The sequence below is a fragment of the Leopardus geoffroyi genome, chromosome C3 (assembly GCF_018350155.1).
Source record: "Leopardus geoffroyi isolate Oge1 chromosome C3, O.geoffroyi_Oge1_pat1.0, whole genome shotgun sequence".
Taxonomy (NCBI): Eukaryota; Metazoa; Chordata; class Mammalia; order Carnivora; family Felidae; genus Leopardus; species Leopardus geoffroyi.
This window is the reverse complement of record NC_059338.1, coordinates 127421613-127493701: the sequence shown is the minus strand read 5'-3', so window position 1 is coordinate 127493701 and position 72089 is coordinate 127421613. Positions and strand designations below refer to the sequence as shown.

Genomic DNA, 72089 nt, shown 5'->3' with positions numbered 1-72089 from the left:
ACAATAAACACAACTTTCATGCCTTCTCATGAGGATCATATCTAGGAACCTATGCCAGTTATTTATAGTTGAGTAGCAAACATGCCAAAATACAGTGGTTTAAAACAGTTATTCTGTCATGTTTTATGATACTGTTGTGAAACAGGAATTCAGGCAGATATCAAGTGGGATTTTTTTTTTTTTTGGAAATTCTTTTATTTCCTGTGACATCGTGAATATTAGTGAGTAGGATCCAACTGATGGATAAGCTTATCAGGAAGGTCCAACATGGCTTCACTCATTTGTCCTCTGCCTTGGCAATGAGGACTGGAAGAGCAGATTCTGCTGGGTTATTGACTCTGCATGTGGTCTCTGCACCCTGACAGTCTGAGGTAATCACGTTTCCTATCTGGAAGCTCAGAAGTTTCAGAAAGAATGTTCTAAGTTTGAGAATGTCACGTTCAACACATTCCATTGGTTTAGGATGTCATTAAGGTCAGCTTGGTTTCAAGGAAAAGAGAATTTGATGCTATCTCTCAATGAAAACGGCAACAACTTGTTGCCATCTCAACTCTACTACAGCTACTACTCTCAATATTGGCTTTGCATGTATGTTAAAACATATAGGATTTCATTTTCATAACTTTGAAAGTGGCATAGTTATAAAATAAAAGAGTTTGAACATGAAGAGGCTCTTAAGTGTACCACTTAATATGTAACTGGAAATACTTTGATTCTATAATTTTTGAAATATCAAGTTCAAAAAAATTACATGGCACAGCACTCAGAGAGGTGTGTGTATGTGTGTGTATGTACCATTTATATACATATTTCATTCATATAGTCAACGCAAGCATGTTATAATTTTCTCAGCCAGTGAAGCAAGGATTTCTTATATTGCATGTTTGTCAATGTTTTTATGAGGAAAGAGAAAAAGTTATCAGTATAACTAAAACTTTTGAATAGCATTTCATTTTTAATTGTGTATCTTAAATTATGTTGGCATGCCCTGAGGCTCAACATTGGGAACTACCATTAAAATAAAGAAGTAAAAGGAATATGTGAGTGTACTACTGCTGCTGGGTGGATTATGTAAGCTATTTCTCTCCTTGGCATTCATCTAGTTAGTAGGTTTCATTTCATTTTATTTATTTATTTATTTATTTATTTATTTATTTATTTATTTATTTTGAGAGAGAGAGAGAGAACAAGTGAGCGCATGGGCGAGGGACAGAGAGAGAGAGAGAGAGAGAGAGAGAGAGGGAGAGAATCCCAAGCAGACTCTGCACTGTCAGCACAGATCCCAATGCAGGGGTTGAACTCACAGACTGCGAGATCATGACCTGATCCAAAACCAAGGGAGTCAGATGCTTAACCGACTGAGGCACCCAGGTGCCCCTGTATATTTCATTTTAAATACTACTCTATTGACAGATCTGAGAACCTTTGCCAGGAAAGATATTAATTAAAAAAAACCACTTAATTATCCTTATGGGAAGTTATACCTAATCATATCTAAATATATAAAAGTATAAAATATAAAATCTTTATAAAATTTTTATAAAATATAAATATGTATTTTATACATAATTTATAAACTATAATACTTATTTACATATTTATACATTCAGAGGATGTGTATACATATTTAAATATTTAATATTAAATATATCATATACAAAATGTTTAAATATTATGTTTATGTACATTCTTTGAGTTTATAAACATGTTTAGGAGAAAATAAAAATAATTTGTAATCTTGCCACTAAGAGACCCAGAGATTGCTATATATTCTTTTACAACAGAACTGAATTTTGAATGACTTCTTGGTTACTGACTTTTTTTTCTGTGATCTATAAAATATTCATTTAAAAATGTATGGATTAAAATAAATAAGTAAATAAAAATAAAAATTATGAGTTATTCAGTTTGACAAATTTCATTATGCCACTACAATATCCCAAACAGTAAACCAGTAAGACCTGAAAGTGGAAGAATTAAAACTAATTTTTACTGTGCCCAACTAGTAGAAAGTCATTTTCCTCATACTGTGGAGGTATTCAATGCATAGTGATTCCAGGAGCTAACACACCTGAACTCACTCCATGTCTTCTCACTCCTTCCCAGGGGAGGAAGATTGGTAGGTTTGGAAGGAGAATCTACATGCATACACAATTCCTTTTCTTTTCCACTCTCTTGGAAGCATGCTACTCTTGGGGAAAAATTGTCTTCTATTTGTCCGTGTTATAATTTACATACTGCAGTAACCCTGTGATTAATGGAGGGCCTGCAGTATCCGAAGAAAGAGAGCTGTTAGTTCAGTTGAGAATTTTGGGGCATTTGGAGGGCAAAATCTACATAATCAATAGAATTTCTGCTTGGGGCCAGGCTCATGGCTTTGGCTTTGGACTCTGGACATCAGCATGTAAGCAGGGCATTTGGACATTGGCAATGCACGGGCTTCTGGGTTGGTTTGAGGATTAAGCTTTATATTATTTAGGCTACAGAGAGGACTGTGACATAGGTGAAAAGCTTTTTTTTTTAATATAGATTCTTTGCTGTTTCTTTTTTGTATTTATTTATTTTTTCAAAAAAATTTAATGTTTATTCATTTTTTTTTGAGAGACAGAGAGAGACAGAGTGTGAGTGGGGGAGGGCAGAGAGAGAGGGAGACACAGAATCCAAAGCAGCCTCCATCCAGGCTCTGAGCTGTCATCACAGAGCCTATCACAGGGCTGGAACCCATGAACCATGAGATCATGACCTGAGCCAAAGCCAGATCTTAACCGACTGAGCCACCCAGGAGCCCAGATTCTTTGCTGTTTCTATAGAAGAAAAGCTGCACTTACCAGATTTTAATTAACATTCTCATGGCCTCAAAATAGTCCTGGCCTTAGGATAGTGAATGAGAGACTCAGCCAGGGGCTGACCTTAAGCAAAGATCTGGAAGGAGTTCAGCCATGCTGCTAGTCCCCCAAGTTGTAGGAAAAGTTCAGGCCTTGGTTACCAACAAATGTCAGTGGAAAAAGGCCTTAGCAAAAATAAAGACCACACAGTTAGCTTGAGGTAACAACTCTGGCTATATGTGACAGCTTCAGCTTGGCATTGAACTACACATATTATGGCCTGGGAGCACCCATGAATGGGCACTAGGAAGGTCTTCACAGATACTGGAAGGCGACAGAACCCTTAGGAAATGTAATCCAAGGATTCTGTTATAGGGAAATAATTTTTCCAACTGCAAGTCTTTTATTTGTTGTATTTAAACTCCAGTGAAGGTTTATGTGGATTCTACAGTTCTAATGAGGTTGGTGCCTCAGTATATTTTTGGTGCCTCAGTAGTCAATGATAAATTGAAAGTTCCAAAATCCATTCTAATTCAGGGTTAAGAGAGGGGCTATGGAGAATTTAAGCTTGACTTGTTAAAACTCTTGTATCGATTTCAAGTGTCTCCCCAGCAAGTATCCTCAAGTTGGTTCTCAACTGATGAATTACATCGTAAGAGGAAAATTTTCCTAAGAGGCAGTTGCTAAGTCAAAGCAATTCCAGAGATGAGGCAATGAGAACAGAATGTGGATGCTCTGTCACTAAAGCCCAAGTGTAATTTTGTGTAATTTTACAAATTTTTGTGTAACCTGTTACAAATTTTTGTGTAACTTGTGTAATTTTACAGCTTCGTTCACATCCCCAACGTGTCCAAACCCATCAACCTGTTAGTTCATCCTTCGGTGTCCTGGGATTATAGATTTCCAGTGTTTAGATGTGAAAAAGTGAACGTCGATAAGTTACAGAATTCACACACAGTAGTTTTCATAAGTTTTACTCTAAAATTCTCTTTCATATTATAAAGAACCAAATGCTTTTCTAAGTGAATTTTGATTGGACATCAAATATATAAACATATAAAGATAGAATTGCTTTGACAATCAGAAGTTATGCAGATCAGGGCCATGTCTACTCGCACTCCCCTCACTCCTGCCCAGTGCACATACTCACCAAGGCTGTCTCTTTTCCACTTAGGTTTGATCTGTGGTTCAGGAGCAGAGGTGTGATGAAAAAGGGGAAGATAGCAGACTGAGCTCATCAGTAACTTTTTAGTAAGCCTTATTAGGAGAAGGGAGGATGAATCAAGAAACCAGAACGTTGCTCTCATTGAGGGTGCTGTTATGTCCCAGATTGATGACAATTTTGCTCCTTCCACACATTTTTACTCTTACTACCTCTGGAATATCTAACGGCAAGTGAAGCAGTTGATATTCTTTTGCTGCAAATGATCAAAATCCAATTTAGAATGACTTCAATTATAAAGAGGAACTTATTAGCTCACAAAGTGAAAAACCTAGAAGTAAACTCAGTTTCAAATGTGGCTTCATTTGGTGGCCCTTGCAGGGTACTGGAAACCCAGTTTCTCTCCCTCTCTGGATTCTGCCTGTGCGGGGTTTGCCTCATGAATTCAGGTGGTAGCTCTCTGTGCAGTTCTTAACCCTCTCTATGTGGTTTACAAGTGTCTGAAGCCTCTCCAGTCTTCACATTTATACGCTCAGTTCAAACAAAAGAGACCTTCCTAGTAGCTCTTAGGGTATCCTAAAATAAAGGATGATTTTCTCTGACCCAGAAACCTCAGTATACATTTCCTCTTCCACCATTGGATCTAATTGGTTTATCTTCACATTCCTGTAGCCAGGAGTGTGGTCACTGTAGTTGAATCCCTTTCAAAGGATATAACAGGAAACGAGAAGGGGGAGTTACCCTGTGGCAAAATCCAGCTATTGTTATTGGAATACCCAGGAAGTGGTTACTAGGAAACAAATAGACACACATATAGCGGTCTGTGCATATTCTTTTCCATGTATAAACACATGCAAAAATGTTCTTTGCTAACAAAAATGCACTCACACCTTCCCCCAAGTAATACAACCTAAAACATCTTTCTGAATTCAGCTGTAAGTCTAGGATCTCTAGATGATTGTGCATTCCTTTCAATCATATAAAGATATAGTTTATTGTTGTTTAATACCTGATGGATAAAGAATAAGTTAAATTACCTTCTTATCTCAATATGCAAGTGTAGAAACAAGGCAGTATACTCTCAATAAAAGTTCTCATTTCAAAATAAGAAGAACCAGAGACCGACTTTATATAGCTATCATTAATATCAGCTACCTAGCAGTGGAAAACATGTATTCGTCCACCAATCTGCCTTTCCAGTTTTGTCCTTTTGTAAGATTTTTTTTTTTTCCATCAGAGACAACATCTGAGGTGGGCAGTAGGGATAGAGACCCTGTGCAAGATGTCTTCTGTTTGTCTTACTGAAGTGATTTTCAAAGGGAAGGTCCCATACTCTACAAAATTCCTCCTAAATGTGTTAGGCTTTTGTGATTATCACAATCATTTAAAATGCTACCAGCATTTAGTGGATGGTTGCACTACACGTTAAAGAAACATTTGGGGTTCATTTAATATACTTTCAATCAAATATTTCTAAATAAGTGCTGTCATAACATTAGAAAATGTCTTTACATTTTATGAGTAAAGTTTATTTTGGAACTATTTAACACTATTGCCATTTCATATATTCCTTTTAGGCAGTAGACTTTCTTTGTGTAGCAAAAAGAAACACAAAAAAACAAACCAAAAACAAACAAACAAACAAAAAAAACAATTAGGATAAAAAAGTGAGACTAATGTGGATATAGTTAAATGGTTCAAATAGAAATGATCAGAAGAGATGTTTTAATTATTAATTTTATTGCTACTGAAAGGCATCAGATGAAGAAGGGAGAAGTCAGTGAGATGGTATAAAAGTGGTTTCTATATGACGTAAAGGGCTATTGTAAGGTTTCTCAGAATGGAACAACCAAAAGGCACTTTAAGAATAGAATTTGTTACAGAAGTTGTTTCTGAAATTATTTACAATCATTATTTAAACTCCTCTTCTCTGTGCCTTCAAGTTACCAAGTAAAATTTTCTATACTCCTACATAGTCTTAATGACTCTTATTTTATTGGGGAAATAGGATTAGAGACTGGATTTCACAATGACAAACATGCATACAAGGATCCCTGAGGAGACATTGTTAAATGGTATAAGAATTTGAGCCCACTAAAGAATTCACAGAAAATATGCGTGAAGACTTTTACTTCCCAGGCCTTAGACTGAAATTTCCAGGCAATCTTGATATGTATTCTGTGAATTCCAATTAGTCTATTGATATTCAAGAATAATCTTAAAGTACAAGAATTAAGTTTATATCTTTTTCTTGGAGCAAGAGCTAGCTTATTTTTATATACATTAATTCATTAATATAGATTCCTTGGTTGGTAAAGCATCCAATATTGAACATGTTCCTCTATGACTTAATAAATATTAATATTTAAATAATTTTGAAAGAAAAGAAACTTCACTATAATTTTCATTGTTTTTATTATTTATCATAATCATTCCTTAGCCATAACAAATAGTTTCACTGTTGCCTAAACCCAAGAAATCTAAGAAATCTAAAACAAACAAATTAACCACTCATCTCCCCTGCAAATGGGTTCACAAAGCAAAAGGGAATAGGTTCTGAAAAATAGAATTCTTCATCTCATCTACATGCACATTCAGCGACCAAAAGTTGTTAAATCAAACAAATTCTACCTCCGTGACTACTATTTGTTGGTTGTATTAAAAATATTTTCTCCAGTCTTTGACTTTCCAAATAGAATTTTATTTTACTCCCTACCTTTACCATATCGTCTCCCCCACATACACATGCATGCACTACACACACACACACACACACACACACACATACAGACACACACAGTCTTTTACTGTTAACATCTTATTTATCTTTCAAATTTCACTTCCTCCTTGAAATCTCCCTGTTTTGTTCATTACATTTTTTGTTTTTTGTTTATGTCATGAACTAATAAGAAATAGAAATTATGTCTTGCACTTCTGCAAGGATCATTCAAGGCTCAAAATACTCTCTTTCTTTTACTGACTCTGCTACTTGTACCCAACATTCTTTACCATATGGTTAGTGGGTGAAACATAGACTTCATGTAAAATAAGAGAAAGGCCGTGTATTTAAAAGCATCTGAATTTAATCTCTAACTTGAAAACATTGTTAAGAAAATGAATTTTAAATTTCAGACTAGATATTCATAGGATAGCAATTGCAAAAAGGTAATGAAACTCTTCTTTTTATTAAAGTTTTTGTTTGCCAGACATTGAACCTATGCTTATCCGATTTTTGTCCTTTGAGTGAATTTTTTTACAATAAGACTATGCTATTTTCAACACTAAAATATAGCTATTGACTACTTTTAATATTTAGCAGGTTATGATTAAAAGTTTGCTATAAGAATCGAGAGAAGACGAACAGAATTAAACAGCCCCATGACATCTATACCAAGAAATGGAGGAGAAAAATAGCTGATTTTAAGCTAGGACTGAAAGCCTTGCTATAACTTCTCAGAATGAACAAGATGTACTTTCAAATGAGGTGAATACTGCTTCAACTTCCTGACATTCTCTGAGTCATGATTTATTACTTTAAGGCTTTTTGTGAAATTTCTGAGCTTATTTCACAGAAGTAGACTTTTATCTTTTCATTTTGTGACCTTGCAGATCTCTTATAAAAAGGACATAATTCATAATGCAAAAATAGAAGAAACTGATAATGAAAATGGGGATGTCTGCATCTACACACACAAGTCCATAGATTTAAGTAATTTTTCTTTGTGTCACTTCTATTGTCAATTTAAATAGTCCATTCATTTGTATTAATTAGGTTTATATGGCCATAGGCTAATATGATGAAAATTAGAATTAACTGGTTCACTAAGTGAGGTTTTTATCTTTTGACAAAATTTATATAAGAAATTTTTAAAGAAGAGATAATGTCTTCACTGCACACGTTTCACATGCAAGTATTAAGCCTACTGTTTTTTAAACAACATGGAAGTGTCCATGCTTGTTATAGGTATAACTTTCCTTATGTTGTTAATTTTCTCAAACTGTGTGACTACAAATGCATTACATAAAGATAGATCTGAAAATGATTACCTCTCTAGGGGTTACAACTGTGGTGTGGATGGACTTGGCATTCAGTTGTCGTTTCAGGTTTTTGAAAGACAGTGATTTTCCTGAGCCTTGCCTGTGGAGAGTATCAAATGTTGGCAGAAACGTGTGAAGTGGAGGGTGGGATCATCACTGCTACCTTGTTAACTTAATCAGACATATGTTCAGTTAGCCCATAAATCACCCTACTAACATTAGGACAAAACAGGTCAAGTTGATATCTTCTGCCCTTGTTCATATTATTATTCAGGGTGATTTTTAAGAAATTATTCTGTAAAGGGTCACATGAAGAAAAATGTTTGGAGAAGCAACAATTGGAGGAGGTAACAATTCGTTATCAGTGATTCACTCTTCATATGCTTCTGTAGTAATTTGGAATAGTGGACAGTTTTGTCACTCAGGATTCATTTGATGGTATCTGGAAAAATCTGTGGTTGTCAAAACTGGGCATTTCATGTATGGAAGCCAGTGTTTCTGCTAAATACTCAAAAGGCAACGGGACAGCTCCCCACAACTAGGAATCATCTAGCCCCAAATGCCGGTAATATGAAGTGTGAAAACCTTGATCTAGAAAAAATAAGGAATACCCTTCAATCAGAGGGAAATAATGGTTCTCCTGGGAAATATGCCAATTTTCATATCCATGTTCATATTCTCAGTATAATTAAAATATATTCTTATCACCTGTTGATAAAAGTCCTACACATGGACCTTTGGAGACAGATGAATGTGACCACAATTACATGTTCCTTCCATAACTTATGGGTTGTGTATCACTAAGGAAGCCTTTGGATGCAACTAACAGAATTCTTCATTCAAATTGGATTAAATGATAGAGAAGTTTAATATTCTACATAACAGTAAGTCCAGTGGTAGTGTGCTTCCAGAGTTGACTCAATTGCATCAAGGATCAGTATTTTCCCCACTTCTCTGTGGCCTATCTACTTCTCTTTCAACCATGAGATATATGATATTTCCTTTAGCTTGATTGGTCCAACTGAGGTACTTGTTCATGCCTAGACCAGAGATAATTTCTAGAGGAATTCTGTGTGTCAACTGGCATACGTTAATTGAGTTACACACCAAGAGCTTGTGAAAGGGACAGATTTCTCTGTTGCAAAATTCTGATGTTGGTAGGAAGGAATGAGATGGGAATGGATTCCCAAGGACTTTGATAACAGTGTTTATAAATGATAAGCAGCAAAGGAAGATAAAATGCCTAATATATATCTTTAAATTAAAATTTCCATGAAGAAGTCTAAATTCCCACCCTTACCTAATCTACTAGCCCATAAGAAATCCCATAAACCACTCCATTAATATTTCCCATATCAATATATAGTATCATCCATTTCCTTTCCCTGCCTGGAAACTAGGAGTAATCTTTAGTATCTCTGTAGCTCCAACACTGCGTAGCAATTTCTTGCCACCCTGTTGTTGTTCCATATATCCTTCTCTCCATATCTGCTAATTTCATTCTCCTCTAAGCCACCTGAGCTCTTAAGGGGCTGTAATTCCAGGAAGCACTAGCAAAGAGATTCTAATCCTGGATTGAGTTTGGTATATTTGAAGGACAGAATGAAGGACAGTGCATTTGAAACATGCTGAATTTTCCACTCCAGATCTTAACACGAATCACTTCTTCTTTCTACTCTAATCTCAGTGGAAATATTACCCCTTCTGAGGAGCTTTCCCTGAAAATTCAACCTAAAATAGCCTTTTTCTACAGAAGATCTCTATCACATAACCGTTTTATCTCTCTGAGCCCTTGTCAATCTTTAAAATGATTTTTTAAATTTGTTTATTTATTGTTTTTTTTTTGCCATCTCTCCCACTAGACTGGAAGACACATGACTGTATGGATTTTTTCTATTGTGCTTGCTACTGAATTGATTATTTAGAATAGTGGCAGTGCCTAGTTGTTACCCAAATACTGATCTGCTAGCTGAATGAATACCAATGACTATTCCAGAATGAATAGTCATTCTGAAAAAAACTGCACCTCTGTCCCAAATCTTTTCCCTTTCTGAAATATTTCTGTAACCCTTATGTGCCCATCCATTCAGATATACATGGATATTTTGGGAAGGGAAAGAAGAGGAGAAATGAAGTATGCATTGTAATTTGTTTTTCAGCCCTAGCATCTTCAAGGAAGGTCCTAGTCCTCAAAGACTATTTAAACCTCACCTTCCTCATTCTCTCACCAGTAACAGTATTTTCATTACATATCAACCAGGAAAGCATAACAGCCATGAATATGGGTAGTTGTCAGCTAGAGTATTTGAAAATGTGGTGAGTTTTCCTGATCACAAATAGATACTACTGAGTAATTTTTTTCCTAGTACACATAATTTTTTAAAATGCAATTACATTTATATATGGGTGGGAAGTATAAGATTAGAAGTGTAAAGTAATCTTAAGACATTTTATAAATTATTATTAAGAAAAAAAATCATTTTAGTATACAACACTTCCTGGTTGCATAGTGGCATATAGAAAGAGAATAGAGAAAATTGATCCTTAAAGTTTGCATGATAAAGCTGAATATATATATCCTTAATTAATACCATACGGTTTCATTCGTATGTGGAATTTAAGAAATAGAACAGGGGCACCTGGGTGGCTCAGTCGGTTAAGGATCTGGCTTTGGCTCAGGTCATAATCTCGTGGTTCATGAGTTCAAGCCCCATGTTGAGCTCTGTGCTGACAGCTCAGAGCCTGGAGCCTGCTTTGGATTCTGTGTCTCCCTCTCTCTCTGCACCTCCCCACTTGCACTCTGTCTCTCTCTCTCTCTCTCTCTCTCTTAAAAAAATAAAAAATATAAATAAATAAAACCAAAGAATAAAGGAAAATGAGACAAACCAAAACCAGCTCAACTATGGAGTACACACTGATGGTTACGAGAGAGGAGGTGTTGGGTGGATGGGTGAATAGGTGAATGGAATTAAGATTATACTTATCATGATGAGCACTGAGTAATGTATAGAATTGTTGAATCACTATATTGTATGCTTGAAACTAATATGATACTGAATGCTATTTTTTTGAGTGTATATGTTTTTAAACACTTAATTCATTGACAAAGATATTTTAGTCATTCATTTCTATATGAGTGTTTCACTTCAACCATAAACTACATGATTAGTAGAGAATGGAAGGTATAGTTGTCATCAACTATGTGGCAGAGAGACAAGATTTTTCCTGGGCAACAATATCCACTTATTCCATAAATAAACCTGACGTAACTTGGTGTTAAGAGTGTCTTACACAAACAAGTATTAGGGTAGGAGGAGCAGAATTAGAAGAGAAAACTGAACTCATACCCAAATCTCTTTTTGGGTAAGCCAGGACCTGGTCCATGACCTGGGTGTGGCTCACAAATGTGGCAGACCAGACCTATGACTGAGGTGATGGATTGAGGGACAACCCAAATGTGTTCTTGACTGACAGGTTTAGGAAAACACACAGATAGTTCTGATTAGTCCCATCTAAAGAAGACCTAGATGGGCAAAGGAGCAACACTCAATTCCCAAGTGTCTACAAACAGAATGACCAAAATAGGGATAATCATTTTGGGAGAAACTGAAGGTGAAGCCTGAACAGAAACACAGGAAAGGGAGGAAAGATATAATGAGTCTGCATCTCTACTCAAATGGATTTGAAATGAATCTGATAGGCTGCACGTAGGGAAATGATGGGGTTTAATTGATCTGAGTCTCCCTACTCTTTGGAGGAGTGATGTTCGAGAATTGAGTAATTTACTCCAGCAGGACTGGAATCTTTTGTGTGGTTTGCAATAGGTGCCACACCAATGAGTCTCTGTTTTTCAGCATCACAAACTACAGGGCTCCTGTAATTCTGAAGCTATACAAGCATTTCTCACCACGTGTGGAAAATTTTTTGAAGAATGAAACAATTACATAGGAAAGCAAAGTCCTAAATTAAAGCAAATATCTCTGAAGATTAGAGAGAGAGAGATGCCTGATGAACCAAAGTAAGGCTGTAGTGAAATATTGTTGTTTACAGTCACATATTCGTGCCCACCTTGTGTGTGTGTGTGTGGTGAAAATAGGTTTAGTTACCCTTTTGTAACTTCTTATGAGTTTCATTGTTTAGCATATAAAACCTTGAAGCATTGGAATTCTTGTTATTGGGGCAGTGTGAAAACATTTCAGTATTTTCTAATAGTTTATGTAATTATTCTCATCCTATGTAAACCCAGAAAAAATATAATTATTCTGTTCACTTTTAATAAAAAAGGGATTTTCTAAAATGGATTTAAGAAACTTTTCTTTATGTTCTCGTTCCTATGAAAATGTTTAAGGAACAATTTGTCTATTTGAGTTTATAGCGCTCATTAAATTATCAAAAGATATTTTATTTTTCTTCATGCTTATTTTTAGTTTACTGATATTAATACTTTCACTGGTCTGATAAAACATTTATATTATAGATCTAATTTTTTCTCAGAATATATATAATTACTGATGTGTTTCCAGTTACTTTTTAAAGATGTTCTGAGATGGTCAGATGTTCTGAGACACTGTAATTGCCTATTCTGATTTCACTTGAAAGTTTTTCTAAAGTCTAGTTCTTAGAAATCTTTTTTTTTTAAGGTAAAGGTCAAATTGATCTTCTATATATTTTAATATGCCATCATTCATCATCATTTAAGATGCTATTCATAACTGTTTGGTGTGTACTTTTGTGTGGTATTCATGGTGCTGACTCACTAGTTCTATCTAGAGGAGAACAGATTTAAAAAAAAAGGTTTATTCACCTGAAAGTAATATTCCTAGTACATTTTTCCTGTTCTCGGATAAATATCTTGTGCAAAAATATTTTTTTTATTGAACAGGAAACCTTCTTAGTCTCACTTCCATTCATGACATGTGGGTTGGAAAAGTATAGTTAAGAGCAGAGAGTTTCAGAGGTGCTTACTTTGGTCCGCGTTTTATTCATACTCAGGTACATGTTAATGAAAGCCCCAAAACAAGCCTGTTTGTGTTACTTTGAGTTGGTTTGATCATGTCAGCATTGGCTGAGATATTACAAACCGTAGTCAGTTACTAAATTTTTCTTTTATTCATAATGAAGTTCTCAAAGGATATGCCATCAGCTGATACTTGTTGATATATGCTATTGGCAAACAACATTTTATTTTGCTAACAATTTAAATTTCAAATAAAAAGCATGGAGTCAGTTTAGGATTCTCTCTCTCCTTCTGCTCTTCTGCCCTGTGTGCTCTCTCTCTCTAAAATAAAAAATAAAATAATAAAATAAAATAAAATAAAATAAAATAAAATAAAATAAAATATTTAAAAAGCTGCAGGCTTCTTTCTTTTTATTCTAACTCAGAGGTTTGCAAATTATGTCCCCTGGCAGAATGCCTGTTTTAGAATCAAGTGTTGTTGGAATGGAATCATGCTCATTTGTCTATGGCTATTAACTCACAACAGTGGCAAGGTGACTAGTTGCAAAAGAGACTCTATGGCCTACAAAGCCCCACATATTTACTCTTTGGCCTTTTCAGAAAACAATTCTTCTGACCTTGTTCTAACTAGTGAAAATGCTCAGGAGTTGGTTTCTCATTTACATAGTTGGTATTATTGCTGTATTTTTCTCAGAAGTAAATTGGCTTTATAATTCAAACATTGCCTCCTTAATTCATACATTTTTACTTAAATCTTTATCCAGCTATTACTATCAGTAAACCGTAAGAAGAAAAATAAGTGTAATGGTATTCAAATTAATTTATATTTTAAGGTATTCAAGTCAACAAAGATTATATTTAAGATTTATAAATGTAACTTCAATTATCATATACTTAATATGAAAATAAGTTGCTCAATAAATTTAAAGTATAGAATTTATTTACATGTTTATAGTGCTCTGGATACTAAATTACACTTTACATTAATCACTCTATGTTTACCTAGAACTCTGGAGTACCAAAGGTAGAAGATGTTCAGATATGCCATTAATAGGTTTTTAAGTATTTTATTCATTATCTTCCAATTAAATTTTGTTTTTCCATAACATGTATTTCTGAAATAATGATGACTAATGAGAAAACACAATTTAATTTACCCATAACATTTTTTAAATGGAAATAATCTTTATGGAAAGTCATTTTGGATAATTGATAATTTTCTATATAGATTAGTATGTTGTTAAGAATTTTTTGTTAATATCTATTGTTTCCTTTAAATTATTATGATTTAATCCAAATTTATTAATATAATGGAATGTTTTAAGATGATAATGTGAATTAGATTATTTCTAGTTTTTTTAAAATTTTTTTTAATGTTTTATTTATTTTTGAGAGAAAGAGAGAGAGAGAGAGACAGTGTGCAAGGGAGGGGCAGAGGGAGGCAGACAGAGAATCTGAAGACAGGGTCCAGGCTTTGAGTTGTCAGCACAGAGCCAGACGTGGGGCTCGAACTCACAAGCCGTGAGATCGTGACCTGATCACGACTGAAGTCGGATGCTTAACCGACTGAGCCACCCAGGTACCCTGATTTTTCTAATTTTTTTAAAGTATTTATGTTTTCACTATATAAATTTGATACTAAAGCGTTGTCTTAGAGAAATAAATTTCTAAGAGAAATGAAGTCTCAGAGAGAGCCATTAATGGACTGGATATAGTTACTGAAAACAGTGCTACAATGATTAAGAAGTTATTTGTAAAATTCAAATAATAATTTTTTTTCTAGTCATAGCTTTATTTTCTTGATATTATTCTTTTAGAAAATTTGAAGCATTTTTAAAGTTACACTCCAGGTTACATTTCTCATCACAATTAATTTTAGTTGAAGTATAATTTTATTTTGTGGCTTCCAAAATATGTCATTAAAGTGCACTTTCTTTTGCCTGCATATCATCACTTTACCCAGCACCAACTCCAACAGAGTGAAAAGAATGATTGCTATATACATTGAGAATTTTATTTGGAAACCTAATTTGTGGTACAGAATTTGAAATTCATTATAAGATTTATGTTTTCTACTCATAGAAAAAGAAAACTGAATGTTATAGAGTCAACAAATGTAATTATATTTTGTTCTTTTTTTCATAATTAAAATTGAGACATAATTCTTAAATAAATAATTATTCATGTTAGTTTTTGTTGATATATTAATGCAATATCTGAAAGGAGAAGCATTTATTATGATACTACTACTTATTCTGTATATGGCTGTGTTATGCTAGAATTGTAAAAATGGAGAATTATGACATTTAGGTGATAAATAGCATCTTAGGCTATATTCAACCTCCAAGACTCAGAACCATCTTGTGGTTATTTCTTCAGTTTCTTTTTCTTTTTTTTAAATGTTTATTTTTGAGAGAGAGAGAGAGAGAGAGACAGAGTGTGAGCATGGGAGGGGCAGAAAGAGAGGGACACACAGAATGCAAAGCAAGCTTTAGGCTTTGAGCTGTCAGCACAGAGCCTGATGAGGGACGCGAACTCGTGAACCATGAGATCATGACCTGAACCAAAGTCAGAGGCTTAACCGACTGATTCACCCAAGTGCCCCTCAGTTTTTTTTTTTTTAATGTTTATTTATTTTGATAAAGAAAGAGAGAGAAAACATGAGCAGGGGAGGGGCAGAAAGAGGAAGAGAAAGAATCCCAAGCAGGCTCTGCGCTGTAAGCTCAGAGCCCCATGCAGGGCTCAATCTTGCAAACCATGGGATCATGACCTGAGCCAAAATCAAAAGTTGGGTGTTTCACTGACTGAGTCACCTAGGCTCTCCATTTCTTCAGTTCTTAAGTAGCAAATGGAATAGACCTTCTTAGCAATAAGCATAATTCCCACATTGCACCCCATGCAGAAAGGAAAGGTGGAATCATATTATACCTATAGCAATATTACTTCCTTGGAGGAATTATAGAAGATCCTCTGAACTTGAAGGGCCTCTGAATATTGAAGATAACATGTGATTAGCCTGTGAAAAATTCGGCATATCTTGGAGAACATCTGTGGATGGTTGCAAACTTACAAGGCTATTCCAGTGTTGTTGAAGTTCCAAAAATGATGTATTTAATGGAGCAAAACCATGCAACTTCAGGTAACTGGCATACAGTTATCAATCTGTCAGTTATTTACTCTCCTCTACACTATTTTATTAAGATTCTCAGAAAAAATTTACTTTTACCTAGCAAGGTCAACAGTATACTTTTATGGTATTGATTCAGGATTGTTTCTCCTCTCCTGCTCTCTGCTATAAAGCAGTCTGAAGTGACCTTAATTGTTTTGACATCCCACACTATTCCAATATATTGATTATATCACGGTTAGATCTTATGAACAGGAAGTGGCAAGCATCATAGATACTTTAATAAGACATTTGCATGCCTGAAGATAGGAAATGGAGACCCTATGAAAGTTCAGATCCTGACACCTCACCAATGTTTGGAGGAGCTAATGTGTCTAAAGCATATACTCACCAAAGTAAATTTAAAAAGTTATGTACATTACAACATTTACGATTAAGCCTCAGGCCTAATACTTGAAGGGGCTCTGAATATTGAAGGTAACACATGTCATTGTTGAAGTGTTGCTATGACCCATTTACCTAGTAACCCACTGAAGACTGCCAGACAGCAGATGTAAGTCATACTCCTAGCCGCTCTGCTACTTGTGGGACCTTGAAGATCCAAATAACATTCCTAGAGTCTGTGGTGGGTAGAGATGCTTTATATAGCACCTGGAAACCCTTAATTACATAGGAATGTTACCCATTCCTGGGGATTCAGAGGAAATTCATGCACTTGTTTGGTTTCCCATAACAATTCCAGAAGAATTCACTTTTCTCCTTGAAATCTATATTTATGTATTCAGATTTATGAAGGAAATAAAAGATTTTCACCCTAAGATGAAAGGGCCAAAATGGAAAACTGTTGACTAGCTTGTGCACGGAATGAATCCTTTTTAAATTGGGAGTGCACATATTCTGATGAGCAATGAGTCATGTACAGAATTGCTGAACCAGGGGCGCCTGGATGGCGCAGCCGGTTAAGCGTCCGACTTCAGCCAGGTCACGATCTCGCGGTCCGTGAGTTCGAGCCCCGCGTCGGGCTCTGGGCTGATGGCTCAGAGCCTGGAGCCTGTTTCCGATTCTGTGTCTCCCTCTCTCTCTGCCCCTCCCCTGTTCATGCTCTGTCTCTCTCTGTCCCAAAAATAAATAAACGTTGAAAAAAAAAATTAAAAAAAAAAAAAAAAAAGAATTGCTGAACCATTATACTGTGTACCTGAAACTAGTATAACACTGTATGTTAACTATGTAGGAATTAAAAACATAACAACAGTCTTCTCTGATACAATCTCTTCTCTTTTTAGATACATTTACAATTGAAAGCCAGGGTGTGTGGTGGCTCAGTCAGTTAAGTGTTTAACTTCAGCTCAGGTCATGAGCTCACAGTTTGTGAATTAAAGCCCCGTCTCAGGCTCTGTGCTGACAGCTCAGAGCTTGGAGCCTGCTTCGATTCTGTGTCTGTCTGGCTCTCTGACCCTCCCCCATTCGCTCTCTGTCTCTCTGTCTCTCAAAAATAAGTAAACATTAAAAAATTAGAAAAAAAAACAATTGAAAGCCAAATTTATATAAATTGTGCAAAATTAAACAAATTATACCCCAAATTATATAATTAAATACCATTTACTTATAAAAGCAATAACATGAAATTTCTAACTCTATTGTTATGAAACTGTTAAACTGCTCTCAATATTAGAAGAAAAAAGTTGGTCTTAAGTAGACTGTCATATTGCAACATAATAAGGAGCATATAAAAAGATTCTTGTGCCATTAATATTTTGAGTTGTTTCATCATATTGGAGCAATAATTACCCTCTTTTGATTAATGAGACTCAAATTCCATAATAATTTTTTATTTATACCTTAATTTTAATTATAATTTTTATGCCAGGTTTGTGTCATAGTGAAATACTGCCACCTTAGCATTTACTATACTCAGGCACTGTGCTAGGCACTTACATTATCTTCTTTGAGATATGCAGATACTATTGGAGAATAATTATATGTAGCAATTGGAAGATCTGGGTTTTAGTCTCTGTTATCTGGCTGCTCATGAGACATGTTCTTTGTATCATATCATGCTGCATTTCATGAAGCACCTGCTATATATCAGGCAGAGACACAAAAACAGTTTCAGCAAGGGCTCCACCACAACTTTTCACTGTTTATAATAAAGGATGTGCTTTCTGCTTTTAAAATAAAAAATTCTAATTATATATTTTGTATTTTGTCCTCATGTTTATTTTCTAACCATCCACTCACTGTACAGGTGAGTGATCTTACTGAAAATCATAATAATAGGCACGATTTAGATAACCTGGAAAAAGACATTACCTAAAAATCACAAATCAAGGTATAAGGATTACTGATTGTTTTAAAACCTTACGTAAATTGAAATAGGAATTCCAAAGATACACAGATCATGTGGAATAAGTGTAATAATTTGTTTCATAAATGTTATCTAAAATATTCATTTCTTTGTATTTGTTTCATTCTTGGAAGTTGTTCTTTTCTGTGGTTTCATAGACTAGGTTTCATGAAGGGTAACACTTGAATTAGGGTTTTTTCCTTTTATTCGCTGTTATGTGGGAACAAAATTACTAAAACTGTTTTAGAAATGGAATGCTTTTATTTTGCATATATTATATCTAGCAGTTTATGAGGAAAATATAGGAAAGTAAAGTATTAGAATGGTGTTAAATCTTATTACTCCAATTATTTGAAGTCTTTCTAAAGCCTAGGTAGGGTGAATTTTTCATACTTGCTTAGAACAAACACATTTGTAGGGCATCCTGAACCTGCATGGTCTATGACATAGAGTACAATAGCACAGGCGAGGAAAATGAGCTTTGTTTTGATAAATGGACTTGTCACATGCAGATAAGCAGTTATACTTGAAATCTGTCGCACCTAAGAATCTATTAACACTTTCTCCTCTGTTTTCCTCATATTTGGAGGTTTTGTTAGATATGATATAATATCATTAATTATGACTCCATTAATTTTAAATTTGTAGTATTTTAGATAAAGAAAAAGTTGGCCTTTTTGTCCATCTATCTTTCCTTCCTTTTGTCTTTTCTTCCTTTCTTTTCCTCTTACTTTTCACTGTTTCCTTTCCTCCCTTTCTCTCCCTTCCTAACTTTTTCATAAGTAGTGCATAGTGTTCCTTAAATGTTTCAAATACTTTTATAATTATAACTACCTAGAGTAGATTATTTACATGTCAATTTATATACTAATAAAATACCTTTTAACTACCTTTAAAAAATTAAATGAAAAAAATTAAATATAACAAATATGTAGGTGGTCAAGATTATTCTTAACCTAAAAAACAGAAAACCAATATCCTATAGTATTCTATTATTAAGTTTTTAATAAATGAAAATTATTCATAAATTGCTTTTTTCTGTCACAGCTGAGATTTTCCTGGATTCTAAAGTATTGTACTTTTAACTCTTCAATCATAACAATAATTGCAAGTTTTCTGTTAATATAACTTTTATCATAATTTCTAATGCTGAAGCAATTTTGCGTTACATTTTATTGCTCTGTAAACATTTTCAAGTGCTCAAATAAGACATAAAAATAGTGTCTTACTTTTGTTTAACTAGAGCCATATTAGGAAAATAGTGGTACTTTAGGTCAGACTTTGAACTTAAATTTTTATTCCCTCTGATAACCTTTTTCAATTGTTTCGAAGAAAGCACCATAAAAACCTTTTTCTTAAGCTTCTTCCATACTGTTGTCCTTGCTTTGGCATTCAACCATCAAAACATTACAAAAAAGTTCTCCAGGGATATGCCATAGTAGTTATTATTAGGCTTCTGCTCAACACTTTGGTCGAGAAACACTGGCTAATTTATTTGCTTTAAAGAAAATTGAAAGTATTGTTGCATTGTTATAGTGCACACCTGAAACTAATACAACACTATATGTTGAGTAATTGCGATTAAAATGCAATGAGGAAGACAGAGAGGACAAGCAGAGGAGGGGCAGAGAGAGAGGGAGATATAGAATCTGAAGCAGACTCTAGGCTCTGAGCTGTCAGCACAGAGCCTGATACAGGGCTTGAACCCAGGAACTGTGAGATCAGGACCGGAGCCGAAGTTGGATGCTTAACCCACTGAGCCACCCAGGTGCCCCTAGATTTTCAAAAAGTTGATTAATAATGTAACTAAATCAGTATTAGACTAATTGTTTCATTCATTTCCTCATTATCAGTTTCTTGAAAGTAGCTTCTCTTTTTGAGTTCATTGAATTCCTTTCCTTTCCATGCACAGATCTTTTATTATATGACAAGTACTGTTTTAAGTACCTATGTCATTACAGCATATGTTAGATAATTAAATGCAGTACTTTCGCATGAGGAAACTCAGGATAATGCAACTATTGTACTTATCTGAAGTCTCAAAGCAGATGCTAGAGATGGCATCTGAGTCCAAGACTAACTCTAAAGCCTGTTCTCCCACCTTCTGTTATATATTTTGACAATGATATATGAAAAGAAAACTTAGTTTCAATATATTTAATTAAATTCATTGTTTGTTTCCTTTTTGGTAATATTTTTATTAGTAGATACCCGTATATGCATACATATACACACACGCAGACATGTATGTATATACATTACTGTGTATGTGTATATATATATATATATATATATATATATATACACATACATAAACACATACACACAAACATATATATATATATATATATATACACATACACATGCACACATGTGTACAAGTTATTCTGAAATGTTGAATAACAAAAAAAAAACGCAGGTAACTTATTTAAAGTACACACTGCTGCTTTCTGCTAGCAGTGATCATTGTAGAGAATTAAATTATAATTTATTCAGCTTGAATTATCCTGATAATGATAGAGTTGCTGAAGGAAAGTCTGTTACATTTCCTAAAGCTCACAAGAAAATAAGATATATTGCCATGCATTTTGTCTTATTTCACATCACTGGCTAATCGTAAGCAAGCATCAATTTATCTATTAAATTCTTTTACATGGCCAGGATCTCATAACTGCATCTTTTCTCTTGCAAGAAATTTTAATTTTAACAAGACCATATACTTTTAGAAATTGTATAGGAAGATCCCTGAACATTCAATCAAATGCATTATCAGCATTGTACATGTGATTGAAAACATTATTCAGTTGAACTGTGGAATGATTGTTCTTTATATGTTTAATAATAATAGCCATGATAGGACCTAGCATATGGAGAGCTTTCTGTGTTCCAGGCACTATTCTCATAGCTTTTCCTTGGAAGAATCATGTAAATTAAAATTGATTAGTTCAATCTTACTAGTAAGTACTCTTAACAGAGAAGTTAGTGAGTTAACTAAAGTCTCATAGATAAAAAAAAGGAGAGTAATTTTCTATCCACATGGATAGATTAAACCAAAATGAATATGTTCCTAAAAGTTTAAAAAACCTCACTGTTTTCATGATATTATTTCAGTTTCATTTATTTGATTCATCCCTTTAATATATAAATATTATGTGCCAGACTCTAAAAACTAGGTAGTAAGGACACAACGATGAACAAATGGGAAAAAAAAAATCCCTGCTTTCATTAATTTAATATTCTGAGAGTAGAAACAGACACTAAAAAACCAAATGTATAATATGTCATATGGTGGTAAATGCTATGAAGAAATCAGTGTTGGGTAAAACATACAGAAAAATACACTTGGAGGTTGTCTTTTATATAGAGAGATCAGTAAAGGTAACGAGGTACTGTCTAACAAGGTGACATGGGGCGGAGAACTGAAGGAAGTGGGGGTGGGGCAGGGAGCAATCTAGAATATAAATACAAGCTCTGGGCAAAGGCCATCCAATCCTGAAGGATGGTTATATTTGACATGTTTGAAGAATAGCAAGGGGACCTTTAAGAGAGGAGGATTTGGTAATAGACTAGGTCAGAATCAAGTCTGTGACCAAATCATGTGGATATGTAGGCCATCACATCAGTGGGTCATTAAAAGACTCCAAATTTGGGGCGCCTGGGTGGCGCAGTTGGTTAAGCGTCCGACTTCAGCCAGGTCACGATCTCGCGGTCTGCGAGTTCGAGCCCCGCGTCAGGCTCTGGGCTGATGGCTCAGGGCCTGGAGCCTGTTTCCGATTCTGTGTCTCCCTCTCTCTCTGCCCCTCCCCCGTTCATGCTCTGTCTCTCTCTGTCCCAAAAATAAATAAACGTTGAAAAAAAAAATTAAAAAAAAAAAAAAGACTCCAAATTTTACTCAAAGTGACAGGTAAGGCATAGGAGCAGTTTTATCAGATGAATGTTTTTACTTGACTCTTATTTTAAGTGCATTACCCTGTCTTCTTGGTGGAGAATGGAGTGCAGAGGAGAAATGGCATAAACAGGAACACAGCTTAGACTCACTACTAGTCCCGGCAACCAATAATGATGGTCTTGGCCCAAGGTGAGCTTAGAGGAGGTAGTTAGAAGTACACAGGTTTGGTTATGCTTTGATGGTAGACCCAACAAGATTTGCTGATAAATTGACGTAAGAGGAAAAGAGAATTCAGGGATGACTTTTAGGTATGAGACAAAGGATGAGTGGAGATACCATTTACTGAGAAGAGGAAGACACTGGGTTTAGTTCATAGATGGGGAATTTTCTGAGTCATCAGTTAAGCAGGTGGTATTTAAAGCCATAAAACCTGATGGAACACATAGTAATTATAAAGGAACATAGGAAGGAGGCCAAGAACTGAGAACTGGATCACTATACTATTGAGAGATAAGGAAGATATGAAGTAATCTGCAAGACTGAAGAAGTGACCTATAAAATAGAAGGAGAATCAAATGAATGTGTAGTTTTCATGAAATTTTAAAATGTTTTAAAGAAATATATATGATGTGCTGATAAAGTTGAAAATTATTGAAGCATACTAATGAAATTTAACTGTCCACAGTTCATGGTGACTTTGATAAGAGGAGTTCCAGTGGAGAGGTGGCACTCAGTGAAGTTTTTGTTTTGTTTTGACTTTTTACATTTTCAAAGGCTACATTGTATACCACCTGTGGCCATCTCTTTATTTTTTCCAGCTTTATTGAGTTATGATTCACAACTAAAAATAATATATACTTAAGGTGTACAATGTGATGTTTTGATAAAATTTACATTGTGAGAAGATTACCATAAACAATCTAATTAGCATATTCATCACCTTATATAGTTACCATTTTTTGTGCATGTGGCAAGAAAGTTTAAGATCTGCTCTCTTAGCAAATTTCCATTTTATGACATATTACTATTAACTGTAGTCGCTGCACTATACATTAGGTCTCTAGAACTTATATCTTATAACTGAAAACTTACACCATTTGATCACCATCTCCTAATTTTCTCCACCCACCCAAAGCCACTGACAAACACCATTCTACCCTCTGTTTCTATGAGTTTGACTTTTTAGATTGAACATATAAGTGAGATCACGCACTATTTGTCTTTCTGTGCCTGATTTATTTCTCTTATCATAATGTTCTCCAGGTGGGTCATCCATGTTGTCACAAATGGCAGGATTTCCTTCTTCTTTGAGACTGAAAAATATTCCAGTGTGTGTGTGTGTGTGTGTGTGTGTGTGTGTGTGTGTGTGTTTCTTTATACATTCATCTGTAGATGGATACTTATGATAAGCATATGTGCCTAGTCTATTATGAATAATGCTTCATTACATGAGAGTACAGATATTTCTTAAATATACTGATTTCATTTCCTTTAGATACACATCCAGAAGTCGAATTTCTATTCTATTTCTATTATTTCTATTTCTATTTTTATTTCTATTTCTATTTCTAATTTCTATAGCAGTTCTATTTTTAATTTTTTGAGTAAACTCTATACTGGTTCCATAATGACTGTACCAATTTACATTCCCCCCACAGTGTACCAAAGTTTCCATTTCCCCACATCCTCACCGCTTGTTATCTTTTGTGTTTTTGATAATAGCCATTCTACCAGCATGAGATGATATCTCATTGTGCTTTTGGTTTACATTTCTTTGACTAGTGATGTTGACTGCACATATAATTTGCAAATATTTCCCCCTATTGTGTAGATTGCCTTTTCAAATGTTGATTGTTTTCTCTGCTGTTCAGAAGCTTTTTAGTTTTATGTAGCCCTGTTTGTCTATTTTTTATTGTTTTGTATGTGTTTTTGATGTCATAGCAAAGAAATAATTGCAAAGATCAATATCAAGGAACTCTTTCCTAATGTTTTTTTCCTAGCAGTTTATGGTTTCAGGTCTTAGATTTAAGTCTTCAATCCATTTTCAATTGACATTTGTATATGGTGTAAGAGTCCAATTCCTATTTTGCATATATATATATATATATATATATATATATATATATATATATATATTTCCAAAAAACATTTATTGAAGAAACTGCATTTTCCCTATTGTGTATTCTTGTCACCATTGTTGAAGATTAGTTGGTCATATGTGCATGGGTTTACTTCTAGGCTCTCTATTCTGTTCCATTGGTCTATGTGTCTGTTTTTATGCCAAAACCATACTATTTTCAATTCTATAGATTTGTAATATAGTTTTAATCAGGAAGTCTGATGCCTCAGCTTTGCACTTCTTTTTTAAGATTAATTTGGCTATTTGGGGTCTTTTGTGGTTCCACACAAATTTTAGGATTATTCTTTTTATTTCTATGAAAATGTCATTGGAATTTTGATAGGGATCACATTGAACTTATAGATTGCTTTGGGAAGTAAGAACATTTGAACAGTATTAACTCTTCCAATTAGGTGTTTCCTAAGGAACATGGGTTCCTAAGGAACATTGGTCTCTTTCCATTTATTAGTGTCTTCTTCAATTTCTTTCTTTTTTTTTTAATTAAAAAAATATTTGATACAGAGAGAGAGAGAGAGAGGGCATGAGTGGGGGAGAGTTGCAGAGGGAGAGAGAGAATCTCAAGTAGGCTCCACACTCAGTGCAGAGCCCGACATGGAGCTTGATCCCATGGCCCTGGTATCATGACCTGAGCCAAAATCGAGAGTCAGACGTTCAATCAACTGAGACACTCAGGCACCCCTTCCATTTATTTCATTAGTGTTTTAGGTTTCAGTGTACAAATATTTCACTCCCTTGGTTAAATTATCCCTAAGTATTTTATTGATTTTGATGTTAATGTGGTTGGTATTGTTTTCTTAATTTTCTTTTTAGATAGTTTGTTGTTAGTATATAGAAATGCCACTGATTTTTTTGTATATGGGTTTTTTATTGTCCCACACTTTAAATAATTTATTTATTAACTCTAAGATTTTTTGGTGGAGTCTTTATAGTTTTCTTTATATAAGATTTTGCTATCTGAAACCAGGCAATTTTACTTCCTTTTCTATTTGGATAATTTTTGTTTCTTTCTCTTGCCTAATTGCTCTGGCTAGACCTTCCAGTTTTATATTGAATAGAAGTTGCAAGAATAGGCATTCTGGTCTTATTCCTCATCCTAGAAGAAAAGCTTACATTTTTTCACTGTTAATTTTGTTAGCATTGAGTTTGTCAAATATGGCCTTTCATTATGTTGAGGTACATTCCTTCTATACTCAATTTGTTGAAATTTTTTATCATGAAATGTTGAATTTTGTCATGTTTCTGCATCTATTGAGATGAATATATGATTTTTAGCCTTCATTCTGTTAGTGTGAAATATCGCATTGGTTGGTTTGCATATGTTGAACCATCCTTTAATCCTAGGGATAAATTCCTATTGATCATAATATATGATCCTTTTAATGTGCTGCTGAATTCTGTTTGCTCAGTATTTCTGAGGATTTTTCATCTATATTCATCAGAGATTTTGCCCTGTAATTTTGTTTTCTTGTAGTGCTCTTGTCTGGTTTTGGTATCGGGGTAATGCTGGCCTTATAAAATGATTCTGAAGGTATTTACTCATCCTTAATTTTTTGGGAGAATTTGAGAAGGATTGGTATTAATTTTTATTTAAATATTTGGCAGACTTTACTAGTGAAGCCATCTGAGATTTTTGGTTACTAATTGAATCTTCTTACTTGCTATTGATGTGTTCAGTATTACTATTTCTTCATGATTTCAGTCTGGCAGGTTGTATATTTACAGGAACTTACCCATTTCTTTATGGTATCCAATTTAGTGAAGTAAAATTGTCCTTAGTAGTATCTTATAAACCTCTGTATTTATATGCATTAATTATAATGCCTCTTCTTTTTTATAATTTTATTTATTTTAGTCTTCTTTTTTTTCTTTTCTTGAATAGTCTAGTGGAAGGTTTTCCAATTTTGTTTCTCTTTTCAAAAACTCAATCTTCGTTGCATTGATATTTTCTATTGTTTTTTCTAACCTTTGTCTTGTTTGTTTCTCCTCCAACAATTGTCATTTCCTACATTTTTCTAACATTGGTCTTAGTTTGCTCTTTTTTTAGTTCCTTGAGGTTTCAAGTTAAACTGTTACTTTGAGATCTCCTTCTTTTTAATGTGGGCATTTATCACTGTAAACTTTCTTCCTAGCACTGTTTTTGCTGCATCCCTTAAGCTTTCATATGCCATATTTCCATCTTTGCTTTTCTTAAGATATTTTTTTTTATTTCCCTTTTGATTTCATCATGAATGCATATGTTGTTCAAGGGTGTGTTCTTTCATTTCCACTTCTTGTTAATTTTCCAATTTTCCTGCTGTTATGGATTTCTCCTCTGAAACCATTATTATCAGAAAAAATAGTTGCTATGATTTTAGTCTTCTTACATTTTTTTAGGACTTGTTTTACAGCCTAACGTATGATCTATCCAATAGAATGGTCCACGTGTACTTAAAAAGAATGTATATTCTGCTGTTGAATGTAATGTTCTGTTATGTCTGCTAGAACCATTTAATCTACAGTACAGTTCAGGTCCAACATTTTTGTCTGGATGAAATATCCATTGTTGAAAGTAGGGTATGAAAGTTCTCTGCTATTATTGTGTAGTTGTCTACTTCTCCCTTCAGATCTGATTGTATTTGCTTAGTATATTTAGGTGCTCCAATGTTGGATGCATATATATTAATAATTGTTATACTTTCTTGATGAATTGACCCTTTTATTGTTATTTAATGACTTTCTCTGCCTCTTGTTATAGTTTTGAGTTAAAGTTTATTTTGTGTGATATAAATATAGTCACCTCTTCTCTCCTTTGTTTTCCATTTGCATGTAATATGTTTCCTTTCTTTCATTTATGTGTCCATGTGTAGCTTTAAAACTGAAATACATGCACCATTTGGTTGCAGTATAGTATGTAGCATATCTTGTCCTCATATCTTCTCAGTCACTTTATGTCTTAAGTGGATAATTTAATTCATTTAAAGTTAAAGTAATTATTGATAGGTTAGGATCTCATTTTGTTAATTGTTATCAGGTGGGTTTGTAGTTCCTTTCCAATTTGTTTTCTGTCTTCCTTTGTGATTTGATAATTTTCTGTAGTGGTATGTTTTGTTTTCTTTCTTTTTGTATTTGTATTTTGTTTTATCTATTATAGGTTTTTGCTTTGTGATTACCATGAAACTTTCTTAAAACATTTTATAGTTATACCAATTTATTTTAAGTTGATAACAACTTAATTTAAATTGCATACCAAAACTCTACACTTTTACTACCCTCCCCACATTTTATGTTTCTAATGGTACAATTCACATTTTTTAATGTTGTGTATCCAGGGGTGCCTGGGTGGCTCAGTAGGTCAAGCATCTGACTTCAGCTCAGGTCATGATCTCACAGTCGGTGAGTTTGAGCCCTGCATCAGGCTCTGTGGGGACAGCTCAGATCCTGGAGCCTGCTTCGGATTCTGTGTCTCCCACCCTCTCTGCCCCTCCCCTGCTCATGCTCTGTCTCTCTCGGTCTCAAAAGTAAATAAAAACATTATAACAAAAAGTTCTAATGTTGTGTATCCATTAACAAATTGTTGTAACTATAGTTATTTTTGACACTCTTGTTTTTAAGCATAATAGAATTAAAAGTGATTTATCTAACACCATTACTTTATTAAAGCATTCTAAATTTGACAATGTTTTATTTTTATCAGTTTTATACTTGCATATGTTTTCATGTTACTAATTACATTTTTCTTTTTAGTTTGGGGAACTCCCTTTAGTTTTTATTGTAAGGCAAGTCTAATAGAGGTTAACTTCCACACCTTTTATATGGAAAAGTCTTGATCTCTTCTTCATATCTATAGGACAGCCTTGTTAAAGTACTTTTTGTTGGCAGTTTTTTTTTCTAGCACTTATAGTATATCACCCTATTTTCTCCTGGCCTGCAAGGCTTTTGCTGAGAATGCCACTGACAGTCTGTGGGTATTTCCTTGTACATGATTGGTTGCTTTTCTCATTCTGCTTTCAAAATTGTCTCTTTTTCTTTAATTTTTGACAATTTGATTATAATGTGTCTCAGTGATATCCTCTTTGGGTTGAACTTGCTTGGAGACTTTTGAGATCTACATACCCGTGTGTTCATATTCAGTGGGTTTAAGTGAAAAAAAATGCAGACAAAATTTTTTAAACGACACTATCATATTTTCCATATCATAAAAAAGATGATATTCTTGAGTTTTGAAATAAATGAGAGCATAGAATTGGAGAAGTAGCTGGAATCGAATATGAGTCGGATGGAGGTTTTTAAAGCTAATTCTCTATAATTGGAGATACTTTGGTATGTATATATGAGGAGGGGAAAGATCAAGTCACGTCTACAGAAAGAGAAGAAAAATGCCAGTCTCGTATGACCTACAAAGGATAGTACACAGTCAGAAGTTGAGATGTTAACCTTACCTAGGAATAAAACATTGTATTCCTTATAACAAGAAAAAAGGTAGCGTGTGTAGTTAGAGATACCGGTAAGTTGGGAGACTTGGTGGTGGAGCTTTTGTAAAATCGCTAACGATCAGTTCCATTTTCTCAGAGAAGTCCAAGTCAAGACCGTCAACTAAAAGGGTAAGTATGTCTATGTGGTGATGGGGGGGAGGGTCTCTGGAAATTTTACTAGAATCAAAAAGATATGAACTAGTATGTTGGAGAATGAACTAAGAAAATGATTGTTAGGCAGCACTAAGGGTCCATCTAAAGTTAGAGGTCATAAATTTAAAATAGGGCTCACCAACACAGTTGGACATTTTTCCAGTCATAACTGGAGGTAGAGATGCAGGTTCAGAGTAGGAACTGAATTGGATTTAACCAGGGGCTAATCCAGGTATGGTTTTGTTCAAGTTGTGCTACAGAGTGGGGCGGAGCACAGAAACTGAGAATGTCTCTTAGGGGGTAATTACGATGATACACCATGGAATATGAGCTGAGTAAGAGGGGATGGAGATTTTGAAACAGAAGAGAAACAATAAAAAGCCTGAAGCTTAGAATTCAGTAACTTAGAGGGACTGATGAGGTAAAATTATTTCATACAAGTGTTCCATATATGGTGAAAAGGCTACTTGTTGGCTTTTAGTTCTACCCCAGAAAATATGCCTTCACGTTACCTAGGCAATTTACTTTCTTTTTTTCTTTCTTTCTTCTTTCTTTCTTTCTTTCTTTCTTTCTTTCTTTCTTTCTTTCTTTCTTTCTTTCTTTCTTTTTCTGTACATGAATCAATTGATTTTAGTGATTGCTATTAAATAAAAATGTATGCCTACAGCATAAATCCTACTTCTATGTGATTTTTAGTGAATGGGGGTACTTAGATTGTATGTGAGGAATCAGTAGTTTTTATACCTTTCAGAAGTAAGCATACTTTTAAAAGCAGTAGGGTAACATGGAACCTATTGTAATTATTTGCAATAGTGTTGAGTAGCACATTCAGAATTTATGCAGCAGAACCTTTTAGCTTGAATGAATTAAAGCTTTTGGATTTGAAAACCTGTCTGTTTCTTAATATAATCAGATACGTGAGTCTTTATAAACTTTCTTTGCTTTCAAAGGCAAACATAACTAATAATTCTGTAAAGGTCTTGAATAGTTCCAACATCTGTTCTTAGTTTACTATAAAAACCATGTCTCTGATCTCATGTGTTGAACTACTGTATGTTTGCCACTGTCTATTTCCTGTGAAAAAATACATCGAACAATAATAGCTTTTGTTCCTAACGTTCTAACCACTAAAACAGCTGAACAAATAATATCCATGCTTTCATTTGGAATAATTTATTCCACGGTACATGTTTATGCAGAGTCATTTGGCTTATTGGATGTTTCATCATTTAAAAATCAAATCTCAGAATTTTAGACTACTGAAAACTCTGGTCTAATAGTTTCCTCATGCTTGTAGTAATTCTCTTAACAGCATTTCCTTCCTAATTCATCATCTTATTTTGTGTATAGTTTGGTATATATGAGTAGAAGTGGTTAAAAATCCCCTTTATTAGCAAAGTTAGTGGAAATTTCCATTCAAGGCCACACATTTTGCAAATAACATTAAAAGATTAAATAATTTGGCATTTAAACCATAAAAATAACTCTCATTGCTCTTTTGTTACCTAAAGAATAATACCTATAGGTTTGCAAAGATATAAATTTTAATACATTTGTCTTAGCTGAACACACTCCAGATGACTTAATAGTGGGCTGAGCAACACAGAGCAAGCCGAACTTCTATTCCACAAAGTATCTTATTACATAAACTTTACTACCCCAGACGTGGAGTTAAGTCATGCACTGATTAAATAAGACAAATAAAAACACTGTTGAAAAGGAAGGAAAAGAAGTTACTTAAAAATCAGTTTTAAATCATTTGCAGTGGCAACAGTTTGGAAATTTCTTTAGCATACAAAATTCTTCCATTTTATAAAAATTTATGAATTATAGTTCAGAACCTGGTCACCACAACATCCTATTGAAAACCCAAACCGGCAGTCAGCCATTCACCCACCTAGTTGATCCCATGTCTAGTAGCAGACTATCTAGAAGGCTCGGGACACCTTATGTTTTCAATTTACATTCAGACCTTACAACCTGAGTAAAGTGATATTAACTGTCACTTTTGAGGTTTGAGTTTGGAATACTAGCATTTGAGAGGTTAACATTTCATCAGAATTCAGCTACTTTAAGGAAAAACCACTTTCTTGGTGGTAGTATATATCCTAATGAAGGCAACAGTGGAAGTATGGCTGTATTATTTTGCTAGAGTTGCTGTAACGCAGTGCCACAAACTGGGTGGCTCAGAACAAAAGAAATTATAGTCCTACACTCCTGAGTGGAGTATCAACTGGGCCATGGTCCCTCAGGCGGTTCAGTGGAAGAATCTGTTCTAGGCCTCTTTCCTAGCTTCTGGTCGTTATTTGACTTGTGGCAGCTTAATTCCAATCATCCTATGGTGTTCTCTGTGTGGGCAGGTCTCTCACTGTGTCCAAAATTTCCCCTTTTTATGAAAACACCAGTCATATTAGATTAAGGTTCACCCTAATGACCTCATTTTAACTTGATTACCTCTGCAAAGACTATCTGCTAGAAAGATCACACTCTGAGGTATTAGAAGTTAGAACTCCAGACTATTTTTTTGGTTGGGGGGGGGTGGGGAAAAATTTAATGCATAAAGATATCTTTTTTATTTTGACCACCAGTTTTGTCATAGGCATGACAGAGATATTCTTTGTAACTCAACTGTTTTCTCAACTATGTGACACTCAATTTTTTTTGCTATATATTATGATTAGTAATATTAGTCTAATCATTGTAACTTAATAATATACTAAAATATTTCCCACAATTATAATATGTCTTAAAGAAATAATTTAGTCACTGTCTTACAAATCCAGATTTAGTTTTGGAGCTCTCACTGAATATTTTACTCTTCCCTTACCTTGAGATGTGAATAGAATGTTTCCTTCAACTTACTATGAATCTGTGTTTGAATCAAGCCTTCCTCCTTAGAATGAGCATAGTTCCAGTTATTTATGTCAGCACCACATCAAAAATTCTTATAGCTCCAAACAGGCAAATTCTGGTGGCTTCTCTGCTGGTATGCACTTAGTTTTATTTTCTCTATGACTTGTCAGGAGATTTAAATAAGAAAGTGCCTCAAATATTCAACACAGTTGAATAATATTATGTCTTCTTTTCACTACTTTCTCCACGATCAAAAGTTGATTTTATACATACCTTACTAACTCATTGCAAGGTAATCTTTCACAGCAAGGAGGACTAATTTATAGATTATATTCAGTTAATTTAAAAATACTAGCTCTGCTAGCTATGTTTACTTGTTACCAATTTCTTTGAAAAAATCCTTATAATTCTTAAGTTCATTAAGGTGCAACTTCCTGATAAATAATAAATTCCTTTTTCATGTTCCTTTTCAAAAACAAATCTTTGGGAAAAAAACTGAAAAAAATCTTTGGTCTAAGTAATATTGAAAATATTAAGTCTGCTCTAAGATAGTTTTAATATTTATAGAACTGGATAGTTGCAAGGATCTATAAGATATTCTGACTTTGTGTGAAAGCCTGGCATTGTATGAAAGATTCCCAAACCATAAACACTAGTGCAACATGCTGCACGATACGTTTTCTGACCTAGAATAATGGTAAATACCACTTACTTTGTGCAAATCATGTGCCAGCTTGTTCTCCATGCTTTACAGTTTCATTTAATTATTATCAATTAACATGTAGAAAATTTGCACCCTAATTTTACAGATGAAAAAGAATGGGCCTAAACTTATTGAATATCTTTTGAAGGAATACATAAGTATAAAGTGGAAAGAAAAGATTTTGAGGCCAGGTCTACAGGCACTAACCAATTCACATGCTGTCTCAAAAATACAGCTTTCCGACAGTTGGATCTACTTAGTAGTATAAGATTCTGCCTCAGGATATATTCCAGATTCACTAGAAACACACACAACACAACACAAAATAGAATAAATCAATATATATGTATAATATACATATAATAAATCTATAAATATATAATATATAATAAAAATATATATAAAATAAAATAAAGACACTGTGGTCCTCTGATGAGAATATCAGATTTTTGATATCTAAGAGAATGAGATTTTTAAATGTTTGCTAATGCATCCCATTTGCTTTCCTTTTTCATCTTATTAATTTCAATTTTATTGTAGTATAGACTATCTTATTTTAAGATATTCTAGTCCCAAATCATTAACTGTATTTAAAAAATCATTATGAGTAAAATGTTCGAAAATAATGCAATTAAGTGATATCCCCCTTTGGGAATCTTTGACTTAGTGACACATATGTGTATGCACACAATCATATAATTTATATTCTTGGTTTGGGAACACTGATGCTCACCTGGTAATCTACTGCCCAATGATGCACATTTCATATTGTGTCTCTCTGTCTCTTTTATGCATCCTAGCTCAACATGGTACAGAATAATAATGTTGGAATCATTTCTGGTGTGCAAGGTCCCTTCTGTAGGAATTGGAGAGTCCAAGATCTACCTAGGGTCCTCAGAAGCATACAGTAGGGGAACTGAATTCAGTTTCTGTAATGTCCTGTCCATCCATAGTTCATTTACTCATATAAGAAATATTCATTGAACACTTAATACATGCAAAGTGCTATGCCAGGCGCTGAAATGTCATCAGTAAATCAATGCAGACATGAGCTATGCCCTTGCTGAAATTATAATCCAGATTTATAATAATTTACACTTCATCACACAAAAATACAGAATTGCAGCTTTTTTGACACACTTGAGAAAGATTCCCTTGCTTCCAAAATCTCCCTTCCTACTTCAACCTTGTCCCCTTCCTTCCCATGTTAAATATTGGGAATGAAACACTAGTAGGCAAATCTAGAAAAGCTACCAAAGGTTATCTTCCTTGGGTGCGGGGGGGGGGGGGGGAGTGTCCCCCTCCCCCAACCACCTCATGTATAAATAGCATATTACACTGTCTTTGGGGGAAAAAAGAAGGAAGGAAGGAAGGGAGGGAGGAAGGAAGGAGGGAAGGGAGGAAGAAATGGAAGAAAAGGCAACAACCTTTCTCAATTTTTGTAATTTCCAAATCCAGTTTTCAAATACAGTCCATCTGAATTTGAGGATTTCCTGCAAAGCAGTTTGCAAAGCATTATAGCGGTGGCCAAATTTTCAGCAAATTTGATTTACTTGATACATTAATTTTGTCATAAAAGCTAGACTTCTGCACCTTTACTTTTCCTGAGGCACATATAGCAATCCTGTGGATTCACAGGACAAAACAGATTTGCTACTCTTGTTCTTTTCTTGAACTGATTATCCCTATTAAAATAGATTCTCCTTAAGTTTCAGTCAGCCTTCCAGTCAGTGATGGTTTTCTTGAACAGTATTGTCAGGAAGCTCTGACTTTGATTTAGATTTTGAGCTTTAGTGTCAGGTTGAGTAAGGAGTTGATTAAATTATTTCATTTCATTTCTAAGGAACCATTTTTAAATGTCAAATCATTGTTAGATGCTAGACCTTTCATTGTATTTTAAAAGTGTATTTCAGCTTACTTTTAAAGAAAAAAAAATACTCCCTAAAATATTGGATCAATAGGGTCTAAATGATGGACATTTGTGCAGTTACATCCAGTTGTCTGAAAACGAGGCCTACATTTCAGCTGTAGTTTGAAATCTCCCAACTTTTGTGTAGTTGTGAGTATACTTTTCAGTGAGTGGCATGGAGAGATCTCTGGTGATTCTGATTTCCAATGGTCACATCCTCAGAATGCACCCTTATGGTGAACAATTCATTTAGTTTTAGAGACACAGACATTTTGTAAAAGGTTAAAAGTTAGTCAAACAATTGCATTTAATATATTGCTTCCTGTAGAACACCTAGCCTGGATTTAAATATAATTTAATGTAAATGTTATATTATGTTAATGTATTCTTAGTTAGGTAAGATTGCTTCTCTTTTTTCATCAAATGCCTTTCAAATGATAAACCACAAAAATGGAAGATAGTAAGGGAGAAAGCAAGATGCTTCATTAAACACTCATGTAGGAATTCTCTAGAAGCACCAACAGGAAACAGATGAAAGTAGGTATTGAACTACATATAACAACAGTATGTAATATTAAACCGTGTTTCAGTTCTTCTTCACTTAGTGTTTGTCTTGTATGAACACAGTCTAAAGTAAGGTTTTAGCTCGGAAAGCTTGTGCTTCAGAATTAATCGGACTGTTTTCTCACATTAGTTGCATGCCTTTATGAACTATTTAACTTCTCAAAGCTGAAATTTCCCCACTTATAAAATGTGGGTAATATTGCAAGAATTAAAATGGCAGTAAATTACATAATTTACTTAGAGTGCCTCGTAGTGCCTGGTAATCAACAAATGATGGTTCTTTTCCACATTTCCCTGGGTTGTTCGTAATCACTTTTCAATTTAACCCAAATGTGGCAGACAAGGAAAAGGATTATCAGAAGTACTAATTATCACTGCCCCTCTTCAAAGTTCTGGGAAGTGTGAAAACAGACTTTTTTCCCCCTAATTTTCTTTGCTTGTGCTTTACCCAAAAGGCTCCGGAAATCTAATACTCCTGGAGCCACCTGTGTGTCCCCAGTGCCAATGCTACCCGGTGCCCTCCAGGAATGATGTATTGCTTGAAGTTGTATTTTAGCAAGTTCTCATTTTTTCCTGACTGCCCTGCTCCCTTTGGCTTCAGCTTGCTATCCAGATCTTATTAGGCATTCTTCTATCATCAATTCTCTTCATAAATCTAGCTCAGTGGACCTATTTTATATCAAGTAATGTTTAAACACTAGTGGACTGATTGTGTTATAGGATTCATTAATCTTGCCAGTTGATATTAATAAATGCCTCTAGTGTATTAGTTTTTGTCTGGTATGTTTTTTTTTTCTTTTTCCTGAAACAGTTTAGCACCGCTCTGGATTTGGATATCTACAGAGTCTTTAGCCTGAGTATCCAGTGGTGGTGGAAAAAATTGGACTCTAAATATTTTGGTTCATTGGATTCAATGTTGGAAGTGCTTTAAAAATCTGAATGGCATTCCTGGTAGGTCAAACACTTAATTAGCAATGAGAATTGGTTGGTGCTATTTTTATAAATTGTTAGTTTGGCACAGAGAAGAAGAACTCATTGACCCTTCATCTGTTTTCAACATCCACGTTATTTTCTTGTCTTCTTGTTTTTCTTCCTCTAACAGTGTCCATTCAGATTTCCCGCTGCAATTGCAAAATTTGTTTACCATATTTACTTGTTTACCATTTTAAAATGTCAAATAAATTGTGGAGGGTTTTATTATATGCTCTTTTTGACAGTTATGCTGTGGATCACGGGCACCTCTATGTACGTAGCTATATTGGTTAGGGCAAAGTAAACTGGTTTACAATTGTATAGATGATATGCACAGTAAATGTTTTAAATTGTGGAAATATTCATGAACCAAAATCCAGCAGTCTAATTTCTGAAATGTTTATTTCAGAGAAGCACTAAAAATTTAATAAATGTTGTATTCAAAAATATATTGCAGCATTACTTTTTTACTGGTGAAAAGTTGAAACCAACCAAGATGAGTATGCATGTAAAAAAAAAACTGGATAAAATCATGAAAAAATATTTAAAAAGTTGACTTCCTATATTGTTAGATCATAGTTGCTGTTTTGTTGTTCTCTATTATACGTGATACTATCCAAATTCTTCTTTAAGCTTGTGTATCTATATCTGTATGAGAGAGAAGGAGAGAGAGCATATACATATGTGTATCCTTGACATCATTTTCTTTCTGCAAATCATACTCATTTCCCAAATAAATTCAAGGATGCCATTATTTATACATATGGTAACTAAAATTCAGTTCTAAAAATAAGCCCTGATATTTAAATGTTTATCTTTGTGAAGTTTTATTTTAAAATACCAGGCATCCCTGAAAATAGCGAAGTTTAGAACTGACCAAAATGATTAAGCAAGTTTAAATTTATTCCCATGATAGAAATTCAGCAAATCTATCCTTAGAGTAATGGAATACACTTGACTCTCCCCCAGACTGATTGCATCTTCATTATGTAGCTGTGCAATGTAAACACAGAGACCATAATGATACAAAATGTCCAAGCATTCCATAGCAACAGAGTCACTGTTATGTTGCATTTTTATAAAATCTTAAATTGTCATCACAATATGAATACATATGAAAGTTGAATAGAAAGGTAAAAATTACTCATAAAATGCAGTTGTGTCCTTTTACTAACAGATCATTACCATCAATAATAGTAAACTAATAGTAGAAACTTTCATAAAAATAATAAATTTTGTTTTCATTGACAGCTATTTCTAAGTAATAAGCCTTACTAAGATCCTGTGCAATTAGTCATGCCAGATTGGGCCATATGCTTTTTTGTAGCAATTGGCAAATTGGGAAATTGAACACAAGGTTTTGTATTTTCACTACTTAGTGGAACAGTTTTGTCATTCTTTAAATTTAGTTGGATATAAACAAATCCAACTTCACATTTCTACTGTTAAGACTCTCATGAAATATATATCATTAGAGTAAAACTAGAAGAAAAATATACAATCCTGTGCTCACTGGGCATTTGCTGTTTATGAACTTTAGTGAGGCATTATCTGCAACATAGTTATTTTAATAGTGAGAGTTTCTTTTTTTTTAATACTGAGAGGTTTTTTTTATAATATATATTCTTGTAATAGAATACTACTGAATGGGTTTCAGTATATAGTTTTACTTTACTTTTGTACAAGTGCAAATCATCCTTTGCCCAGAGACCAGATTCTACTCAAAGTGCAAAATCCCCCATTAGATGCAGAGCATATAGATTGAGGTCAAATTATATCTGGATTCGTATTAAGAATAGATGGCAGAGGTCCATAAATTGGCAACAATTGTGTTTCCTTTGGATGATTTTGAGGCACGGCTAGACAATTGGAACAAAATTATAAAGGAAACTTCCACTCAACTAAGTCCACCTATGAAGTTTTTTACAAACTCTGAGAGCCCAAATTTTGAAAATTGTTCTAGAATGTCCTCTTTTTCTTTCTTTTTATTTTTTTATTTTTTTTAATTTTTTTTTTCAACGTTTATTTATTTTTGGGACAGAGAGAGACAGAGCATGAACGGGGGAGGGGCAGAGAGAGAGGGAGACACAGAATGGGAAACGGGCTCCAGGCTCTGAGCCATCAGCCCAGAGCCCGACGTGGGGCTCGAACTCACGGACCGCGAGATCGTGACCTGGCTGAAGTCGGATGCTTAACCGACTGTGCCACCCAGGCGCCCCTTTTTCTTTCTTTTTAAAAAATGCTTATTTATTTTGAGAGAGAGAGAGAGAGAGAGAATGGGAGGGGTTAGAAAAGGGGAGAAAGAGAATCCCAAGCAGGCTCCGCACTGTCCAGACAAGAGCTCAACATGGTGTTCCATCCCACGAACCGTGAGATCTTGACTCAAACTGAAGTCAAGTCTGATGCTTAACTGACTGAGCCTCCCAGGTACCCCAGAATGTCCTATTTTTCTTATCCATTTAATGGAGAAATCAATACATAACCCAAAACATTAAGAACTTGGATATTTTCTGAGTGCTTTCTATACATTATCTCACTTAGCCTTCTTAACAATCATGTGGATGGTGACTAAAACCCCCAAGTGACACATAGGGAAACTGAAGCTTTGAGGCAACACATAACACACTCAAGGTCACTCTGATAGGAAATGATAGCACCAGGGCTGGAACCCAGTTATACCTGACTCCAAAACCAGTGCTATGTGTGCTTACTTTGCTATACAGCAGAAGAATATGTATGTAGGAGTCTGGAAGTACAAAATTGCCCAACAATAGAATAATTCAAAAACTGTGTATCAAGACTTTAAAAACATGCCATTGTAACTTATGAATAATAAGTGACCTTTCATGAATCATGGCATGCCTGGTGCAAATCAGAAAGCCCATGCTGTTGAAGGAGTACAAGCCACAAGAGGCAGAAGGGATGAGCTAGACTGCATGTGGCAGATTAAAATGCAGCTACTGGTGGCGACTCTGTGTTGTAAATATCTCTGATGTAATGAAAGGAATTGATAGCTTGAAGGGTATTTACTACTGAGCTAAAGTTACTGCAGATTCCACTCAACTAAGTCCACCTAAGTCCACCAGACTGAGGGGACGATTTGCAAAGGAAAGGCCTCACAAGGCACTCAAATGACTCCAGTGGATATTTTCAGGACTTTGGCATCTTTATTTTCTCATAATAAGTGACTTTAATATACTCTCTGCTGGCCAAAAGAATTTCCAGACATTAAAAATGACTGATGTTTTTTAGTCATGATAAAAACTTTTCTTTTCACATTTTTAAGGAAAGGAGAGTTAATTGCAAACCTATTTTCTGCAAAAGAACTCACAATAAAATGCATTTAGTAAATTTAAATAACCAATATACCAGTAAATTTTTTTTCTATTTCCTACTTTTGATTGATGTAACATGTTCACTGAAGTGTTCAATAATTTTATAAAACATTGAAAGTTGTTTTTTTTTAATTTTTTAATATTTATTTATTTTTGAGAGACAGAGAGAGACAGAGCATGAGCAAGGGAGGGGCAGAGATAGAGGGAAACACAGAATCCGAAGCAGGCCCCAGGCTCTAAGCTGTCAGCCCAGAGCCCAACGCGGGGCTCGAACCCACGAACCATGAGATCATGTCCTGAACTGAAGTTAGATGCTCAACCGACTGAGCTACCCAGGCATCCCAACATTGAAAGTGTTTTAAAATAATTTATACATTATATACATATACATTTATAAATACGTATATTTAGGTTAAACTTGTTTTTTACCATAACTTATGTTCCAATATACCAAAAATTCCTTTCCATTTTTGGTATTATGATATCCAAACATAAATTTTATAAATCTAGAACAGGTCAGGGTCTAGCAGTTTCAGAGAAATGACCGTCTCTCCTACCTCCTCTGTCATCAATTGGTACCAGTACATGTATATGTTTCAGTTTTTTAACAATTTTTGCCCACCTGGAACAAAGTATGCAACAGAGAGCGTCACATAAGCAAGTCTGGGCTAAGCTAGATGGTCCACGGTTTGATTCATTTACTTTCCCTCCTGATCAGCTTTATAGAAAGAAGACTGCTTACTCAGTAACACTTAGTAAGACCACTCACAGAAGGCTGTCTCATGGTGGTGGTTATAGTCAATTTAATATAGAAAGAAAATAGGCAAGAGATGAAAATAAATTTTGTGTTAGGGTAAGGACAACTGGTACCATATTTTTCTTTTCATAATATTTTCTTTAATATTATTATTACATTTTTTAATGTAATTAAGATTCAGTCAATACACACGCACCCCCTACTCCTGGCATCACACTGTCACCTCCCCTATGAGGTCCCAGCACTATTTCATTCTGTATGTGTTGTTAACTCCGAAACACAGGATCTCTGCAAGCAGCATTCTCTCATGCTGACAACCAATTATGCTGCATTGGTCATATTCAAAGAGCCCCAGCGAGACCTGACTGACCATGAATATCTCTTCCAGCTATTTAAAATTTCTAAGACCAATTCAAATTCATATTTCCGGAGAAAATTACACATCAATTGATATATATTTATTACACATTCTAAGCAAGACTTAAATAAATCTTATAGCTCATTCGCAGTATCACAGGCTATATAAAACTAGGTAGCCAACAGGAGACAAGGGCAAAGCCATAAGGTATTGGTGCATTGGACATTACATTTCCATAGGATTCTGAGAATCAGAAATATGAGCTCTTCTTGAATAAGACAGGTCAAGTGGTTCACCATGAAGTGCAGTCCTGGGTAGTGTTGATAACTGTTGGACATTGCTGAGGAAAACAAAGAAAAATATGTTTGTAACACTGTGTTGGCAATAAGAGTAGCTGCTTTACATGGAGTTTGACTGCAAGCTAAATATACTTCTGCTGGGTACATTATTTCATAAACATCACTTTTAATTTTCCACGTCTCTGAAGTAAGGATACTTCTCTTCATTTTGAAGATGAAGACACCAACTTGTAGACTAAGTAACCCATCCAAAGCCACATAGGTAATAAATGGCTCAGCCAGGATTTGTCGGAGTGCCAGCTACTCCACAGTACTTGTTATTTATTTATCACCATAAATTGAAACTTGATGGCGATTTTCTTTAAGTAATTTTTTTATTCATTTAGGCAATATTTAGGCAAGCTTCTGTCTACTGGCCCTGGTGCTTCCAGTCCTGAAAAAAATCAGTTAAGCTCTAAAATAACAACTGCTATGATAAAGCATTTCATTGCTCACCACTTATCCCTGCCTCATTGTTTCTGTTATACTTAAGAAGAAAACTCAATTTCGGATCCTGGGTGGATCAGTCAATTAAGTGTCTGACTCTTGATTTGGTCTCAGGTCATGATCTTGCAGTTCATGGGATTAAGCCCCCCATAAGCCTCTGTGCTGATAGCACAGAGTTTGGGATTTTCTCTCTCCCTCTCCCTCTGCCCATCTCCCCTTCTCGTGCTCTCTCTCTCTCTCTCTCTCAAAATAAATAAACATTAAAAAAAAGAAAACTCAACTAACAAACATGATCTAGAACTGTATTTAACTGTGCAAAAAAATGGAAAATCAATATCTCAAAATAATACACACACAGTAGAAACACACTTCAGTTCCATGATGCACTGCTTCAAGTTACAATTCATTCTGTGATATTTTCATTTATTTATATAACAGCTAAATGTTTTATACTTTTGATTTAGTTTTGTGTTCTCCCCATTGGAAACAAAGTGATAGTTGTATTCAATGTGTGCATATTAGTGTTTGACATCCTTTGGTTTTCTTTGATGGAGAACATGGAAAAGATTTTATACCATAAAATGAAACAAAGGATTTGGAGCTTCCATATGGAAGCTAGACTTAACAAACCCAAATTACTGAAACTCCATGCCCTAAATATATACATTTATTCTTTAATGCCAAGTTGAGATAATTCATTTTCTAATTCCATTCTTACCATTCCCATTTCTCACATGCATTCATTTCTTATGAAATTCTTTTCCTTTCTCCTATCTCATACTAATGGCCGTATTGGGAAAATCCCAACACATATTTTCTGTTCTTGTTTTTCATTTTATCATGTTTCTTTTTCCAAAATCCTGTATAATCTAAAATACTATGTTGCTTTAGCTTTCCAGAAGTTTATGAGCTTAAAGGCCCAAGAAGTGCCATGTAAGATCATGGAAAAAATATTTGCATGTAGAAATTTGTGTGCTTTGCAAATCAATAATAGATATGAATTCAATGGTAAGAATTATCTTACTATTGCAGATATCTGGGGAATACAGGTCCTGTAGTTACTGCCTAGCTATTTCCCAATGGATTTTATGTAGAATAAGAATTCTCCGTTGCCCTGTCAAATCATATCACCTACACAGACTTTTTGGCAGTGAATGATATGTGAGCATGGCAGTATTAATAACTGGGAGAAAAACATTCTTGGTTCTCATTTAAGATGATAAAGCTATGCCATCAAGCACGCTCTCTTCCTTCTCTGTCTTAATGACACCATAAAGCAGAGCACAGTTACATTTTAAGAAAAATATTAGAAAAATTTGAAAACTCAGATTTTCATAGTATTTAAGACTGAATGATTATTCAAAATACCAAAATTTTCAGTATTTTGTAAATAAGGACACACACCAAATTAAATCTATTTAGTAAAATTTTCTTCCAAGGGAGATATAATCCCTTTGTGATTATAAAAGCACAGCATTACTGATGTCTTTGATAACACAGACCTAAATCAAATGAACACATACTCTGTTGCTTTAAATGGTAATATTTTCAATCCTTAAGCAATTAACAACAGTTCATTTAAAAAGAAGTGCCTTTAAGAGCTATGTTTAAGCATCTCCCTTTTTTCTCTTTCTTTCTTTTGAAAAAAGAGATGTGCTTTGATAAACTGTATAAACATATTATGCGTTATTAAACCTTAAAATTATATGCTTGGCAGATAGCATATAGTTCTCTCTAGGGCTTTATTGCAGTCTGTGGAACTTATTAGTTATGATTTCATTGCCAGTGGCAAGACACAAAATGTTCTATAAATTAAAACATTTGGCTATGGCTATGGGAAATTCTCCATGATGAGCAGGGATTGGAGGTGGGGTGGGAAACAAATCTAACTGTTTTCATTCACAAAAGAAAAAAATTCAACGTGTACTGAATTTGTGCTTCAGGTTTGTTTATCTCAAGAACTGAACATTCTAAACAATGTGGGAATTGCAGTAATTTTAGAATCAGTGTGGATAAATTTACAAGTTAAATCACAATGTTTACAAAAGAATGTATAAAGCCATACACCTACTTATACCAGATGCTGGTAATCCAGATAGTGGGATATCAATTAAAAAGAACGATACCTTGGCCATTCTTCATGTTGACTCCATTGTGCCAAATACTACTACTTATTTGTTTGTTTCTTTCTTTTTTTAGCACAGGAGTATATTGCTATTTCCTGCTATTTCCTATCACCATGTTGATGTTTACAATCTCTTGGTATTTAATTCCATGTTTAATTAAATTATTTTATTAGAATTGACAAATATACATTCCACCATTGATCCTTGTAGAGAAAGCCAAATTATCTTCTGACATAAATCATTTTTTGCCTGGTATTGTAAAAGTTTATGACTTCATGTTCATCTGTATTACATTAATGTAAAATTCAACTCAGGTGCATATTTCTATCACTTATAGATGTGTATATACTATTAATGTAACTTACAGCTTTACCCAGGATACAAATGATCAAGATTAGGTAATTGCAAATAAATTATCAATGCATAAATTACAAGAACACATTCAAATGAATTACGATACCTAATTAATTAAACTTGTCAAATAATTACAGAATAATCATGCTCTCAGCAACTGTTACAAACTGAAGAGGTTTGATTCAGTAGAACTTGTATAAATTGGCACTTGGGTAAGGCATCTGCAAACTGTGGCAAACAGTTTTCAGTGCACAGGGCTAGAGGGCTAAACTTTGCAGTTGCTGTGACTGCATTCCTTTGGTCCTTCACAACCTGCAACCTTATCCTTTTTGTTTCTCCCTTTCCTTCCCACCCCCCTTCTCCTCTTTTTGTTTATTGTTATCCTCAATTTTTATTAGAATTTCCAACATGGTATGTATAATCCTTGCTGCTACACCAGTACACTCTGAATTTAAGGCACCTGTATCTTTGGCTGTGGTTTTCATAAGCTTAGAAATATATGTGCACCTATTTTGTTTTTCAAATTCTATATTAAACACACAGAGTGTGTCTTTAATAAAATAATTGTCAATAGGTTGGCTTCAATTAGGTTTTTCATTTTTCAGACTGTGAAAAATTATAAGTACTTGCTGGCTTCTTCACTTATTATAGAGTTAGTCTTCATGCAGTTCATACCCTCGGTGATCTCTTTCTGAACTAAAGCCATAAATATCCCTTTCGTAGCCTGAATTCACCTGCCAGAAACTATTTTAAAATTATGGTGTCTGATATGTGGGGAAATGCACACACCTACATATGCATTCCACCTAGTCTCAGCCTTTTTATAGATATAGGAGTCATGAAAATTAAGACAAAAGGAATGAGGATAATTGTACTTAGTTCATACATTGAGCTGCATTGTTTGAAATGTGCAAGTGGTCATGATAAAAATTCTCAATGTGTCTCATAGCTTGCTGTTTCTAAAGAGCTTGAAAATATATTTACCTTTCTAAGCTGGAAAAATGTGTATAGCAATTGCATCTACTTTTATTTTATTTTTATATTTTATTTTATTTTATTTTATTTTATTTTATTTTATTTTACTTCTTTCACCAGTATATTGAAAACTTCAAGCAATATTCTTTGCATAAAGCTTTCCTAACCATGCATCAATTGTACAAAAAAGTCATTGATGTGGAATAATTTTATTTATTTTCTCAGAAGTATTTTGGTACTTTTGGGGAATTAGTAGATTCATAATAAATCTATGTGAATAAAAATATTGAAATGGGGCACCTGGGTGGCTCAGTTAGTTAAGTGTCCAACTATTGATTTCAGCTCAGGTCATGATCTCCTAGTCCATGGGTTCAAGCCCATGTTGGGCTCTGAACTGACAGTGAGGAGCCTGCCTAGGATTCTCTCCCCCCCCTCCCCCATGTGCTCTCTCTGTCTCAAAATAAATAAATAAACATTTTAAAAAATATTGAAATGAATGTGTGGGAAATGAGAGAGATGTGGAGGAAGCATAATGTGAACAGAGAGCAGTTGCATGGTTTCTCCCAATGGGTGCTTTGAACATTACATTTTTCCCTTACACACAATATTAAAGCTCGTTAGTTCTAACTTTCTAATATTATAGATAAGACAACTAAACTTCAGAGACATTGCATGATTCTTCCATTTCACTAGTTATCTATTACCTAACTAGTCATTTAGCTAATTGTGATTGCCATGCCTAGAAGGATCTCAGTGGTCTTTCACGCTGAGATCAGCCCAAGTATATATGGAATGATCATAGTAGAGTGGAAGACTATTAATTAAATGGAAGAACTTAGACTACTTCTACCTTTATCATTTACTAGCATGCTTGTACAATGCAAACACATATGCAAATACATTTGAGTTTAACTTATATACTGAAAAATGGATTCACAAATCAAATCCACTTATTTAGTCATCATTTTCTACTTGGGCATTTCTCTGATGTAGCATGCAGCCACTCATTGACAAACACTGGGCAAAAACCATATGCCAAACAGTGGTAGATACAGGAAGTGTAAGTTGAAAAAGATGACTTTCTGTCCCGAGTTTATTTCACTCGTGCTGTGTTCAAGTCTCAACTGTTTTAGCTAACTTTTCATGGTCATGGATTATACTTGTAGCATAGTCAATGCCTTGTAATTGGATGAAGAAGGTATAGAATGAGCAGAGATTTGGGGCAGAAGTCAAGCTTGATTCCTGCTTTTTGCTTAAGCCTCACAGGTAATCCTTGACCAAATCCTCCCTGGCCCTGAATTCCCAATAAATCAGTCTCCTTTTCCTCCCAAGTTCTACCCCCTAAAATAAGTACCACCGTTTTAATCAAGATACTATGCAATAGCCTCCAGAGTATAATAGTCTATTCTTCACGTTCTGGCCCCTTACACCTCATTCAGCACAAAGAAGTCAGTAATCTTTCAAACAGACAAATAAGTCAGATTAGTGACAGGGACCTCTGGCCCCTCGGCAGTGGCCTGTGGGGCCACAGATGATCTGGCTGCTACCTAATTCTCCAAACTTATATTATACCACTTGAATTCAGTTCCACTGGCTTCCTTTTTATTGCTTGAACGGATCCAATTATTTTCCATGTTAAGTACCTATAAACTTGCACTTATCTCTGCTCGAATGCTGTTTTACTAACTCTGCGTGGCTAACGTCATATCTAGGGTTAATTTCTCAGTTCTATACTTAATTTTTGTCTCTTCAGAGGACCCTTTCTTTATCACACTTAATGTGGTCATTCTTCATTTTTTAGCAAACATTAATCTAGTGTCTGCTATGGACTGAATGTTTGTGTTTTCCTCCCAATATTCATATGGAGAAGCCTTAATGTGATGGTATTTAGAGGTGAGGTCTTTGAGAGGTAATTAGATCAGGAGGGTGAGCCCCCATGATGGAATTAGCAGCCTTTTAAGTAAAGGGAGAGAGGTCGTTCTTTCTGTCTCTCTTTCTCTGTCTTTCTCTCGGCCATATGAGCATACAGCGAGAAGGTGGCTGTATCCAAGCAGGTCCTCATCAGATACTGGATGTGCTGGCATCTTGATCTCCTACTTCCCAACCTCCAGAACTGTGAGAAATAAAGTTTTGTTGTTTAAGCCACCCAGTCTATGGTATTTTTGTTATAGCCCAAAGTGACTAACATGGTGTCCATGAACCTAGTCTTGGCCAGTAACTCTGTCACATCACTCAACTATTTCTTACATAGTCTTAATTGTTACTTGTCTTTTTTATATATTTATTTACTTATTTATCATGTCAGCCCACAAAGTTTTAGCCTTCAAGAGGCAAAATTTTGTTGGTCTTACTCATAGAAATATCCCTAGGACTCATATCTGGCATCTGAATAAACATTCAACATATATACTTAATGAATGAATAATTTCACAATATTTTTTGAGAAATGTTTTGTGTCATTGATGGTAAGCACACATTTCTTTGCCATCAAGATTGAAAGAAAACAAATATGTCACATTTATTCATTCAGCAAGTACTTTAAACACCAAATACATGTAAGGTACTGTCCTATGCTAGATACCAGAAATCTAGTTGTGAATAAAACATAAGGAATTGACATAAAGAAGAAGATAATTTAACGCTATACAAGTATACACTTAAATCAGAGACGGTGCTAAATTTTATGTTATGTAGGATTTTTGAACCCTGATTAAAAATACTATATTAAAAAAAGACATGCAGTCCCATAATTCTATTTGAGGTATGTTGTGAAGGAGAAGCACAGAAATCTATGAAAATGCATAGTAGGAGGAGAGATTGAGGAGAGTCCCATGAAGAGTAACCTTTAAATTGAAGACTAAAGGTTATATAGAGGTTGCCCAGGCACTGGTCAAAACTCATACTGTTCAAATGGAAACTGAGCAAGGCCACAGTAATGGTTGCAGAGATGGAAAGGTGAAGAATGGCCCAAGAGGAGCCCAAAGGAGTCATTAGTGATGAGATACTTTGCTGCTGCCATGGAGGGAACCCTGGGTCTCCTGGAATTATGCAAAAGCAGAGAATTCATTTTTAGGGCTAGAAAGATTTTCTGAAGGAAAACTTCCCTATGGTGAGTTGGAAAGGGTAAACAGAATTGGAAAGGGTAAGTGAGTGGGACAGTAAAGGAGGAGAGAGGTGTAAGCCTCTTTGAGTTTGTGCAATGCTTAGAGATAATTCTATTAGTAACAACGGATCCCTCTGGAGAGTCTTCTGTGTATACCTGGCTGCCTCCTTTTGTCATATGTTGTTGCATTAGGTCTAAATAGTTTTCTTCATTTTCCATTCTAAAAACACAATTACTTCACAAAGTAAAGGGGAAAAAAAGTTTGTTTTGTTTCTTCTTTATTTGTTTTTAACATTTTATTTTTTTTTTCCTATGAGAGAGCAGAGAAAAAGACTTCTGTACACTGGTAATATGTTTTTTGAAGTCAAAACATTAGTAAAAAGACTTTCGTAAAGACACTAAAAAACTAGAGAAGTTATCTCATACCACCCTTGTGAGTCCTTCTCCTCTTCCTTATTATTTGTAGACACACAGAAATGCCTTTCTTGAAAAAAAGTGCTGAAGGATGAATAAGAGTTATGTTGGAGGAAAGAATAGGAAAAGGAATTATTGGCAGAATCCATCAAATGAGCAAGTATTATGCTTGTTTAGAAAATTACTAGTAGATACTTTCTTTTTATAGTTAAAGGAAAACTGCAGTGAAAGACGTGATGGACAGGAAATCATCAAATACAAGTACGGGTATCAGTCTCCTTGAGCTAAGACAAGCACCACAGACTGGGTGGCTTAAGCGACAGAAATTTATTGTCTCACAGCTCTGGAGGCTACTCGTCCAAACTCAAGGTACAGGCAGAGTTGGTTTCTTCTGAGGACTGTGATGGGAAGATATGTTCCAGACCTCTCTCCTAGGCTTGTAGATGACCGACTTTTTCCTGTGTCTCTTCATATTCTCTTCCCTCTGTCAATATCTTTGTCTCCAAATTTTCCATTTTTATAAGGACACCAGTCATATTAAATTGGACCCAAATTAATTGTCTCACTTTTCCTTGATTCCTTTTGTAAAGACCCTAGCCCTAAATAAGGTTATCTTCTGAGGGACTGCATACAAATTTGGGAGGAGAGGACACAATTCAATCCATAATAGTGTGTCAGAGTGCTTTTGTGAACTGTAGAGAATTGAAAATAAACCAACCATTCACATTGCTAAATATTTCACTGGATTATTACAGGGCCCAAAAGGGATTATATAGGAATACATGATTTCTGGAAAAAGTTGCATTCTTAGACACTCATATGACTGTGATTGTTAAAATGCTTTTATAAGCCATTGATTGAGTAGAAAGGAATCTTTGGAATTCATATTTAAATTTCAAACAAAAATACAAAGAAACATATTAATAAAAGGCAGTAGAAAAGGGAAGATTCATATGTGAGTGCTATATGAGAGGAGACCAGGATTAGAAAGTAAAACATGCAAAGACACAGGTCTATTGTGGACGTTCTTTTTTTTTTTTTTTTAATGTTTATTTATTTTTGAGAGAGAGACAGAGACAGAGTGATTGGAGGAGGGGAAGAGAGAGAGGGAGACAGAGAATCCAAAGCAGGCTTCAGGTCCTGAGCTGTCAGCACAGAGCCCGATGGGGCTCAAACTCACAAACCGTGAGATCATGACCTGAGCTGAAGTTGGATGCTTAACCGACTGAGTCACCCAGGTGCCCCACATTTTTTTAAGTTTATTTATTTATTTTGAGAGAGAGAAAGAGCATGCATACATGAGCAGAAGAGAAGCAGAAAAGAGAGGGAGAGAGAGAATCCCAAGTGGGCCTTAGCACTATCAGTGAGGAGCCTGACACAGGCTTGATCTCACAAACTGTGAAATCATGACCTGAGTTGAAATCAAGAGCCGGACACGTAACCAACTGAGGCACCCAGGTGCCCCACGTGGATGTTCTCAGATTTCAATATGATCAAAATGTTTTATACAGTGCCATATAATTCTACTTTTTGACTGAGCCAAATAGTGCTCAAAATCACATTTTAATTTTTTTCATTATGGTTGAATTTTAGAGTGTTAGGTGAAGGTGCAAAATAGCTGAAAAGTACTCTATAAGGATGTTCAGTGTAATAAGATGAGAAGTGAGGGCCCTAACCATGGACCATGGAGGTATGCTTATAAATAAAAATATCTCTTGAAATCATCTCATGAAATGATTTCTCTTTAATTATCCTCATACCATAGTACATCAACTAAAAATTATCATTGACATCTTTTACGTTGCTATTTTTTTTCATATAAAATATACTACATTTTGGTATATAGTAAAATTTGGTCAAATTGTTTATAACTGTCAAGTAAAACTTGATGCTTCGCGTTTTTGTCTTGAAGACACATATTGCTGTCACCTCACTTCAGTGAGTTTCGTCTTCGCCTCAGATTTCTTCCACACTACATCCCTTTTTTCTGTTTTCTTAAGCTGTCTGATGCAGACCACTGTCGACTGCAGCTCGTGTTCATTTCTTAGTTTTCACTCTGCCCATGCTCTATTGGACAACAATTCATGGAACTATTATGTCTGATTATGAGAAACTGTATCCAGTTCTTTAGCATGCTTATAAAGGAAGCCATGGTTCTTAGAAAGTATGGCAGGGCCAATAAAAAAAAAAAAAAAAAAAAGACACTTCACTGCATAGAGAAAAAACAAATTGTAAGCATTGGATCACTTAACAGATATGTGTCCATCCCCTAAAGGCAATCACTTTTAACTGCTAATATTTTAATTCTTCTGAATTAAGTTTTTATAGGGTTGGGTTATTTATTTTTAATATTTTTAATGTTTATTTTTACTTATTTTTGAGAGATGGAGAAACAGAGTGTGAGTGGGGGAGGGACAGAGAGAGGGGAAGATCCAGAATCCAAAGCAGGCTCCAGCCTTTGAGCTGTCAGCACAGAGCCCTACGTGGGGGCTCAAACCCTGAGATCATGACCTGAGACTAAGTCAGTCACTTAACCGACTGAGACACCCAGGTGCCCCCATTTAGGATTATTTTAAAATTGAACAACTTTAGATTTTAACCAATTGGTCCCCTGAGAAGGTACAGGTTTAGCTTATTTTCACCAACTCCTCTTTCTTCTCCCACTGGGTCCCACACAGTGTTTGCAATTTTTCATCTCTCAGTTGGGAAACATTGTAATTTAAATGATACACACATACACAGTTGTTTCATATTTTCTTTAACCATTAACATTATCTTTCAATCCTCAACTTTGGAGTATCGAGATAATATCATCTGTCTCTCTCTCTCTCCCTCTTTGCTGAAGAAACTATATTTAACTATATTTGCATTTACTTTCACATTTTCAACCACTGTTTTGTTATTGTAACTGCTTTTATGCTTAGTCTGTAGGTACAGTCACAGAGCTGAAAATCAATCTGTTTGCATTGTTATGACTCCTTAACATTTCAAAGCCAGAGTATTGCAATTCATTTCCTTTGTTTCAGCATTTGTTTGTTTAATCGTTAAATTTCATATTCATTTACTAATTACCCTCTTCCTTTTTTTTGCCTCCTCTCATTATTGTAGACATATTTTAGGACCTTTCTTTTATCATTCGCTGAGAAATGTGGATTGCAGATTTGAGTTGCATAGTGCTGGAAACAGGAGCAGTTAGGAGTCTGCTGCCCTGGAACAGCTGAAATATAAAGGGAGCTGCAATGACAATAGTGGCAGTAGATTCAGCTCAAATCCATCATTATTAGGATAAAATGGCTGGAAGCACATGCTCTCCATACAGTGTGTCAGTAGCATCGTTTTGCATAGAGAGCACTGCACAATATCATTATATTTTCTATCAGGTAAGTCCTAAGATTACAGATAATAAAACCACTCCAGGTCATAGAGATTTCACAATTGACAACTGTGGTAAACACACACATGCACACACACACACACAGATACACACGCACTGATTCAAGACTTGTTAGTAGTGGTATGTCACATTTTTATTTTATTTTTAATAGCTGCACTAAAATTTTTATTAGTTTTTTAAATTAGATTATAGGGATAAAAAATCCCCGAATTATAATGAAGCGCTTTTAGCAATATGTATCCTTAATAGACAATAATTAATTGGGAAATGTCCGTGTTGGGGGGCTAGTGGTTAGTGTTTGTAAAGGATGACCTTGACATGGTTTGCGAGGCCTCCAAAGCAATTACCGTAGAAACTGGGATGGAAAACAATGGCGAAAAGCAGACAGAACTGCTTGAATTAGTCCAAATCACAGACATTGCTCACCAGCATTAGATGACAGTTAACTTTTAATGAGGGACGACACAAGATAATTAAATCTTGACATACAATTATGAAAGAAAATATCAGGTAACAATCTTGCTGTGCAGTACAAAAGAAGAAAAGACGTTTTCTGAAAACTTTCCTGATGCTCTGTCATCTGAAACTATTCTTTATGAGTGCAGGGTGAAGGTCAAGGAGGTATCTCAACTCCATCAATCCTTTGGACAGTTACAAATGACCTTTCGCTTTCCATAAGACATTCAATATTCTGAATTGGAGGGATACATTTTTCTGTGTTTAGAAAATGGCAAAATTGAAACCTTTCCTATTGCAGGAGGCACACTTTTGTTGACTCTCTTGGACAGCCTGTTCGTTCCCAAAGCTTGTTCAAGCTATGATCTCATTTGCATCAACTACCTAATCTAGAGAAAAGCATCATTTTTATATTGTGTATCAAAAATTGTTCCACTTGCTGAATAATTTTTGCTCAAGCTTTGAAAAAAGACAACACTGGTCTATCAGAGAATGATAATACCTCTTTTAAAATACTTGAGTGAGTTTTAACTTTAGAGAAGTAGTCCACGAAATTTGCATTTACATTACAAAGCTGATAAAAGAGATAGAAACAAGATTTTATTCTTGAATTGTTTTTTCCTATTTGATATTCTTAGAAAAAATTTTTGAGTAACAATTAAAATACATTTAAAAAGTTTTGGTTCAGAACTAAGACTCCTCTTGCTCTAACGAATTCAGGTTTTTAAAATACCTTTTCTGAGTTTTCCATATAAAAGGTCACAGTAATCAAGCTGTCATCAACTTTTGAAATATATAACAGTACAGTTACTGGCTAAAATTACATTTATAGGTACCTTAAGATAACACAAGACTTAAACTATACTTATGAATACGTGCATTGTGACACATAATTACAAAGTTACAAGCGTTAAAAATGCATGTGACACCAGTTCGAAGAGTAAGGCATTTTATTTTTCACTTATTTACCTAATTGTTCCTTTAATATAGAAGAATTGGCTCTCTTGATGTGTTAGAGACTGCTCTGGGCCCTGGGCATATAGCCAGGGAACAAGATAGCTAATCCTTGTCCTTCTGAAGATGCTATTGTGGAGAGATGAAGTGTATAAGCAAAGACTTAACTAATACCATTCCCAATACTGCTAAGTTCTTTGGAGAAAATAAAACAGAGAAATGGACAGCTAATATGAAATTGGAGCAGAGGAGTGCTTTTTACACAGTGTGGTCAGGGAATCTTTGAATAAGGTGTATAATCTTGCCTGTGAGGCTATTAGAATTGAGAAGCAAATATATGTCATTTAATGAGTAATTGATTGAGGTTTTGGTCACTGATTGCATTCTTCCCAAAGCCATTTCTCCAGCTGAACCATTCAGACCGATTTTTACCTGTTCTCATTATTTATTCTAAACAGAAAAGGTAGTTTTTGACCATGGACTAATCTTATAGAAGATTACATTGCTTTATTTTTTGCAATATAACTGTAAATTATTTTTCATGGGATAACTTCCTATGTTTACTATGGAAGAAGTTAATATACAGAGAGAGGTTTTCATTTTCTAAATGCTCTCTTTATGTTGTTTGTTGTTGTTTTGTTTTTGCAAATTATAGAATTAAGGCTCATTTCTGAGGGGCAGGGGCCAATTTTTATTAGCCAATAAACTGATACAGAGAACTAAAGACAACCCAAAGAGAATTGACAAAGTAAAAATAAAAATAAAAAAAGTGATTGATGGCAGGTGATATTTTAAAAGGTTAAAAATAGTTTTGAAAATAACTTTACTCTAGGATAAATTGTGTTCAGTTGCACTCAGACTATAGTTGGTTTCATGTTATTTGACCCAAAGATTTTATAGAAATATGGATGCAGTTCTGTTACCTCTCTCATCTGACAGGAAACACTTAAGGTTTCAAGGACAAATTACATCTAGTTAAGAAAAATAAAAACCTTTAGGATTAAAACTTAGTTGTAGCAAGATCTATTTTTAATCGGAAAAAATATTTTACCTTCTTTACTTCAGAATTTCACTTACAAAAATGATTTCCAGTCTACAAATAATGGTTTTGATTTTTGCACATTGTAAACTGAGATATAAAATATCCCATTGCCAAATCAGACTCGTGTGAATCAGAGATCTTAGTCCATATCAAACTATCCTAATAAGTTCAAGGTTAAAAACCACAGGGCACAAGCAAGCAGAAGAGGTCTGGGATCTCTGATGCTTCTCCCCAGGTTCTGTCTTGCTGCATCAGAATATACTCCAACCCAGATTACCCTGGGAGATTGTTATTTTTAAATTTTTCTAAATGTTTATTTATTTTTGAGAGAGACATTGTGTGAGAGGGGAAGGGGCAGAGAGAAAGGGAGACAGAACTCCAAGTGGGCTCCAGGCTTAGCGCTATCAACACAGAGCCCAGTGAGTGGCTCGAACTCTGGAATTGTGAATTCATGACCTGAGCCGAAATCAGATGCTTAACCAGTTGAGCCACCCAGGCACCCCTAACCTGTAGGATCTTTAATAATGCATACAGCCAGATCATTTCCTCAGAAAGATTCATTTTCATCATGAAATCCCTCCATTTTATACTTAGTCACATAGCTTATGTGACATTCTTCAGGGACCCATGCCGGTCCCTAGATTTGGGATTTGCAGATTTCAGGTTTGCTTACCATCAGCAATCCTAGCCAAACAGGGATGTCCTGGTTTATAGACAAGGGTCCATAGATGGAGTTCTCCTTTAGCAAATAACAAATTTACTTTTACCAAGAGATCTATCATTTGCCTGTTTAGAAGTAGATTTGACTGTCAGATTCTTTCTATCCCTGGTCATTATCTTTACTTCCTCTTCAGCCTGGAAGAAAATGTAAAACAGAGCTTCCATTTAACCTTTTATTTCCCATAAGCAAACTACTATACTCATTCCAAATTGTTCAAGTTCATATACATTGGTGGAGGAACCACATTTAATGGGATAACAAGTATTTTCACCAGCAAGCATCTATGACAAGGTGACAGAAACTTTGTTTCCCTTTTTTGCTCATCAGGAGGAAACCCAGCTTCATCTCCAAATCATAAGGAGCATAAGGATTGCCAATTAATCATCACAACAAAATCATTGACACAATTCATAGAAACTATGGTTTCTTACTATTCCTATGTATTCATCATGAAATTAATGAAAGGTGATAGGAAGAAAATAATTTCATCAGTTAACATTTCTGTGTAGTTGAATAGAATCTAAGAGAGAGATTTCGTATTGATTAAGGATCTAATCCAGGCAGTCATACTGCCTGGATTAAAATCTGGCTTTGCCTTCTGTGTCATTTTGGAGAAGCTATTCATTCTTACTTACCTTCATTCCTTCAACTACAAAACGAGGATTATAATTTACATTATTCATAATATCATTGTAAGAGTTAAATAATTTATATAAGACCTTTAGAAGTAGCTATTGTCAGAAATAGGAAAATAGTACAAGCAGTTTTCCTAGTTGTGATTGTCCTATAAGACTTGCATTATTCAGATTCTTTATTTTAGCAGACAATTACGGAGATGCAATTATACTCAGCTGACAATTCTCATATCGTTTGCATTCTATTGTTTATGTTTCTTAAATTTGTTTTTTATGCGACTATTGTGCTAAAGTATAGTTCTCATTAACAATAATGGGTTAATAACTCTACTGTCATTAATTGAAATGTAATACTAATGGTGAAAATCCTAATATACATATCACACTTAAAATAATATTGTGGGCTTAAATAAGCACAGACTCCAGTAAAACTATGGATTGTGAATTTTTGTGATTATTTTACAATAAACATATGGACTGTAATTATCTTCCACAAGTAGCTGAAAGATCCTGGAAGCTCAAATCACAAATACAAAAGTAGTATCAAAATGCTCAAACTAATAATCTGTTTACACCAGGGTCCAGTGTGTTTTTCTCATAAAATGTTAGTTTCACTTTCATCTTCAAAGTATACTTCATACTTCCAAAGTATACTTCAAAGTACAGCTTCCTAGTAATTTGATTGAAGCATCCCAGAATACTTCCAAAATAATGCTTTCTTATATTAAATATAAGATGTTGTCCAAAAAGGTAAAGAAGAGAGCAAAGTAATAGTATCATTCAAAGTTGCATTCCTTGGAGCAACAAGACTTACCGTAATCCTGAGAAGTGACAAACACAGAGTATAAAATGTATTGGTTATTTACAAAAATCCCTCCACCAAGTAACATTGTTGCACAGTGCATAACACCAGTGGCGCAGATAGCAGAACAGAATTGCCTGTGGAGAGGATGTGGTGGCAGATCCCCCCCAGGGGTAGAACTCCGCTGACGCTGACGTAAAGGTATGGATTTCTCTTAGCAATTTGCCAAAACATGTGAGAGAAAAAATAACACATGAGAGAAGGACACTTTTTTCTTTTTCAACTGAAAAGTCATGGTCCAGGTCATGATCTAAGTGATAACTTTGGTAGAGGTGGAATAATTGTTAATATTCGTATTTAACTTTGGAGTCATGATGCTGACTGGGAAAGACACTGGAATCAGTTCAGTGGTGTGGTGATCACGGAAAACATCTGCCCCAATGAAATCTTTAAGTTGTCCGCCACATAGACTATTTGGAAGGTACCAAGAGAGCTTTTTAGTGTGGTTTTGAAATTAAAAGAAACAGTAAAATTAGTGTATTAGAAATGGACTACATTCCAGGTCCTGCTAACAAAAGAATGTTTTTTCAGCTTCCAGAGAGTTGAGGATTTTACTTTTCCATTCTGAAGTATCCATCTTGTGAAAATTCCTCACACTAGCATGTAAAATGGATAAAGCAGAAGCATTTCCTTATGACACTGATATTGTCAGGAAATTCGATTTCTATAGTTCAGCCAAATGACATAGCTCAGTAATAAATACAGCATCTTAAAATGCCTGAATCTATCACTCTAGGATCAATATATTATGTTTTCAATGCTGACAATTACATTTTAGCGTTTTATTTTATTTTTTAAAATTTTATCACATTTTAGCATTTTGAGGAGATAAGCAAGTAGTTTGATCAATAACAACTTAACTCCTCCAAAAAGTTAATTATATTTTTTAACGTCTGGAGGAAAGCCTGAACATATGTTATATTTATAGTATATACTTATACTTGATATGTACATGTGGATGTGTATATATATATACATATATATATACATAGCAAGTATGTATATATATGTATATATATGTATAGTATGCATATATTAGGTGTGTAGTAATTTGTTAGTAGCAATTAACTATATATATAGGCATACATATCTATGTATATATCTATATGTATATATTATACATAGATATGTACTATATATATGCCCATATATACATATATGTATATTCTATATATGTGTAAACTATATGATACTAACAAATTACTATACACATAGCCCCTGCCACATACACTTGTATCTCAGTTTTTGTTGATCAAGAGTCCAGGCAAATCTTAGCTGGGTTCTCTACTTAAATTCTCAAAAAGCTGTAATCAGCCAGCTGTGTTCCTATCTATAGGCTTAATGGGAAGAATCTGAGTATCAATTTATTCAGGTTGTTGATGAAATTTAGTTCCTTGTAGCTGGATGATTCAAGGTCTGGCTAAGTACAAAATGAACCAAGATGACTGCTTACACTTTTTAAAAATAATTTATACTGTTAGAACAGTTTTAGATTCACAAAAGAATTGAGAGGAAGGTACAGATGTCCATATACCCCTTGTCCCCACACATGAATATCTTTCCCCATTATCAACATTCCCCACCAGAATGGTACATTCATTATAATCGATAAACCCACATTGACACATTATAATCACCCAAAATCAACAGTGTGTATTAGAGTCCATTCAGTGAACCATGGATTCCATGGGTTTGGACAAATGTATAATGACGTGTCCATCATTATAGTATTATGCAGAGTATTTTCACTGCTCTAAAAATTCTCAGGGCTTTTCCTATTCATCCTTCCCTCCTTTTGCCCCAAATCCTGGCAACCAGATTTTTTTTTTTATTGTCTTTATAGTTTTGCCTTTTCCAGAATATCATTTAGTTGCAATCATCGAGTATTTAGCCTTTTCAGATTGACTTCTTTCACTTAGTAACATGCATTTAAGGTTCCTCCACGTCTTTTTCTGGCTCGATGGTTCATTTCATTTGAGCTCTGGATAATATTCCATAGTCCGAGATTACCACCGTTTATTTAACCGTTCACCTACTGAAGGATATCTTGGTTGCTTCTAAGTTTCAGCAGTTATAAATAAAGCTGCTTTGTGTAGGTTTTGTGTGGACATAAGTTTTCAACTAGTTTGGGTAAATAACCAGGAAAGTGATTGCTGGATCACATGGTAAGAGTATGTTCAGTTTTATAAGAAACCCTCAAACTGTCTTCCAAAGAAGCTGTATCATTTTGCATTCCCACCAACAATGGATGAGAATTGTTGTGCAGTAACAGAGAGATTGTTGCAGTAACAGCACATCTTTGGCAACATTTGGTATTGTCAGTGTTTCAGATTTTGGCCATTTTAATAGGGGTAGTAGTATCCGGTTGTTTTAATTTGCATTCCTCTGATGACATATGATGTGGAGAATCTTTTCACATGGTAATTTGTGATCTGTATATTTTCTTTGGTGAGGCGTATGTTAGGGTTTTGGCCCATTTTCTAATAGGATCATTTGTTTTCTTACTGTTGACTTTTAAGAATTCTTTGTATATTTTGGATAAGTCTTTTATCAAATGTGTCTTTTGTAAATATTTCTCCCAATCGGTGACTTCTTTTCTCATTCTTTTGACATTGTCTTTCACAGAATAGAAGTTTTTAATTTTAATGAAGACCACCTTATCCATTATTTCTTTCATGAATTATGCATTTGGTAATTGCCATATACAGTGTTTTTTAGTATTGTATCTAAAAAGACATCACCTTTCCTGAGATCATCTAGGCTTGTTATCATCCAGGACTTTTTACTTTTGTATTTTGCATTAAGTCTTTGGTCCATTTTAAGTTAATTTTTGTGAAGGGTTAAGTTCTGTGTCTGGATTTATTTTTTTGCATGTGGAGATTAGTCGTTCCAGCACCATTTGTTGAAAAGATTGTCTTGGGGTGCCTGGGTGGCTCAGTCAGTTGAACGTCCAACTTCGGCTCAGGTCACGATCTCATGGTTCGTGGGTTCTAGCCCCGCGTCGGGCTCTGTGCTGACAGCTTAGAGCGTGGAGCCTGCTTCGGATTCTGTGTCTCCCCTCTCTCTGTGCCCCTTCCCCGCTCATGCTCCATCTCTCTCTGTCTCTCAAAAGTGAATAAAGATTAAAAAAAAAAAAAAAAGATCGTCTTTACTCCACTGTATTGCCTTTGCTTCTTTATCAAAAATCAGTTTTCTCTATTTATGGGCATCTATTTCTTGGCTCTCATTTCCGTTCCATTGATCTATTTGTCTATTCTTTTACCAATACAATGCTGTCCTGATTCCTGTAGCTTTATAGTAAGTCTTGAAGTCAGGTAGCGTAAGTCGTCCATTTTTGTCCCCCCAGTGTTGTGCTGGCTATTCTGGATCTTTTGTCTCTCTATGTAAACTTTACAATCTAGTCTTTGATGTCTGCAAAATAACTTGCTGGGATTTTGACTGAGTTTGCACTGAATCTACAGATCAAGTTAGGAAGAATTGACATCTTGAAAATACTTAAATTCTCTATCCAAGAACATGGAATATCTCTCATTTGTTTACTTCTTTGATTTCATTCACCATAGTTTTGTAGTTTTCTGCATACAGATCTCTTTAGATTTATATCCAAGTATTTCATTTCAGGGAGTATAAGGTAAAAACTATTGTGCTTTTTTTAAAAATTGTTATTATTTTAATGTTTACTTAGTTTTTGAGAGAGAGACAGAGCATGAGCAGAAGGGCAGTGAAAGAGAGGGAGACACAGAGTCCAAAGCAGGTTCCAGGCTCCGAGCTGTCAGCACAGAGCTCAATGTGGGGCTCAAACCCATGAACCGTGAGATCATGACCAGAGCTGAAATCAGATGCTTAACTGAGCTACCCAGGCACCCCTGTGCTTTTGATTTGAAGTTCCACGTGTTCATTATTTGTTTTTAGGAAAGTATTGACTTTTGTCTACTAACCTCGTGTCTTGTAATCCTTCTATGATTACTTAATAGGTCTAGGAGGGCTTTTTTTTTTTTTTTTGGCTATTTTTTTCAGATTTTCTACATAAACTATCATGTCATCTGCAAGCAAAGACAGATAGATTTCTTCCTAGTACACATTAACCTTTAAAAGCTCAGGGAAATTGTGCTGTAACAAACAGAATTTATTACTTATTCATTATTTTTTTTAAATGTTTATTGATTTTTGAGACAGAGAGAGACAGAGCATGAACAGGGGAGGGACAGAGAGAGAGGGAGACACAGAATCCGAAGTAGGCTCCAGGCTCTGAGCTGTCAGCACAGAGCCCAATGCCGGGCTCGAACTCACAGACCGTGAGATGGTGACCTGAGCTGGAATCGGAAGCTCAACTGACTGAGCCGCCCAGCTGCCTCACTTACTCATTATTTTTTAAATAGAAATGACCACGTCACATTAATATCCCATAGGTACATTTTTCACCTTATCCACATGACTAAAAATTGATTTTACAAGTCTCTTAAATGTTTTCTTATCTTTAGTATTGCACCTTATGGTTTCTTCTTCCTTACTATTAAGAAAGTACATTTTAATTTAATTTAATTAATTAATTTTATTTTATTTATTTTATTCAAGATTTTTTAAAAGTAATATCCACACCCAACATGGGGCTTGAACTCACAACCCTGAGACCAAGAGTCACATGCTCTACTGACTGAGCCAACCAGGTACCCCAAGAAAGCATTTATTTTAAAACTCAAACTCACATGTCCTATCACTTTCATTCTGAAGAATGTCAACAAATGTCAGTATCTTGAACAGAATGATGTCTAAAATTCTTAGCATGACATATGTAATCCTTCATGACCTATGTTATTCCACCTCTTCAGATTTTATTCTTTTTTCTGTTTCCCACCCAGTAAGTGGTAATGGTTAGCTTTCTTCTTTCTTTCTTCTTTCTTCCCCTTTTTTCCTTTCTGAGCAGTCAAATACATTGCTCTGGGTGTGGGATCTACTGCTCTTCTTTGGTCTTTGTGCCTTTGTACCTGTATTCCTGAATCTCTCTAAATGTTGGTATACTACAAAGCTTCTGGGCCAGAACTTCTTAAGTTACTTACATTTAGAATACAAATGGTATACTCTTTAAAGCATATTATCTTTTCAAGATATCTCAACCATCACTGATATGAAGTCTCTGAGTATTCTTAGTTTATATTCAGGGTGATATTTTCTATCCATGAAGATCTCCCCTAAAATTTTATCAGCTTATTCCTTATTGAATGTAAGGAGTTGTTGATGGACATTAAGCTAGACTCAGTAGTAATAATAAAGCACACTAAGAATTTTTTTTCACTCAGCAGAGAATATTTAAGTGTATTTACAAAATATTCACCATACATGGAAAACAATAAATTCACATGTTGTCTATATGTAATTATAAACAGAACTATTTATTTTAGTAGCATCCTTTAAATATATTACATTTGATTTATACATCATTGAAAAGAATCATGTCTTACACACACATCACAGAAGTATAAAGTAAATTCTGGGGGAAACAAAAATTATTTTGCAAACTGATCTCTAGCTACACCTAATATTATCAAAAATGTGCTTTCTTATTTTCTGGACATTCACTTTTGGATACGAATGCCTGAGAGAATGCCTATTGCATAGTAGGCAATAAATAAATATGAATCAAATAAAAAAATGAATGAATAATGAATGATTAAAGTTTTGAAAAATGTAATGTCTCAAACCTCCTTTTGAGGCTTGTATTCTCCACATCCTCGAAGACATAAATACAGCTTTTAGTGATTTTCAGCAAATTATGTCCTGATTAAATCTTCACTGATTTCGTTTCTGTTGATTGTAGTCTCTACATTTGAATTATTGCATGCATACAAACTTGGCCTATTTATTATGAAGAGGATTTGTATTAGAAGTTGTCAATTGAATCTTTATGAAAACTGTGTGTATCAGTGTCCCTGTTTCAAGTTTCTTCTTGAATGAATATTAATATCAGACTTGGTTAGACTCAGAGGCACCATTAGTAAATAAGTGGGAGTTCTTTTTTAAAAAGAAAATATATCACTGTGTTTTTTGTATAGGTCAGACAATGTGCTAATTATTTTGCCTACATAGCTTTTTAAATTCATACAACAACCATAGGAAGAAGAAAAATCTCTCTTCATGACTGCAAAGTGAGGCGTGGGGTTGTTAAATAAACAATATGTGTTTATAGGTTAATGGGTAACAGACAGGATTTGAACCCAGGGAATCTCTTTTTAGAAGCTATGCTTTAAAGTATTATGCCATGTTTCCTCCCTCAGGGAAGAGACTTTGTATTATTCCAAAGTAAATATAGATCCTAGCATAGTATCTGACACAGATAAGGTGTTCAAATAATTTGTTGCAACAGGATGCTTAATCTAAGGTGAAGTCTGTTATAATAGCAAATACTAGGAACACAAACTCATTTTTCACAGTAGGAATGATGTAGAAATTCTGTACCAAATGACTTCGGATATTCTTTATAACACCTTATAGATGTATAAGATTCATCTAATTGAAAGAAAAAATGGAATGGGTTTATTATCATGAAACTTTTTTAGGCTAATACCACCTAGATGGATTATGTGATATTCAAATTTAAATATTTGAAATATACGTTTAAAAATAGATACTGCTATTATATGGGAAAGTAATGTAGATCTTTCACCCTGTAAATGGTTTTTAAAGATATTGTGTGTGTGTTTTGTGTGTGTGTGTGTCCTCTGAAGTGAGATATTCTGTTACCAGGTGTTTATTTTTGTAGTATGCTTTTTTCTTTTAATTTTTTAAAATTTCTTATTGAAGTAATAACATACACTATCATATTCGTTTCATGCATACAATATAATGATGCAACAGTTCTGTAAATTACTCCGTGTTCATCAGTATAAAAGCACTTTTAATCCCCTTTATCTCACTCACCCCTGCACCCATCTCCCCTCTGGCAACCACCAGTTTTTTCTTTGTATTTGAGTTTGTTTTTCCTTTGTCTCTTCTTTTCTTTGTTTGTTTGCTAACTTTTCTTCAATTCTGAATATCAGTGAAATCATTATAGTATTTGTTTTTCTCTGGCTCACTTATTTCACTTAGCATTCTACCCTTTGGCGTGTTGTTGCAAATGGCAAGGTCTCATTCTTTGTTGCAGCTGAGCAATATGCCTTTGTGTATATATCACCTCTTTATCCATACACCCATGGATGGACAAGGGTTGCCTCCATATCATGGGTTGTATAATGCTACAATAAACATACAGTTGCATATATATTTTTGAATTAGTGTTGACAAATTTATTTTTAATATTAAAATACTTGTCATTGCTCATTTTATATAATCTATGTAACATGTACAGGATTCAAATTCTACACATCACCTATAAAATTTATATCGATCAGTGACCTCATTTAAAGCTAACAAAAAGCACTTAAAGGTAATCTACACATTTTAATGCTCATTTTTACTCTATTTTACAAATTCAATAGACATCATAACAATCTTAATTTACATACTTCTTTCTGTCTAAAAATGATATCTTCTTTTCAATGAAGTCTTCATTTTTATATTCTAATATTACTAGCATTTTCCCCACAAATATGTGAAGCTCTTACATTCTCTGTTTTACCTTCTTTCCACAGGTCCATTTCAAACTCAATTATTATCATTACAGACTTCATTTTGAATGTTCTAATCCCCATTTAAAATATGCCTACAAAGACAATTACTCACTCTGCCCCAATTTCTTCTGGGACTTGGGATACCAATGTTTAGTCACCATAAATCTTCAAGTACAGCATTCATAAAATTTATTTTTTCAGTATATAAATATTTATATATTTATAAAGTAAATATATCCTTATTGAGGTATGCAAAGTTGTTCCAAGTTTGTACATATTTCAAATATTTGTCCTGGGAATACCATATATCTTTTTAGATCACACAATTATTTTATGTGAAGGGCTAAAGACACTCAACTTTTAAATAAAGAAGAGGATATTAGACTTTGTTACTGATGTTACAAGGAACAACTTGTTCATAAAAGATAATTTGCTTACACACATTAAACAGCTACTACACTACAATTAATCTTGGAAGGCATTCATAAAAATAATTATTTAAAATGAAATTTAAAGTAAGCAGCTACTACTCCCTAATACCTGCTTTCTAACGTTCTTTTTCTTGACTTACATTTCCCTCTCTTTATCCTCATCATATTATATATGTTTATTTTTGAAGGTTAAGAGAAGATATAAGTTTTATCTGTCTGAGGTCAACAGTTTCATCAGAAAGTAACCCAAGAGGTAAAAAATTACACATATTTCTATACAGAACTATTTTTATTGGTAACAAAAGTATTTAAAACATGTAAAAACCATAGACACAAATAAAAAAGAATAAGGTACCAATACCTGTTATAACATGTGTGAACCTAATAAACACTATGCTGAGTGAAAGAAGTCAGTCATGAAAAAGCACGTATTGTATGATTCCATTCATGTGAAATGTCTAAAAAAGGCAAGTCTACAGACACGATATAGAGATTATTTGTTTCCCAATGTTGACGGTGGTAATGGGATGTGGCTGTAAATGAGCACAAAGTTTCTTTTTAGGGTGATATATATGTCCTAAAATTAGATTGTGGTATAGTTGTAGAATTCTGTAAATATATTGAAATTCAGTGAACTGTACATTTAAAATGGATGAGTTGTGATATATTAGTTATATATCAATAAAACCCATATCAACCCCCCCCCACATCCCTCCAAAACTTTATAGAACAAAGGCACTAGTCAAAAAGACTAGTACTTGACAAATATCATTTTCTCTAAGCGTAGGCCTTCTTGATTCATGCTTGATCATATTCTCAGCTGGAAATGGTGACATTGAAATTATAGGTGGAACACCTTGAAGCTATTGAGTAAAGAGATTGAATCTCAAAGGTTTTAAGGTGAAACAATATTTAATACAGAAAGTTAACTACCTGATGTTCTTAGAAAGCACAAAACTATTTTAAAATGATTGCACTTTTCTCTTTCTTATTGATGAAAAAAAAATTTTTAATTCCATTGTCCTCAGCATCAATATGATAGCTGTGTTTTCTTATCTGTGGCCTGCAGAGAGCTCAGGATATAAGGGTAAATAGATGGGCTGATAGTGCATGATACTGTACAAAGATTGCATTCTACTACTTAGTTTGTGAAAATTCATATCCTATTTTTCCCAGGGAGGTAAGTTAGTATAAACTTACTGAATTGGTGACTAGATGATGGAATGGACTAGTGAGTGACCAGTGAAGCATCTGAAGTTGTGAAGGTAGCTAAAATAATGTGGGCTTTTTTTGTTTTTTTTTTTTGTTTTTTTTTTAACGTTTTTATTTATTTTTGAGACAGAGAGAGACAGAGCATGAACAAGGGAGGGGCAGAGAGAGAGGGAGACACAGAATCTGAAACAGGCTCCAGGCTCTGAGCCGTCAGCACAGAGCCCGACACGGGGCTCGAACTCACGGACCGTGAGATCATGACCTGAGCCGAAGTCAGACGCTTAACCGACCGAGCCACCCAGGCGCCCCTAAAATAATGTTTTTGAAAGACTTTTAATTTCTCAAACCAGGTGTCCCACGAATATAGAGTACTGGATCTGACTGTACGGTAATTCAATTCTATAGTGAGAAAATTGCTCACCAAAGTGGGATGAATTATCTCTTTCCGAAATGCAAAGGTTCCAGTGCACTAATGCACTGGAAGTGATTATTTACCAAACGTCATTCTGTTTCCTTTGAAGTTAATCCAATTCACATGGTTAAAATGTGTATATCTAGTGACTATTTACATTGGGTAATACCATCTTTTCATGTTAGATTTATATTTAAAATATTTGCGTTAGTGGATTTTTGTAGCTGCTGTTTTACAAGCATTGAACATATGCATAGTAAAAAATGAAAAATGTTAATAATTAGGTAAGCTTTATCTCTTAATACTTTTGAAATGAAATTTTACACCAGACTTTAAAAGTTAATAATTGCTATTCTGGCAGAAATAAAAGAAAGAAAAAACATAAAAATGAAAAAGATCTTCCATGGAAAATATCTGGTTACTTGTTCCTCCATAAAATTTGCTAGTTGGGAGTGTCAATTGTGTTAATGGAGAGAGCAATTTTGAGCTGTAATCAGGATTAAGCCTCCATAAGACTCTTCATTTTTCTTTTCCATTTGATGACAATTTTCTGTAATTAATATCAGTCCTTTTTTACATACACCAATTGCCTTGATATTGCAAATAGAACATTGTGCTGTGGCTTTAAATAAGGAGTAAATTAAGAACAGATGAATTCTTAATAACAGTCTTCTCTTGCAAAATGTTCGTGATTATAAAACAATATGAGTAAATAATTATTGAGGATGTGAAAATGTACAGGAGAAAATTCATCTTAAAAACGTTTGATTTTCCGAAATTCCATTAATTTAAGTTCATCTGGGTCTGGTATTTGCATGGGAATGCCCAAGAATCTAAAAAGTGGATTACAGTATATAAGATTGAATATATAGATTCATCTGTAAATATATATGTGTACATCTTTTAATATTTGAAATAAGATGTTAATAATACAGAGACATTCATAATCAATTGAATTTTAATTTACAATGGGTTATTATTCATGAACGTGTAAAATTACCTCTATTTTGTACAAGTACAATGAACTACATAGTCAACTAATAGGAAATTTGGAGGTTTTTGTTTTGTCACAGGAAGAAAAAACAATGAAACTTGTATAGCAAAATATTTCCTGTGGTTTTGCCCTACTAGAAAAAATTTTAAAATATATATTCACTCATATTCATTTCTTTTTCTCTTACTCATTACCAGTTTCTATTTCTGTATAATACACATATTTTTCTGTGTATTTAAAATAAAACTTTTGGGATCATTCATATTTTGAGAATTTGATTTGACAATTTTTACAGGCACAGAAGAATTGAAGTATAAATTTTAAACTAAACAATTTTTTTTATCTCAAATCAAATAATGATTCTAAAGTCTTTGGAAGTATCTGAATGATATTTCATACTGGGAAACATAAATCTAGCCTTTAGTGAATAAATTGAATTAAAGTTATTTAAAAATTAATTATAACTAAAATAAAACAAAATAGTACAAACAGGAGGATGAAGTGATATAAATATGAAAATTATCATTTAATTCTAATTAACAGCCAGAATAGGAATATCTTGTCCCTCAATTTTCTTTCAGTAAAAAGGGGATAGTAACCATGATCATTGACCCAGTCAACTAAAAAAAGTTATAAATTAGGGTAATAACCTTGCAATTCAAACAAGTACTTCTTGGAACTACAGAACAGTTCATAACTACAGAATAAAATTCATAATGGGAGTGATAGTCTTCCAGAAAATTCAACTTTTCTTATTGTACGTTAATATGAAAAAAAAATATTTCTTTTAGAAAAGAAAAAAAAGTCACTTTTATAAAATGAAGACTTCATCTAAAACCGAAATCTTCCCTCCATATACACAGTAACTTCACTGCTTTTACACTTAAAATTTAATGATTCTTAAAACATTGCTTGTTATTTTCATTAAATAAGGATGATCACCATAGGAACAAAGGTGTGGCCAGTTTATTTCACCAAGTTCCCAAATAAATGTTACTTTGTATAGTAACAAATCTTTAGACAGTGAACATTCATAAGAGTACAAGTAAATCTTTTATTAACTGAAGTTATACAATCCTTTTGGAAATGACACTGATGATTCATTAGTCAAAAATCTTTCTTTCTTTATTTCATTTCATTTCTTTTTTTTTTTTTTTTTAATTTGTTATGCTGTCATCTGGTCTTGAGCAAAACTTGCAAGGACTATACTGTAAAATTTTGCTTTACCAACATTTTGAAAACCCTGCCAGGTTTTTATTTAAAGTGATTGTAAGTTTTTGTTTTTAGAATTCCTGAGGGACTACAAAAGGAAAAAAAAAAATTCTAAACCTTTTAGGCTTATAAAAAGTTGAAAGTTATGCAGAACTTCTATTTAGGGCAGAGTCAGTTGAACAGTTTCAGGTTACTGCATGAGTTTAGTGGAATAACAAAATATTGCTACTGCAGAAATAAGTTACTCTGTCACTTGGGACCACCAGGAGAATCTACTTACATTTGAAAGAATATCAAAGAAACAAAACCCGGAGTTGAAGCACAAACTGAACAAAAAAATAAATTGCTTCATGAAAAAGAAATAAATAGGTGAGAGGAAATAATTTAACTACCATGTTTTTATAATAAATACATACATGAAATAAAATATTTGTATAAAGTTCACAAAATGTTTTTGTTTTTGTCAGTTCAAATAAAGCCTATTTTTAGTAGAGAAACACATAGTATGGAATAAGCTAAATACTGGGGTTGAATTCCAACACCTTTTAAAAAATTTGATGGTATTTAGGAAGCTTTTAAAAGCATCAAGTGTACTCATTATTAGATGCAAAGCTTTGTTGAATAAATGTTAAATCTGCTGTATAAATCAAGTTTGAATAAAATGCTTGTACATTCAGTTATACATTACCCTTTAAAAATAATTTCAAAGCACAACATTTAAATTTTAAGGCTTTACATTTAAAGTTCTGAAGTAGAACCAAAGATCATAAAGGTCACATGTCCAACTTATTAATTTCTCAGTTTTTTAAAAATCAAAGTGCATTTCCAGTGACCATGAGCTTTATTACTGAGTGAATGCTGTTTCAGTTTTGTGTACTGATACACTCATGTTTCATGAAAGAAATATTTACATTTCTATGTTTAGGTACTTATGGAGGAAGATTTCAGAGTTAAGGGCAAACATTTCAAAGGAAATTGGACTTAGTAAAGGTATTTGAGTTGTCAGTCACATGCAGGCATGAATATTTTGTCTTACATTATTACTTCTCTTTCGAGATAGCATTTTGACATTTGCATTGTTTGGTAACCATATTTCCAATAATCATTTTAGAGATTAGTGCTAAATTTGACTAGTTTCAATATCTGTAAATAGTCCTTTTATTGGATGGATTTTCCATTCATTACTTCTTAATTTCTTTTTTTACTACGCCAATTGAGTAAGTGTATTAGTTTGCTAGGACTGTTGTAACAAAGTACCACAGACTGGGTGTCTTAAACAACAGAAATATATTGTCTTATACATCTGGAGGCTAGGAATTTGCGATCAAGGTGCTGGCAAGGTTGGTTCCTTCTGAGATCTGGAAAAGATGTGTTCTGAAGTTCTCCCAACTTCTGGTTATCTGCTGGCACTCTGGCATTCTTTGGTTTCTGCTGTTTTGCTTCAATCTCTGCCCTCATCTTCACATGGTATTTTCCCTGTGTGTGTTTTTGTGTCCAAAGTTCCCTTTTTCATAAGGACAACAGTCATATAAGATTAGGGATCTGCACTCCTCTAGTGTGACCTTGTATTAACTAACTACATCTGTGATGATCTCATTTCCAAATAAGGCCACATTCTCAGGTCCTGGGGGTTAGGACTTCAACATATAAATTTTGAGGTGATGCAATTTATATTCACATACGATAAGTATACTAAAAACAACTATTTGTAGAGTAGTATGGGTAATACGTTTTCTAGTCCTTTCCCAAATGAGAATGATTTTTATTCTTTCACATACACACACTAAAAATTTTCTGGTTTTAAAATTTTTGAAGCATCCTTTGGACAAGAAAAAGTTGGGAATATATTCCCATAATGATCTGGTTTTGAAGTTAGACTGATTGTATTTCTTTTGTGGACATTTTTTTTTTCTTCCCATACATTTGAAGACTTTTTTCTTTGCATAGATACTTTTTTTTAAATAAATTATCTGCCAAATAATAAACCAACTTAATTTCCCAGATCTGATGGCATTAGTTAGGATGTTGGTTTTGATATTGAAACAGATAGCCATAGTTCACAAGAGTTTAAACATAGTTCACAAGAGTTATAAAAGTTTCCTACTATTTTATTTTATTTCATTTTATTACTTTACTTTGTTTATTCATGTAGAGTTCCTCTATTGTTAAGGGTTTTCTCCATGAAGTCATGGGGGTCCCAGACTTAATCTACCTTTTTGCTAATCACCCTCAATATCTAGCTTCCATCTTTTGGTTTGAGATGATTATTCTAGTTTTTGTCATTTTATCCCCATTCCCTCAACAGAAAGAAAAAAATAGAAAGACATGGTTATTTGTGTTAAGAGCACTGACTAGAAATTGTACAACTTCTGCTCACAGGCTATAGAACAGAAGTTAGACACATAACCACACTTAGCTGCAGGTAATCTTGAGAAATATAGTCTCCCTATGGGAAGCCATGTGCTCAATTAAAATTTTTTTCTATTAATATAGAAGAAAAAAGCATACATATTAGGGGCAAATAATAGGCTCTGCTACGGTGTATACTTTTCTTTTCTTAGATATCTATTTGCAACTTTTTTCTCATGCACTAAAAATGCTTGCCTCTCCCACAGGGAGTCAACCTCAATATCTTATCCAGTTACGGTATCCTGTTCAAAGTCCAAAATCTCTGGAAAATATGCAGACCAACCTATTAGGTGTGAATTTGGTTTATCATGGGCCAGCAACCTCTAAACTAAAAGAAAAATGATCTTTCTCCTTCTAACCCTTCCCGACCATCTCCAACATGCAAACCCAATATGTAATAGAACAAGAACATATCAACAAGAAAACTCTCAGAGCTGTAGCAAAACGATGCCTATGAGGCATCAGCTGCTCCATGCCATCCAGGGAGGCTGCCCTGATGCAAAGTGCAGTTTCTCTGTTGGGGAGGTGGTGGGTTATTGACAAAGAGCAATGGTGTCCATCTTAATGAAGCTGATGTGCATCTTGTCCATGATGTCTATCATCTGCCAGATCTTCAGGAAGTCATTGAAAGTGACTCCCTCATACTCTTGATCCACCTCCATCTGCCTCATGCAGGTGCGAGCCACCTCCATCATGCCCCATCTGTTATGGAGTGAGCAGAGTCCTTTTCCTTGTGGCAATTGCTCAAGACTTCTTTGCCCATGTTTTCATATTCTTCCTGGGTGATGTGAACTTGGCTGACTGAGTCCTACGTGTGGAACAGAAACCTCACCTTTTCTTCCCTGCTCCATGGTGGTGTGGATGGGTCAGAAGTAGGACACGATGGGTCAGAAAGTGCTCAATGCTGGTCTTTTGGGCCAGGCAGATGGTCCCTTTGCCAAGGTTCCTGCTGTCAAAGGAGACATGGTGGATTTTGGGTCACATCTGATTGAGCTCCAGGGCAGGGACTTTGTTGAAGTCCTGCTTACGAATTGTGGGCTAGTCTCCACTTAGCTGCTTAAACCTTCACCTAAGCAGCTGGATCTGGTCTGACGAGAAGCCTGTATTTCCCACAAGCTCACTCACTTTCAGATTCCCCCCAGGGAGGGGCCATGAGGAACACATTCCTTGTAGGGCCTGGGATGGCATTGGCTCTGCAGCAGATGGTCAGACCTTGGGTCCAACATGGTGGAGACACCAAGGCCAGATCTGAGTTGCAAGTCAAGCAGTTTAGGCAAGAAAAATAAATATTTTATACAACTCAGAAAAGAAAAAGTAAAACTGTCACTATTTGAGGATGACATGATATTATATATACAAAACCCTAAAGATTCCACCATATAACTAATAAAACTGTTAGAACTAATAGACAAACTCACTGAAGTTGTAGGATGCAAAATCAATATAAAAATATGTTA

General features: G+C 34.4%; 1 pseudogene; it reads right to left on the bottom strand.

Moving 5' to 3' along the window:
* Positions 1 to 71165: 71165 nt before the first annotated feature.
* On the bottom strand, positions 71166 to 71796 carry LOC123586638 (annotated as a pseudogene).
* Between the last annotated feature and the right edge of the window lie 293 nt (positions 71797 to 72089).